We start from the raw sequence: 72,089 nt of genomic DNA on the forward strand, positions 1-72,089 counted from the left end.
TGGGTGCAAGGAATATGAAACTTTGATACATTTAGGGCACTGACATATTAGGAGCACTTGAAATGTCAGCCAAACACTGTCTTTAGCACCATGGGAATACTCAAAACCTTTCATGGCAGCACCTGGCAAAATCCAAGTCTGAGTCTCTGGCTTTGATGTCTGGGGTCAATGGATTCAACAGTAGCATGAAGCTGTGCTTTTTGTCATTAGACAGTGCCCCTGGCACAAAAATCAGCACCATGGACAGCAGGTGATGGCTGTGTGCTAGGGCACCACCATCAAAGGGTGCTGATGTGTGGGGAAATCTGGTGGGCACCAAGTGGAAGTAGAAAAAAAAAAGTTTATGAGCATAAACAAGGTTTGACTGAAACCTTAAACAGGCATTCTCAGAAAAATTGGGGGATCAGGAAGGGGAGGTTTTAGAGAATAGAAGTTCTGTAAAACAAGGTAGAGTACAGCTAAAGAAATGTTATTAATCACTATTAATGTTATATCATAATTATTATTATTTATGTGACTGGCACATTGATATTAACAAAGGAAATTCCAGGTTACAAATCTGATTGATTTCTCTAAGAATAGTTTAGGAAGCTCTTGTGTATTTTTAATATATTCTTGACTAAAGATAGGTGTCTTTTCAATTTCAATCTCAATGATATAATGACCAATAATGTATTCAGATTCAAGGACAGTAGTCTACTCTCCCTTTATTTTGCCTCAAGTATGAGAGAGCTGTAAGGTACATACAGTCAGCATTTTCTTGTGATTGAGGGAATTCTTTATAAGTTGGTTAAATAACAGGATGAATTCTGGTTGTCTATCACTGCATAAAAAAATAATTAAACCTTAGTAGTATAAAGAAGCAATCATTTTATTAAGCTAAATTTCCCATGGGTAAAGAATTCAGACAGGGCATAGCCAGATGGCTTATGTATCAGTATTCCACCAGAGAAACAGAACCTGGAGGATACATGTATATTAAGAAAGTTATTGCAAAGAATTGACTTATGTGATTGTGGGGGCTAGTTACGTTAGTCTGAAATCTGCACGGTGGGCTGTCAGGAAGAGAAAGCCCCAGGAAGGGGCTGCCAGTGCAGTCCACAGGTGGAATTTCTTCTTCCTTAGAGAATCTAGTTCTGTTCTTACAGACTTTCAGGTGCTTGGATCAGGCTAACCCAGATTACCCAGCATAATGTCTTTTATCTAAAGCCAACTGACTTAGATGTTAATCATGATGACAAAATTACCTTCATAGCAACACCTAATTTGTGTTTGATTGAATAACTGGATACCGTAGTCTAGCAAGTCTGACATATAAAACTGACCATCACAGTTTGTCTCTGCTCCATAGTGTCAGGGAATTCAGCTGGGAAAACCCCCATGCCTGGGGTGATCCAAACTGCTGGGGAAGTGTGAGGAGACTTCTTCACTTGTGGGTCTGGTACCGGACTTAAAGACTGGGCTCAGCTGACCCTGTCATCTGGAACTCCTACTCATGGCCTCTCCATCTGGCTCTGGCTTCTCACAACATGGTAGCTTGGAAGGAGCAAGCTGAAAGGAAGTGCCCTGAAGGAAAACTGCCAAGAGAACAGGCAGAAGCTGCATGGCCTTTACTGCCTAGCCCCAGCAATCATGAAGCCTCACTTCTACACATTTTATTGATTACAAACATGTCACATAGTCTGGCCCAAGAGGAGGGAACTAGACTGTGCCTCTGATGGAAGAGTGGCAAGATCACATTGCATGAGAGCACATAGCATGGAGGATACTGTTATACCCATCTTTGGGAAATATAGTCTGCCATGTAGGGTGTGAAAATCTACAATGTCTCTCCCAATTGGAATAAAAAAAATGTTTAGAAGTTCACTAACTATTCACTAGCTCACCTCAGATACTCAAAATGGCAGAATTTAATGACATTAAAATTGATCTCTGAATATATTGCTCTTTTTCACATTCAAAAACCTATCAAGTTGGGGCTTATTATTAAAAATATGATAATTTGGGGCTGCTCTGGGACTAACCCACTTTTTTAAAATATAATTTATTGTCAAGTTAACTAGCATGCAGTATATACAGTGTGCTCTTGGCTTCGGGAGTAAGATCCCCATGATTCATCATTTACATACAACATCCAGTGCTCATCCCAAGTGCCTTCCTCAATGCTCATCACCTATTTTCCCCTCTCCTCCCGCCCATCAACTCTCAGTTTGTTCTCTGTATTTAAGAGTCTCTTATGGGTTTGCCTCCCTCTCTGTTTGAAACTATTTTTCCCCTTCTTCTCCCCCATGGTCTTCTGTTAAATTTCTCAAATTCCACATATGAGTAAAAACATATGATATCTGTCTTTCTCTGCCTGACTTACTTCACTTAGCATAATACCCTCCAGTTCCATCCACGTTGTTGCAAATGGCAAGATTTCATTCTTTCTCTTTGCCAAGTAGTATTCTATTGTGTATATAAACCATATTTTCTTTATCCATTCATCAGTTCATGGACATTTGGGCTCTTTTCATACTTTGGCTATTGTTGATAGTGCTGATATAAACATTGGGGGTACATGTGCTCCTATGAATCAGCACTCCTCTGTCCTTTGGATAAATTCCTAGTAATGCTGTTGTTGGGTCATAGGATAATTCTGTTTTTAATTTTTTGAGGAAGCGTCACACTGTTTTCCAGAGCGGCTGCACCAGTTTGCATTCCCACCAACAGTGCAAGAGGGGTCCCGTTTCTCCACATCCTTGCCAACATCTGTTGTTTCCTGAGTTGTTAATTTTAGCCACTCTGACAGGTGTGAGGTGGTATCTCAGTGTGGTTTTTATTTGTATTTCCCTGATGATGAGCAATGTTGAGCCATCTGGATGTCTTCTTTGGAAAAGTGTGGGACTAACACACTTAATTTCAGTAACCTTTTGGGAGTGAAGCAGATATTAGAAATTGTATTATTGATCTATTGCTATGTAACAAATTACCACAAACTTAGTGGCTTAAAACAACACACATTTACTGTCTCACAGTTTCTGTGACTCAGGAGTCTAGGCACGGCGTAGCTGGCTCTTTTGTTTCAGGCTCCCTCAAAGCTGAAATCAAGATTGTTGGCCAGGGGTGGGGTCTCATCTGAAGCTGGACTGAAGAAGGAGTCTCTTCCAAGTTCACATGATTGTTGGTTGCCAGGATTGAGTATCTCTTGGACTAAGAGTTTCAATTTCTAGTTGACTATTTGCTGCAAGCCACCCTAGGTCCTTGCTACGTGGACCTGTCTATACGGAAGCTTGCTTGATCAAATCTAATAAAGGAGAGTCAATGGAGAGAGACTGGCTAAATACTGCTGGTTACAAGCAAGTCAACATTTCCACTCACACTGAAGAGAGGGAATTACACCAAGGTATGACCAGGAGACAGGGCTAATCTGGGGACAGCTTAGTATCTGTCCATCACAGAAACATTAGATGCAATTGCCAGAGCTCGGGATAAGGCCTCTCTTCCTGATCATAGTCTCTGTGACAGGAAGCATTTGATATAAAGGTGGGAGTGGGAGTCTAATCCAAGATGACAAGCAATTATCAACTGATGGGTGAAATGCTATAGTGGAAAATGCATAACTCATTTGAAATTCTAGGTATCCAGGAAGCAGTTGATTTCAGGGAAATGTTTCAGTAAAATCTGATGGGAGGTAAGATGTAGATGCTGGTTCTGGGAGTTCCTAGAGGGACACTGACAAGAGTAAGCCAGAGTAACCACATTTTTATAGGAACTGTGGATCTGAATTTACTGAAGTAGAAACTCATATGTAGGGGAACAAAGCAAAGGCCCATTTACCAGAATTATAGAGTAGGGGACTTTAAAAATATTTAAGTTCTCACCTAGAATTAAAATTCTGTGAGGTCAGGGAGAATGTATCTATGGACTTATCAATGAATATGCCAGATTTTGATTGTAGGAGGTGAGAGGGTGGGGACCTTCCCTCTTTCTGGGAAGTAAAGTACCTATGGGCTCTCTGTTTATTGCCCCTGGCTGAGGCCACCCTGCCTTGGCTGTCCAAGGAACCCATGTAGTACCTGGGTGTGAGGAAGCATGGTAGTCAAAAATGGGAGCAACTGACGCTACACTGTGTAACCCCAGATGGAGGTAACAGGTAGCCAGAAAGTGGATGCTTAATTCTGCATTTTCTTAACTCCTATCTCTCTGCTATGCCTGCTGGACCATAAGCTGAAAGTGGCTCATTTGCTCACCATTTTTACCATTTAAATGCACTGATCTAACATTGATAATTAATCTTGCTCCTATTTTTAAAAATAAAGATCTTTCAATACACACTCTTTTTTAACCTCCAAAACTAGAAAAAAACCACAAAACCTTGGAAGCTATTTAAATATTTTCTGGCACTTGGAAAAGCATAGAACTGTCGATGCAGTCCCCCTCTATATCAGAACATGAAGGTGAAAAACCTGGGATGTTTTCTAAGTACTCATACACAGTGAAGCATTTTGTAAAGGGACAGATGATCTATCACAAAGGCTAGGAAGAGCCTTCCAGAAACCTCAATCCAAACCATTCACCAGATGCTAAAACAAATGAAATTTAATAGCATCTCCCAGGTGATGTCAGCTGGAAAAAAATTGATAACCATTTTCAATTTTGGCTTTCTTTGAAAAGTAAAGCATATTTTGTGGAAAGAGAAGCTTTCTTATTGTGTCTAAATAAAATTTCTGCATAAATTCTTTGTGGTAGTAAATAATATGTATATCTCAGACACTTAACCTGTGGTTGGTAGTTCTCCAGTAATTTAACGGTAATAGCTTTGAAGGCGTGCATATTGAGACACACTGTTTCTCTAAAACATAGCTTTTTATTTCTATTAGCCCTTCTTCAACTGTACATAATACTATTTTGTATTTAGATACAGATGTCCTGTTTTCCTGTTTTGAAAGGTGTTTTATTTTATTGAGGTATAACATATATACCAAACTTTTCATGAATTATAGATGTACAGCTGGACAAATGGTCATACAGTGAATACCTCCAGGTAAGCACTGTTCAGATCAAGTATTAGAAGATTACCAGGATCCAATCCTTTCTGTACAAAGAAAACCACTATTTGGACTTTTGACATCATGCATTTGTTTTATCTATTTGTATTTCGTATAAATGAAGTCTTATAGTATATACTCTTGTATCTGGCTTTTTCATACAAAGTTTGCTTAGAAAATGCATTTATGTTGCTGGGTATAGCTGTAGTTCATTAATTTTCAGTGCTGTGTAGCATTCCATTGTACAAGGATAATTTAATTATTTATTCTAATATTTGATGGAAATATCAGTTGTTTCTAGTTTGGAGCTATCATGAATAATGTGGTTATGCACACTCTTCGACTTGGCTTTTGCTACACATTTCTGTGGGGCAGGTATCTAAGAATGGAATGCTTGGTTATAGGGTGTGAATAGTTCCGTTTTAGCAGACACTCCCCAAATGGTTTTCTAAAGTGGCTGTACTAACTTACATTCCTGCCAGGAAATGCTTTGAGAGGAAAATTGGGCTTGCTTTTCCACATTTTCCTTCTTTCTTGGATATTTGTCCCTTAAACCCTCACTGCTTTGGAATCTCTCATATGCCTTAAATCAAATCTTTAAAAATATTTTGCCTACCTTTCTTAGTTCTCCTCTGCCCCAGCACGAAGTTGCTCTGCAGAAGTCTAACCCACTGTTATTCAGAACAGAAGTCCAGTCTGGATGTCCTTTGAGCCTTAGAAACAGTAAAAGCTAACTTTCATTTTATTATCCTTAAAAAATAAATGAATGAGTAAGAATTAGACAGGCAAGTGAGTATAAATGGAAAAACAAGAGGGAATAGCATCGTAAATACCAGGGCACCATGTATGCAGGGAATCATAAGTAGGTTAGCATTGTTGGATCATAAATTATGAGATGGTGGTAGAAAAATTATAGAAGCCATGTTATAAAAGACCTTAATGCCATTCTAAAGAGCTTGGATTTTTATTTGAAAGCTGAGGGAGATCATTGGTCACTTAATGTAGGAAATAATAGGATCAGATTTTGATTTTCTAAAATTTATGTTGAAAGCAGTATGGAATGTATCTGAGGGGCCAAGGCTGGGCTCTAGAAAATTAGTATCATGAAAAGGTACAAAAGAAAAGATAGGGCCTAAATTAGAGAAAAGGGAACAGACTCAAAATATGTTTGGATGGTTAAGTCCATAAGGAAATTGAAGAAGAAAAAGTGAAAAATGACTGCCTGGTTTCTTGCTTGGGTGAGCAGGAGGACAATGGTGTCAATGGCTCACACACAGATGACAGCAGGAGGCGGTCTCTTGGATTGGGAGAAGTGGGGAGGCAAAGATGAATTCAATCAGGACAATGTCAATTTTAAGGTGCCTTTGGGAAATACAAGTCCATGTGTGAGTATGGAACCTGAAGACATTGGGAGGGGCTGGAGATGAATGAGATTTGGGAGTTATCAGTCTGCAATAGGTAGTTGTAAAAACCTTGAGATAGTTAGATAACTCAGATGAGACAACTCGTGTAGAGCGAGAAGGAAAATGGGCCAAAGACAAAGCACCACCATAAGAATGACAAGCAGAGGAAGATGGAATAATAAAGCAGATTAAGAAAGCATTACCAGAGAAGCAGAAAGAGAACAAGGACAAAGAAATGTAATCAAACCAGTGAGACACCTATTTTAAAGAGGGAGATATCAGCAGGGTTAAAGTTGGAGAGAGGATTTCTGAAATCACAAATGTGTTCATTATATTTTGACATTAGAATCTCATGGCTTTAGTTGAGTTGAAGGGAAAGAAACCAGATCACAGTGATCTGAGAAATGATAAAACTTACTCTTGAGATGTTCAGAAGAGAAAGGAATGAGAGTCAATTGTCGGACTAAAAGAGACTGAAGGGTCAAGGGACGTTTTTAAAATTATGAGGAATGTGTGCACATGGGCTGGAGAGGTAGGGCTGTAATGTGGAAGGAAGAACTGGGCTGATCTCGAGAGAGGGAAGTAGAGGGTTAACAGATTGAGAGAATTTGAAGCTATAGTTAGAGACTTTAGAAATGTTACAATTCTGAGTAATTGCAGGATTCTTTGCTTTCTGTGTAATGCTTTTCTGAAATATTTGGATTTTTATGATAGCAGGAATTATTGTTTTAATCAGAAAAAGCAATAAAGATTAAAATAAAGATGCAATGGGGCGCCTGCGTGGCTCAGTCGGTTGAACGTCCGACTTCGGCTCAGGTCGTGATCTCGCAGTTCATGGGTTCGAGCCTTGCATCGGGCTCTGTGCTGACAGCTCAGAGCCTGGAGCCTGCTTCGGATTCTGTGTCTCCCTCTCTCTCTGCCCCTCCCTCCCCCCTCTCTCTGTCAAAAATAAATAAACATTAAAAAATTTAAAAAAATAAAGATGTAATGAAGCATTGGATTTCTGCAAAGATTTAAGAAAATCAGAGTGAGAAAAGTCCTCAAAATATGAAATTAGGTTATTGAATATTATTCTCCCTGTACCTTTGTTATTTAAGAGAAAACACTTTTTGAAAACTGAGAATTTGTACTATTTGTGGGGGCATCAGTTGGATTTTTTTTCTCAATCAATAAAGGAGCATTCCTCTGAAGGGAAAATAGTTTCCTAAATATATACATCATATAATTCATTAGAAAACATTATCCTAGGAAGACTGCATGGAGGCACTTAATCATCTATTATTTTCTTTCTCTGAATAGTACTTCTGATATTATTTGTCACATAATTTGCTTGATTCAGTACTATGTTTCACAATTCCAAAAATAACCTATTGATTCCAGCAAAAATTTGACAAGGGAAAGGATTTGGCAGACAGAAATGTTATACTTCAAGAATTGGTGCCTTGTACCACTCAATCATTTCTCCCTCTTTGCTAGATTGTCCCTTTTGGTCTAACTCAGAAGCTAGCAAATGAAAAAAAAACAACAACTATCTATTATAACTGAGTGATGGGAAAAGTAAGATGCTTAAGTAGAAGTCACAGACTATTATAAGTCATATAAAATTCTAAGGACTCCTCTTTCCTTTTTCCTGCACTGGATGGCAGTGGGGCAGAATATCTATTGTATTGCTGAACATCGTATTAAGAAAGCTGTATTAGGTCAGTAGTGACTGGGTCCAATGCAGTCTGATCCAGTCTGCTCTTCTGGGATGGACCACATGATTCTTCCATGTTTCCTGTATCCACGATGACAAACTGGCTTCATTTTGACTGCAACTCTGAGCAGATGCTCCCGGCTGCTTGGGGCACTGTAATGAATGGGCTGGAGGCAGAGCATGTTGTGAATGCAGAGATGTTCATCATGGTAGGTGGAGTAATGGTGACCTGGAAACTAAAAAAGTAAAAGCGATAGAGCCTCTCTGCCTTTGAGGATGACACACAGTGGAGATCCCACTCATTGGTGTGGCGCAAGCACATCATGAGCGCTGCCTGGGAGGGTTGGGGGTCAAGGGTTCATGTAGGGAAGGTATAAGAGGAGTTTAGTGGGTGAGAGAACATGTGGTAGCAAATTCCCTGAATCTGGGTTCAAGCCTTGGTGTGGTGTGACCTTGGGTAATTCATTTATTCTTTCGTCAGCAGTAAAGAGTGAGAGTAATAATAAATTTTCCTGTTTTTTATAACAAGTGGTTAAAAGGATTATTCTATACATATGCAATAGATGAGATATGACTGTAACCTCTCAAGCACCATTACAATTTTTTAAAATTGATGAGTAATGACATAGTTATGACATGTTCACAAATAGCATTTATTGCATTTTTGCATTAAATCATAGTGATATGATTTAAAGTGCTGAGAGAACAGACAAGAGAGAGATCATTTCCTGGTGGAGGCACTGAGGAAGGCTTCATGAGGAAAGCAGTATTTCAGCGGGGCCTCAAAGGTTAAATAGGAATTTGGTAGTTGGAGATAAAAAGAGTCTTCCAGGGGGAGAAAACTGGGTGAGCCAAGGCCTAAAAGGAAGACAGCAAAAGATATGAAAATAATAAATAAATGCTCAAGTTCTTATGGTGCGTTATGATTTACAATGTTTTTTCACTGATTGGGAATAACCATGCAATTTGGCTGTAGCATGGGGCGTGCAGGGGCTGGAGAGAGAGAAGGTTGGGGATCCAGGTTGAGATAATATTTTGGAGGAATTTGAGTTCTTTCCTAAGGAATATGCATAGAAATGAACAATCCACATATATAGAAAATGTCGTGAGCAGGGATTCTAATTCTCTGTTGTCACAGTGGAACATACAGAGTGGTTTTTGGTACATTAATAGATTGTGTGTTTTATAGATTTTATTCATTTCTCTTTCTTGATACTTTTCTTACAACTCTACATTTTGCATGGCTATAATGTTGCCTTTGGTACTAACCCTTCTCTGACCCTTAATACCTTAACCTGGGCAATATTATACTCCTTGCCTGGGCACGTGGCTTTCAGTCTCTTCAATCCAGTCCATGCAGTGAAGGGCCTCCAAATCCATCTTACTGCTCTTATGGTACCACTCCCCTATTCAGAATCCCATGGTGGTCCTCCATTGCTTTCTGTGGATGGCTTTGCCTGGCATTCAACTTACCTGGCTGCAAATCACCTTTCTAGTTCTATCTCCCATTATACTCTGACGTGTGCCCTATATTTCAGCCATTTTCTCTCTTCTCTCTCTTTCTTCCCTAAACACAGTTTGAGCATTCATGCCACTTTGACCTCCCCCTGTACTCCCTCCCCATGCATTCAGGTTGTACTTGTCATTCAACAGTGAACTCAAATGCCAGTTCCTATACAAAGTTTTCCTGGCCCTTGCATCTGGAAGTGATCATTCATGCTTTTAACTCCTAATAGGTAACACTTTTATATAGCTTACTATGTGCTAGGCACTCTCTTCAACCTTTTACATAAATTAACTCATTTCATCCTTGTAACACCACCTGTAAGGCAGGTATAATTATTGTTCCTATTTTACAGATGAGAAAATGGAGGCATATCCTTATCTTGCCCAACATTACATAGCAAATAACTGACATAGTTGCAATTTGAGCGGAGGAATTCTGGCATCAGTATTTGTGTTAATGGTTATGTTATATGGCCTCTTGCACCATCTTATTATTGTTGGTATCTGCCCATGGCTCTTGGTATATTTAATTTGATTGCTTTTATTTGGTTTGCTCATCCATGTTGCCTGACCCTGGGCCTTTAACCCTCGCGAACCTACCTATTGTAATTGGAAATGCATGCATGAAGAGAGAATTATCGGTATCCTGTTTCTGACAATGACCAAAGCCAAAGTCCTTTTCATTTTTTTTCATTAAAAAATGTTTTTTAATGTTTGTTTATATTTGAGAGAGAGACAGAGAGAGAAGATAGGGGAGGGAGTGGGGGATACACAGAATCCAAAGCAGGCTCCAAGCTCCGAGCTGTTAGCACAGAGCCTGCCTGACTGCTGGCTTCCACACACCACCTGGTGTTCATCACAACAAGTATACTCTTTAATCTCCATCATCTATTTTGCCCAGCTCCCCCCTCCGCTCCCCTCTGGTAGCCATCAGTTTGTTCTCTATGGCTAAGAGTCTGTTTCTTGGTTTACCTCTCTTTTTTTCTTCCTTTGCTCATTTGTTTTGTTTCTTAAGTTCCACCTATGAATGAAATCATATGGTATTTGTCTTTCTCTGAGTTATTTCACTTAGTACAATATTCTCTGGCTTTATCCATGTCATCGCAAATGGCAAGATTTCATTCTGTTTTATGGCTGAGATACACACACACCCCATTTTTATCCATTCATCAGTTGATGGACACTTGGGCTATTTGCATAATTTGGTAGATAATGCTGCTATAAACATCAGGGTGCATGTATCCCTTTGAATTAGTATTTTTGTATTCTTTGGGTAAATACCTAGTAGTGCAATTGCTGGATCATAGAATAGTTCTATTTTTAACTTTTTCAGGAACCTCCATACTGTTTTCCACAGTGGCTGCACCAGTTTGCATTCCCACCAACAGTGCAAGAGGGTTCCCTGTTCTCTACATCCTTGCCAACACCTGTTGTTTCTTTTGTTGTTTACTTTGACCATTCTGACAGGTGTGAGGTGATAGCTCCTTGTAGTTTTGATTTGCCTTTCCCTGATGATCAGTGATGTTGAGCATCTTTTTATGTCTGTTGGCCACCTGTATGTCTTCTCTGGGAAAATGTCTATTCATGTCTTCTGCCCATTTTTTTTATCCAATTAGGACTATTCACTTTTGGGGTCTTATAAATTCTTTATATATTTTGGATGCTAGCCCTTTTCAGATGTGTCATTGCAAATATCTTCTCCCAATATTTATGTTGCCTTTTAGTTTTGTTGATCGTTTCTTTTGCTGTGCAGAAGCTTTTTATTTTGATAAAGTTCCAATACTTTATTTTTGCTTTTGTTTCCCTTGCCTTGGGAGACATATCAAGAAAGAAGTTGCTATAGCTGATGTCAAAGAGATTACTGCCTGTGTTCTCTTCTAGGGTTTTTATGGTTTCCTGTATCACATTTAGGTCTTTAATCCCTTTTGAATTTATTTTTGAGTTTGGGGTAAGAAAATGGCCCAGTTTCATTCTTTTTCATGTAGTGGTCCAGTTTTCCCAACACTATTTGTGGAAGAGGCTGTCTTTTTCCCTTTGGATATTAATTCCTGCTTTGTCAAAGATCAATTTTCCATACAACTGTGGGTTCATTTCTGGATTTCTAGTCTGTACTATGATATATGTGTCCATTTTTGTGCCAGTACCATACTGGTAATATAAGTTGAAGTCTGGAATTGTGGTAAAAAAATAACATAAGTTGAATTAATATTAGTTGAAGTCTGGGATTATGGTAAAAAAATAACAAAATTTACTATCTGAACCATTTTTAAGTGTATGGTCAATAATGTTAAGTATATTCACATTACTGTTTAACAGATCTCTAGGACTGTTTGTTCTACAAAACAGAAACTCCTGTAATTATTGAACAGCAACTCCCCATTTCCCGTCCTCCTAGCCCCTGATAACCATATTTTACTTTCTGATTCTGTGAATTTGACAACCTTAGATCCCTCATATGAGTGGGGTCATACAGTATTTGTCTTTTTAAGAAGAATGTAGATTTTGAGCTGTGTCTTTAAAGATGAGTGTGACTGCACAGGTAGTCATAAGGTACATAAGGTACCTGGATTAGTAAAGCATGAAAAGGGTATATTTCCTTAACAGGTACTGGGATAGAAGCTGACGCACCATGTTTTTTATTTCTTTACCTTGGGGCAGTTCCTCTTAGGTTATGGATATTTTGGCTTCTGTTCACTTTATATATTTATATCTGACTTTACCTGTGGTTTTCAACTCAAGGAGGATCTTTGGGCATCGGTTATATGGACTCATCAATGTAAATTGCAGTCCAGAAGATAAGAAATCACCTAGGTCCAAAAACATGGATGCTTGGGTTCATTGTTTTTACTTTGTGATGGAATGGAGTATTTGGATTTGGCTTTGAAACAAAGGTTTTTGGTTTGTTTGCTTTTTTAAAGAACCAATCCATGAAGATAGGAAATCTACATACAAGTTTATATAATAATGAACACAGTCACATGTATAACAAATTTCAACATGTGTTTTACTGTTGTGGCGCTCTTTTAATCAACAATTCCATGTCATTAGGAACTGGTAAAAGTTTTTACCTACAGTTTGCAAGAGACAAGGCTCTGAAATAGTTCTGAGCCTTTTAGGTGCAGTGTCTTCTTGAGTTTTGTGCTTAATCTTACTGGACAGGTCACATGACTCTCCACATTTGGACAGGAACAGACCTACAGAAAGGACCACCACAAGTCCATGTGGTACCTTAGTGTGAATTAGGAAAAGGGACCTTTTCTTCGAGACATATAACTTCTATCTAATGGAATACTGTCTTGGAGATATCTGCTGCCATCTGTCAGAACATTGTAATAATTTGGCCAACCATATGAACGATGACCTGTAGGGTTATGCAGTATACAGCCTGCACATCTCTATGTAAAAGTTTTTCCTGAGAGTCAACAGGCAATGGAGCAGTGCACATGGGCCACTTTCTGTAAAGTTTTAGGTGTTAACAGGTGTGGATTTTGCTATAGATGTGTCAGAGGGCAAAAACAAGATGAAAACCCAAAACTTTGGTCTTAACATTATGAGATAGGCAGAAAATGAAAGTTAAGTATGATAACAATAATACTTAAGCAGGAGAAGCGGGAAGTTGGGGCTGCTAAAAGTCAGGACCTAGGTGGATAAGTGGAAAGCATGTATGAGGATTTTAGATAGGGAACACAGGTGTTTGAAGTGGCTTTTTATAGAATTATACTGCCAACTTGCACAAGGATGTAGTTAACTTAAAGAAACAAGAATGGGGCATATACCTATTATGTTCTGAGTAGTATTGATAATAGCTGAAATTTATGCAGTGCTTCAGAATTTCTAAGAACATTTTCAATACATGGTATCTTATTTTGATATTTTTAGGTATACTTTAAGGCAAGAGCACTACTATTTATCACAATTTTGTAAATAAGGATTAATGTTTACATGGCTTGTTCAAGTTCCTATCTATGATAAAGCTATACATTTAAATCAAATACTTTTGAGTCTATGATATTTTTTAGTATACTGATAAATTCCATGAAAGTATACTGGTTAAAGTGTCCCCTAGACTTCTACTGCAAGTTACCAAATTTACTTCCTTTTATTTCTGGGTACAAAATACAGACTCCATTCCTAGCCACATTACTAAATGAGAGAAGATGATGTTGGCCACTTCCTGGTCTGGCCCATAATGCAATGCTCATCTCCCCCTCTCTTACTGTTCTTGGTGTCAACACCCATGGCAGCCTTAGAAACCACATGTGAGTATGGGAGGGTCTCCATCAACTTGAGTGTTTGAATAACTACATAGAAAGGAGCGCTTCCTGTTCTAAGAGATCATTTCTATTGAGTTTATTGAGCAAGAAATAAACTTCTATTAAGTTAAGCCGCTGAGCATTTGGGTTTTATCTATTTCTTACGGCAGCTAATGTTCCCTTGGTGATCTACTCTCTTTATATTATTTACATGTAGCCTCTACTGTGTAGGCATTTCTCTCTTGGGTGCTTATCTGTTACTGAAGTTATTTAGGGTTGGTGCCCACCTTTTTCTTTAAGGTTGCTTTTATACCATTACTTCTGTTTCCTCTTCAATCCCTCTGGTATTTGAAGCACGTGGAATTAGGCTATACACTTTGCCCTTCTCCCCTTTTTTACAGTAAACTACTTTCCTCTCCCTCATTCTCCCCATGCATTATGGATTTTAGCCATTAGTTTACTAAATTGCTCACCATCGCTATTTCTGTTTATTCTTTGACCACCTCTTCTTCTCTCTCCAATTCACCTCCTCTAGTGTAAACAAGTAGAGAATTACTCTATTCCAGTAATTCTTGGGCACCATTAGGAAGCCCAGTCCATTGACTTTACTGTTATCTCACTGGCCAACATTTGTCTTTAACGTTTCTCAGTCTATTGTTAAATAATTTCCATGTATGCATATTCAACTTCTTTGCCCCACCCCCTAATGTGTTTGCTTGGGAAAATTTCAACCTTCAGTATATTCAACTTCGTTCCTATTCCATCACTGCATCAATACAGCTGAATGTAGCTGGGAAAAAAATGCAACAGTGCTTACTAGGCTAACTTTAAAATTACGATCACAAACCTCAACTGGACTTGTTGTCTGGCCCACCTCTACTTTCCACATACACTTTTTCCAATGAATCCATCCAGGTCCGTGGTTTTAAATATATCATATGCAATTTACTCCCAAATGTGTATACCCAGCCTCAACTCTTTCTCCATGAATTGCTCCTGGATATCCTACTCTCTCTGTGCCACCTACAAGGCATTTCAAACAGCTCAGCAGCCATGGAGACTGGATACAGTGTTCACTGTAGTCCTTGTTCCAGTCTCTAAGCCATTCCTGCAATATTGGTGAAGGAATAAATAACAACAATAGCAGCAGCAACAAATATTCATTCAGTGATTACTTTGTGCTGGGTACTTCACACATAAAAATTATTTAATCCTCACAGAAAATCTATTAGGTAACACCATTATTATCATCTCTCTGCTTTACAGACGAGGAAACTGAGTTTCAGAGCCCAAATGGCAGAGTTGGTACTGAAATCAACTAGGTAGAGGTGAGCAGACTTTTGCTGTAAAGGACCATATAGTAAATATTTTTAGTTTGTTGTCTCTGTTACAATATACCACCTCTGCTCTTGTAGTGTGAAAGAGGTCATAAACATGAACACATACATGAACACACATAACTGTGTTCCAATAAAACTTTATTTATAAAAACAGGTGGTGGGTCGCATTTGACTTAACAGGTGGTAGACTGCCAACCCCTGCTTTAAATGATTATTGCTGTATTGCCTGGGTTAAATGAATGACTGAACAAACAATGAATGAATGACACCCTCTTTGACACCAGCCCTCCCCTGCTTTGGTCCCTCCAGTTCTCTCATGAGTATTCATAAGACTGCTAGAGAATCACGTCCCTGCAAAGGGGAAAGACACACAATCACTCTTCAGGGCTGAGTGAGGAGCACAAAGGGAAACAAATCTTACACGTATAGTGTTTTGCTCCTAAGGTGGGTTTTGTGAGCAATGTTCTGGCTCCCTGAGACTCTATTTGGATGTCTAAGAGATCTAAGCCATAGCTTGTTGTTTAGGGAATACTTTCCCTCTATGATGGAGTCCTAACATTTCTTACCAGGACCTTTATGATCTGTTCTGTTTTTAGCTGTCCAGGGTCATTATTTTCTACTCTTATCCCCTCTGGTGACACAGGAGACCTTGCAGGATTTGAAACCTGAAGGTTCCCTCTCACTTTTAGATCTGTGTATATCCTGTCCTTTCTGCCTGGAAAACTCCTAACTGCCTCACTTCAATTGCCAGGCTCACCAAGTATTTATTCTTTAGAACTCTGGGGGATGCTATTTTTCTCCTGGAAGTTGTTCTAAACACTCCAAGACAAGTGGTTTCCCTTGTCATGCTTGTTTCGGTAGTAGTTTTTAATCACTGTACCTAGAAATTGCTCTTTTGCTAGCCTGTCTCCCTAATACTGCCAGTGTTTTGAGAGTGGACACTATCTCTTACTCATTATTTTAAGTCCAGCACATAATACAGTGCCTGGCACAGAGTCATTCAGTAAATATTTGTTGAATGAATGAGTGATGCACATCAGATTTTTCATAGGAGTGGCTAAGAGAAGCTTTATTTGTATTGTGTCCCATAAACCTTGTTCCTACTCTCTTGATATCTCAGATGGGTAGAGGGGTACTTTCTGGGCCTTAGCTCAGCAGAGTGGGTAAATGACTGTGTCTACCTCTAGCTAGAAAGCCATATTATAGAATTTATCTCTCAAAAATGTTAAACACTCAGAAAAGCAGGGCTTCTTAGAAAATAAGGTTGGGGGCTGGCTATACTCCTAGAGGTATATAAAATCGGTGGCTATGCATGCAGTAGAAAAAGCTTGACCTTAGTGCCAGGCTAATTTAGGTTCATATATCATTTTTTCCACTTTTAAACTTCTCTGAAGTTCTGTTTCCTGATCTATAAAATAGGGATAAAAATATATGTCCTTCAAGGTTTCAGCAATATGGGAAAGAGATTAAAGGGAATATGCCCAGTACAGTGTCATCTGGTAGGTTCTAATCACACATGGTAGTTGCAGCCATTAAGTGCTATCACAAGCCTTTGATAACCGTGTTAGGGAACCGCAGTGTCCAGGACTGCTTACAAAACCAAGAAGGCCGTCTTGAGTTTAATGACAATATCCACTTGCATCGTAATAGCAACTTCAGATGGGGATTGTCTGCACTGTTGGATTTTCCATCCCTAGTGGGATGGAGGTAAATATAGAGGCTGTAAATTTCCTATAAATACACTTTCATGTATAGGTCTTGGCCACTTGAAAACAAAGCATGTCAACCTGCACATGTATGTGCACACATGTGAACACACACACACACACACACACACACACACACCCTAGAGAATTTCTCTTTTAATTCTTAATTAATTTGCCACTGATTAGGGGCACATGAGACATGAGAAGCTGATTACAAAGAGAATATTGTTCTTCAACAAAACAGCACCAGGGTAAGAGTCAGTCGCTGGTCAGTCGCTACTTCCAGCTTCTACTTCACATTGAAACTTAGCCAGAAGGTAATTGGTCAACAGAAGAGCTAACCACTGGAAAGGAGAGTGGTTGAGCAAGGGTATTCCTTTCTGCTGTGGTTAGCTGTGACATTGGGGAGGAAAGCCTTACAGGTATTTTCCACAGCCGCCCATTTTCCTAATGTCTTGAGTGCTGCACACTGATTCTCCTCCGCCAGCACATTTGGTTTACAAGATGATCCTCACATAAAACACAGCAGTTACATTCATGAGAACGTATGCAAAATTATACCACTGACCCAGTAGTCAAATAAAATGTCTCATAAATTATTGAGCTTGTCCTTTGCTTTTCTTAAAAGAGTCTCTTAATTTTTCCAAATAAATGCTCTTGCAACAAATAGGAGCTTGACGTGTCCAAAAGAGGGTACATGCAACAGAACTGTGGCCTCCCAGTGAGATCAAAGGATTCCTTCTGCTTACGGGACACAGGTTAGAGCCCTTGTGTTTGTTTCTACTAACACAGGCGTGGCATCTATGGCAGCACCTTGGGACATTACTTGGTAAATCAGAACCCTGGATAAATTGGACACAATGACTTGGACCTCACCCAGGCAGGCCTCAGGTAGAACCTGCTCCATATGGTGACTTATGTTAAACAGATAAAATGCCTTATTGGCATCAACAGGAGCCTCCGTATTTCTTCATGGGCAGCACAAATAAAGAACACACATGATAGCGTACCCTCTGTTATTAATGATACTGTGGGGGAAGAGGGAATGGGAATATAAAGCACATAGAATATATTTAATTTTTTTAATGTCTATTTTTAAAAGAGAGAAAGAGACAGAGCGTCAGCAGGGGAGGGGCCAGAGAGAGAGGGGGACACAGAATTTGAAACAGTCTCCAGGCTCCAAGCTGTCAGCACAGGGCCCGACTGGGGGCTCAGACCCGTGAACCATGAGATCAGGACCTGAGCTGAAGTTGAATGAGCCATCCAGGCACCCCAAATGCATAGAATATATTTAATAGGTTGTTCTGTCGATCGACCATACATAACTTCTAACACATGGCATAATCTTGGGATTTTACCATTCTGATCATCTTTGGAGAGCTTCTGTGTTTGTTGTTTATCGTCATCATTATTATCGATCATCTAATGATCTGTGAGGCACTGTGTTGGGAACTGTGCGGGATACCAAGGAAGAAGTATGAGACATAGTCCCTGTGTAGATGACATGCCCACTGAGTAATGGTCATAGCTGACTGGGGATGGCCTTCAGGGAGGCACTGCTGAGAAAGGGGGCTCATTGGCTCCTTGAACTCAGATAATTTAGGAATTATAAACAAATCTCCAAGAATCCTCTTTATACAGGCCATAGAAATCTCTTTGGAGAACTGTCTGGGGAAAACGGAGGGCTTTGGCCCTGGTGAGTCAGGTTCCCAAGCCCTTGTTTATTCCTAAGGCTGGTGAATGAAAGCCAAGGTGAAAAAGTTATCTACAGTGTAAGGCGGTATATAAGTGTGTATAGGTGTGTCTGTGTGTGGCAGTCAGCAGGAAGGTACATTCTAGTGTTTGCTTTCAGGCATCTGAAGGTTCATACTTGTTGGTTAAGGATTGACCTATTGCAAACACTGCTTTGATTGTGAGTCTTTCTCGCCTTGTCCCTGGGCCTTCTTTTCCTGCATTCAGTTTTCCTTGACATTTCCTACAGCTGTCACAGGAAGACATAGTCATTCAAATGCCTTTTGCAGCAGGGAACTGATGTGTTCAGGTCAAATGGGAGAAGGGTTTCCAGCTTTTCTCCCCTAGACATGACTCTAAACTGACAACTTCTTCATTTGTGTTCTCATTCTTCTATCTCAACACTTATAATACTTTTGCCCTTCCAAGTCTGAACTTACAGGTACTAGATTATAAGTTTCTTGAGGACAGGAAACACATCTCTTTTCACTTCTGCGTATCAGGTGCCTAATACAGCACCTGATGCAGGGCAAACCCCCATTCAATATCTGCGAATTGAGGGAATTGAGGAAGCCTTTCCAGATTATGGAAAAGGATACACCTGCACTGCACCCACCCTGACTTTTCTTGATCAGTGATTATTTCTACATGATCACATGCAATTACATATCAGCGTAAACTGAAGGAACAAGGAATGCAGTGCCTCTAAAATAATTATTATATGGACTCAGAGTACATTGCCTATAGCCCTGTCTTACTTTCATTGTAGGCTTGATTAATATTAATTAATGTCTCTCTCCTGAATGCATTTCAATTAACGGAAGGGAAAGCAACTCTCAGGTGTGTTGGATGAGGGACTGACGGACTGTTAACATTTCAGTTGGAGAGTTTACACACGGTTAAAAATCTATACTACTATGTATGTCTTGATGGAATAAATGTTTACCATTTTCAATATTTATTGACTGCCTACTGTGTGCCAAATACTCTCTTGGCAGGATGTTTCCTGAATGAGCTCATGATTTACTTCAGAGATTTGGCTATGGATGTAATTTAACGTGACTGAAGGAAAAAAAAAACAAAACACATGACCCCAGTAATCAAACTGACGGATTTGTACATTAAAATATATGAATCAGGATTTATGCTCCTATGATTCATTTATTATAATAAATACTGAAGTCCAGTGCTTGCTTTGGCAGCACATATACTAAAATTGGAACAATATTTTAAAGACGGGGGCGCCTGGGTGGCTCACTTGGTTGAGCGTCTGACTTTGGCTCAGGGCATGATCTCGCGGTTCGTGAGATCCGCATTGGGCTGTCAGCGCAGAGCCTGCTTTGGATCCTCTGCTCCCTTCTCTCTTTGCTCCTCCACTGCTCATGCTCTCTCTCTCTCTCTCTCTCTCTCTCTTAAAAATAAATAAACATTTTTTAAAACAGATGAGCATGGCCCTCTTGCAAGGAAGATATGCAAAATTGTGAAACAGTCTACATCTAGACTACATTAAATTAATAATAAAGCAAAGGTCATTTAAAACTTCACTGGCAAATTATTTAGCTAATAAGATTTGTCCTTAGTCTACCCATGATTTGAGAACACATCTAATATGTAGGCTTTGTTTTCTTTAGAATTTGACTACCGTGTAAAAAGATTATTTATTAGTTGAAACATGTGGAACTTCCTTTACTCTGAAGCGCATTTATATTTGGGCACATTTCTCCTGAGTTAGTTGAGGGTGATTATCTTCTTTGTTCTTTTTGTATTAATACTGCAGAGTATTTTTCAATAAGAGAAACTGGTTGCAATGTCAGCTGTACAATAGGCAAAGAAGGACTTTCAGTAAAAACCAAAATTCTCTTCTATGTAATTGACCAGAAGGAGGCTCCCTTCCACCTCACTGAGTGAAGTTAGACTAAAAGCTTCCAAACTTAATTCTTCCCAGGTGGTTCTGATAGTCCCCAGGCTGTCTCTATCACTGATGGCGGTAGGAGTAGCACTCCGAAATTTTCCTTTTGGGAGCAGAATTTAAACTTGCATCATGAATAAGAAGGTTTCAGTGAGTATAAAGTGCCCTTTCCTTAGACCAGCTCATTCATGTTAGAAATATTTTTCTCCTACTGGAATGACAATAAACAAAGATGTTGGGATAAAATTTTCCTCACTTGGGACATGTCAAGCTTCCTTAGCTTAATTCTTAAGCTTTGTTTTCTTTATGGCTTTGTTTTGTCAAGGTTGTCCAATACAATATTTTTAAATAGTGTTTTATTTTGTTCTGTTTAGTTTATTTTTTAATGTTTATTTATTTTTGAGAGAGAGAGAGAGAGAGAGAGAGAGAGAGAGAGAGAGACAGCAAGCGAGCACGAGTTGGGGAGGGGCAGAGAGAGAGAGGGAGACACAGAGTCTGAAGCAGGTTCCAGGATCTGAGCTGTCAGCCTGAACTCACAAGCCCTGAGGTCATCATCTAAACTGAAGTTGGACGCTTCACTGACTGAGCCACCCAGGTACCCCCCTATTTTTTTTTTTTAAATAGGCTCCATGCTTAATGTGGGACTTGAAATTAGAACCTCAAGATCAAGAGTTACATGCTCTATGGACTGAGCCAGTCAAGTACCCCAAGTCCAATATAATGTTTTAAAAATTAATATTTTGGGGCGCCTGGGTGGCGCAGTCGGTTAAGCGTCCGACTTCAGCCAGGTCACGATCTCGTGGTGCGTGAGTTCGAGCCCCGCATCAGGCTCTGGGCTGATGGCTCAGAGCCTGGAGCCTGTTTCCGATTCTGTGTCTCCCTCTCTCTCTGCCCCTCCCCCGTTCATGCTCAGTCTCTCTCTCTCTCTCTCTCTCTCTCTCTCTCTCTCTGTCCCCCCAAAAATAAAATAAACGTTAAAAATTAATATTTTAACATAAACAGTAAGGCACTTGGATTTTTTTAAAAAGTATAGTTGTCTCTACCTATTTATCTTAGTCTCTATCGCTAAGTAAGAGACACATGTTTAATACATAGGATAATCACAATTTGCCACAAAAGCCCTAATTACATTGCTTTTGGCAGTGAAAAAGCCACTAGTAGATTCAGAACAGACACAAAAAGTGCAAAATCTTTGGGGAGTAAAGAGGGATGTGAAGACGGGTCCAACACTGTGGGTATACAGTCCATTATATGATGTCATGAAATCATTTTGAATCAGTTGGTTTTCAGTTTGTTCTTCATTGTCTAGGAAGGCAGTTTATGTGGTTATTATAAAAACAGCGTTGTTGCTCTTTTTAGAAGCCTTTCCCTTTAATGATAGAGCAGAGCTGGTTATGAAATACCCAACTGTGACTAATTTTGGAGGAGTAACATCTCAAATAAATTGTCTCCTGGAAATGCTGTTGGAGCCAGTGAACAGCAGAATGATGATGAATTTATCTGTGCTAATTGCTCCTTTGAGGGTTTTTTCGTAGACAGGGCACAGAATAGACTGAGGCTGTACTTCTAACTCTCCTTGTCACAAAGATTTTGGTTTTAGAGAACTATGGTAGGCAGAATAATGCCCCCTCCGCCCCTAGTTGTCTGTGCCCTAATCCCTGGAACCTGTGAATATGTTATGTTGTATGGCAAAAGGAGATTTGCAGAGATAATTAAGGTTATAGATATTAAAATAGAGAGATTATCATGAGTGGGCCCGATCTAATCACATAATCCTTTAAAAGCAGAAAACTTTCTATATCTGGAGGAAGATGTAGCAGAAGGAAAAGTCAAAGAATTCCAAGTGTGCTGTTGATGGTTCTGAGATCTAAGGGGTCACAAGCAAGGACTGGACAGAAGCCTTCAGAGTGAAGGACAGCCTTTGATTGCCAACCTGCAGGGAAATGGAGACCTCAGTCTTACAACCCCAAGGAACTTAATTCAGCCAACAACATGAATGATCTTGGAAATAGAGTCTTCTGCAGAGCCGCTGGTGAGGAGTGTAGCCCTGCCAACATTTTGATTTTAGCTTGCCTACCCATGTCAGGCGATGCCCTGCAAAAAACAGTGAGATAAATTTGCGTTCTTTTAAGTCACTGAGTTTGTGTTAATTTGTTACAGCAGCAACAGAAAACTAAATCACAGGAAATATTTCGAAGGAAATAGTACTCATGTTGAATTGTCACTGTGGTGGTATACTGTTACAATGAATCACGTCTCTGTGAATTTAGTCCAATGATTCTGGGCTTTACCCATTGGGTATTAACAAGTAGGTTAAAAGCAGAAGCTTTACAAATGTGTTCATTTCCTATTGCTGTTTTATTTATTTTTTATTTTTTTTTAACATCTTTTAATGTTTATTTATTTTTGAGAGAGACAGAGCATGAGTGGGGGAGGGGCAGAGAGAGAGGGAGGCACAGAATCCCAAGCAGGCTCCAGGCTCCGAGCTGTCAGCACAGAGCCCAGTGCAGGGCTTGAACTCACAAACTGCAAGATCATAACATGAGCTTAAGTCGGACACTCAACCGACCGAGCCACCCTCTTATTGCTGTTTTAAATCACCCCAGCTTCCTGGCTTAAAATAAAACAAACTTATTGCTTCATAGTTCGGTAGGTCAGAAGTTGCACTGGGCTAAAATCAAGGTGTCGGCAGGACCACATTCCTTCTGGAGGCCCTAGAGGAGAATTTATTTTTTTTGTTGTCCAGCTTCTAGAAGTTGCCTGCATTCCTTGGCTTATGGCCCCTTCCTTCATTTTCAAAGCCATCAGCATAACATTTTTAAGTCTGTCTTACTTCTGCCTCCATCTTACAAGGACTCTTAGGATTATATTGGTCCCTCCTGGGTAATCCAGACTAATTTTTCCATCTCACCTTAACTTAATCACATTTGTATAGTCTCTTTTGCCATAAAAATAACCTATTCACAGGTTTCAGGGATTACAGCATGGATATCTTTGTGGGGGGCATTATTTTACCTACCACAATAAGTGTTTGCATGCTGGGTTTTTACTCTTAGAGTGCTCACTTTTAGAATGTTCCTTCTTGGAACCCAACTCCTATGCTGTGAGGGAGTCCAAACAACCATGGAGAGAGGGCTTCATAGGGAGGAACCAAGGCCTCTGGCCAACACTCCCAGTGGAGCTCCAAGCTAGCAGCCAACACCAACTCCTTGCCATGGGAGGAAGGCCACTGTAAACCTCCCAGCTAACCCAGTGGCCAAGCCATCGCCACAGAGCAGAACTTCTTGGTCACCCACAGAATCATGAAGGATTATAAATGGTGGTTGTTATTTTAAACTCCTAAAGTTTTGGGCTGGTGTGTTATGCAGCATTGGGTAATTGAAATGGTACTAGTCTCTTTAGAACTACCTGACTACTTGAAATTGAAGGATTCTGACGAGAGGGAAATGGATGGTTCTATCAAATATTCGGCATGAAACACATGATATAGGTCAAAATAGGTAAAGTTCTTAGCTCAGCGCCTGGCACATAGTGGGTACTGTGAAAGTACCTTTCCTTTTCCCAGTGGTCTTTTTGTCGCAGACATTTCCACCTTCCTCCCTATTAAAAGAGAGGATTTCTCTCTGTTCAAGAAATGTATTTAATATGGCATGTGACAAAATATGATGTATTATCTCATAACTTTGCTTGGTGGTACATAATTTAAAGTTACAAATCCCTAACCTGAACAATGTCTATATTCCAATGAGATCTTTTCTCGGAAAATACATCATAACTAAATTTTAGAATATGAAGTGGAGTCTTACAGTTCATATTGTTTAATTGCGCTGTCACACAAGAATCTTAGAATTTTTCTTAGTTTGTTCAATTGCTGTAAATGACTTCTGAAAGTAATATAATTACAACTTGTTATGGTTTATGCATTCATAGAATTCATGGAGCAAGCTGAATATGTAGCTGTTCATTTGGAGCCGAGTTGATTACCGCTTGAAGACAGTTAATGGAGTAGCTGATTAGAATACATTGCAAAGAGTCATGATTTAGTTTCACATCACCTAGAAAATTTTGATGTCATGCGTGTCAATGGCAGTTTTGAGGGGGCATAAGGATTGACATGTTTTCCTGAGCTAAGCTATATGGCCATGCTGACTCAGTGAAAACACTCGCATTTCCAAATACATGAAGTAAGTAATACAATGCACCCTTGTGATTAAATTCACCACCTGAGTATTAAAAATGTGAGTGAAGTTTGTAAGTAAGGTCTAAGCTCATTTAAAGCAGTGCAACTGTGAGATTTGGATGGGAAATCCGTCTCATTGGGGGTTTTCCAGTTTTCACAGCAAGCTTCTTGGATGGATTATGTTCTCTTTGTGTTCAATCTGCTTTTTTCCCTCCCCACCTTGGAATCTCCACTAGAGATTTAAACTAGAGAGATTAAAAAAAAAAAAAACTCACAAATCTGTCATGTCATTCCCCTGCTTAAAGCTCTTTAGTGCTTCCCTGTTGCCGCCACATAAAGTCTAAATTTCTTAGCTCAGCAGACAGGGTTCTATGAGATGTGCCTCTGCTGATTCTGCAGTGGTATCTCTTGACAGTTTCCTCACCTTCAATGGCTCCAGGCGTGGAGAAGAACTTGTTCTTTTTCTTCTCTAGGCTACTTTCAGCCTTGTTGCCTGGCTATTTCCTATACATCTGTAAAATCTCATTTAAATGTCACTTCATCTTGGGAAGATTTTCTCGACGCCTTTCCTCAAGTAGCCTAAAAGCAACTTCATTTGCACCTGTAGTGCCTCAGTTTTATTCTTTTGATGGCACTGATTAAGCCAAATGGCCATTGCTTGTTTAATTGTCAACTTCCCTCAACTGAGCGTAAGCACCCTGCAGGGAGTACTGTGTCCAGGTTCCTATTTGAATCTAATGCTAAGTACAGTGCCTGGCACATAGAGGAACTTGATACAAATTCACTAAATGAACAACAGATGTATTTGTTTGAAGTGAGCAGAATATAAAAGAACTGTTGTCAATGCCTGGCGTTTAGTAGGCACTGGGTATACATTCATTCCTCCCTTGTCATGGATCGGCACCACAGGATTCATCATTAGTTGTATGGCATTTCCCACTGGCTTAACATGTGTTATTCATAAAGAGGTAAGCTGTTGAACTATATGTAATGACATCGTAAAATTTTCTTGGAACGAAATAGGCTAGATTCTATAAAAGCAGAAACTGTAGCCTCTCATTTTTAGGACGTTGCATCTTATTACCTTTAACATGTTCCCTTTTAGGTCTGTGTGGCTCCTTCTAATTTAGGTCTCAGACCAAATGGTTTGCCCTCAGAGAACATTTCTTTACTACTTAGTCCACCGTCCTCCACATCTCCTGTCTCTGGTTGGGGCTCTCCAGTAACTATCACATCAAGTAGCATTAGTGTCTTCCATTATACCTATCACTCCATAAAACCATCTTGCTTGATGATTATAACAACCTTCCAGAATGGAAGTCTATGAGAACAGAGCCTTGCCTGTTGCTCCAGTGCTTTGAACACTGCCTGTCATGTGGTGGGTGAATGCATGCCCGAAATAACTTTGTAAGAGAGCTTCCTCCAACATGATGACAGGGGCTAATATCCCTCAGGATTATCTCTGCTGCCATTAACAAAGGTTGTCCTTAGACAAATACTCAAAAGCACATGAGGTGATATAACTGATAAAATTTGCACATCCTATTCCTACTTTCTATCAAGTCAATAGAACAGATGGCTGGTTTTTTCAGTGTAACTGTTAGTGACTTTCACTGGGGCAGAGAGAAACTGGCCAGATGATCTTGTGTGATCTATTAATTTTGGAAAGTCTTATTGCAAAACAACAGAGTTTCTTTCTTTCTTTCTTTCTTTCTTTCTTTCTTTCTTTCTTTCTTTCTTTCTTTCTTTTTAAAGAACATGAGTAATATGAAAGCATTATAATACATTTCCACAAAATTAGTTTCTGGGGGAATACTTAGTCATCTCTTCTTTGAATTTCTTGAGAGGGATTGTGCCCTGAACCCTGAAAGAAAGACAGTATTGAAAGGAAAATGTGCTGATTTTCTCTGTACCCCTCACTGGCTTCTTTCCGTGTGAAGGAGAATGACATGTTGATGAGGGCAGGAAGTCATTCTTTGGCTCATGGTATTTAGTGGGTGAAGTAACCGTGCACATCTCTTCTCTGGCATTCTGCAAGGGGTGTTATAACCCATGATGGTCCATGCAAGTATTTGTGTAAGAGGGTTTTGTCGATTTAGTCTTCCCCCAGATAGGCCCCAAGGTCTAAATTTTGGGAAAGGGTGGAACACCATTAGGGATCTTTACTACTGCCTAATGCAGCCAATACCAGAGAGTTCCAAATATATTCCATAGTTTATTTTGATCCCCATTTAGTCTGCTCTACCTATTTCTCAAACTCATTGAAACCTACAGGGAAAAGGGTAAGAGAGTAGGCTTTCTAAAAATGCTAACACCGGTAATTCTATTTCTTTCATGAAGGAGAATGTTTCTTTGTTTTTTTTTTGTTGTTGTTGTTTTTAATTTTTTTTTAACGTTTATTTATTTTTGAGAGAGAGAGAGAGACAGAGTGTGAACTGAGAAGGGGCAGAGAGAGAGGGAGACACAGAATCTGAAGCAGGCTCCAGGCTCTCAGCACAGAGCCTGATGTGGAGCTTGAACCCATGAACTCTGAGATCATGACCTGAGCCAAAGTCTGGCACTTACCAGACTGAGCCACCCAGGTGCCCCTGTTTCTTTGGTTTTTTTAAACAAAGAAAAATGTGGAGAATATGAGATTGGCATGTTACTACCATCAAAGAACAACAGCATAATAACAATTTTTCTAAGTAAATGAAATGTGTGGAATTTAGAAATGCCTCTAATTCAGAACCTGAAGTTGTGATATATAAATAATATCTGTAGTTTGATGGTATTCCTGCCACATGAAATCTAGAGCCAGGCTCAGGAAAAGACTGTCTTTGTCTAGAGTCAGCAAAAGGTTAACAAGGAAACATTCCTGGCTGTCAACTATTAAGCAATATACAGTTTCTTTTTATTTTTACTAATTCTATACACTTCTGCAATGTAATGTTGGAAAGTGCTTGTGTACATTGGTAGGTTTCTATATTTGTTTTAGAAATTGACACTTCAGAAACATCAAAGTGCTGTTGCACAGGTGCTATGTTTCCATATGTCTAGAAACTTAATCATCACTATCATCACTTGATGTTCTTTATAGGGAGATGAGAAATAAAACAGGATTAGCTCTTTATTTTCACTTTAATTTGATCCTACTCTAAACTCCTAAGACTCTTATAATCTCATGTGACTATAACCCAAATTTACTCAATGAACCAATACACTTTGAGACCTAAGAATATAACATAAGATCCTATTTTAAGTTGGCATTAAACTCTTCTTGTGTATGAAGATGTTCAAGAAAAAGTACCACTTAACCAATGAAAGGACACTCCCAGCAAGAGATGACAAAAGAACCCAAAGTGGCAAATGCTACCTTGTTTTAGCAGAAAGCTACTGATCTTTTTACGTTTCAAGAATGGCATATGCAGAAAGTTGTCTCAGATTTTGAAAAGTGAGAGATTTTAACACAAATTGTAGTCTTGATTATTTTAGTTCAGCCTGTGACATTTCTTCTATAACCTTTAATTCTTATCATCTTCTAAGTGTGATATGCAAGAGGACTGATAAATAAGGGTGCAGATCTTTGTTTTTCATTTTCCTAGTAGGATCATAAGTTAAACCTGCCCATTTTGTGATCTAATCAGTTTTCTTTGGTTTAACACCAAGACTAATGCATCCCTTTCTTGGGCTCTTCCAGCTTATCTGAACTTAGAGTTTTAGTCATTCATGTAAAGCCTTTCATGTCAGTTTTATATTTGAAAATGGGTCCCAGCTGCTCTGGCTTTCTTAATCCCTCCCAGAAAGGCATATGTGACAGCATCTCCCCCAGGGAGATAGCAGCCCCAAAGCTTTTTCTCCTAGGTAGAAGTACTGGGCCGGACATTATGCATGCTTACTTCCCCAGCTGACTAATTATATCAATATATGTTTTATGTTTTTAATGAATAGACATAGGAATATAAGGAGTATCAGAATAGTGTTTTATAGATATATAGTTTATATATAATTATATATACATAATAGTTATGGAAAATGTCATTCACTTAGTACTTTTGAACCCTCTGTAAGGTGCTAGTATGTAGTAAGGGGTTCAATAAATATTGAATGAATGAATGAATGTGTGAAGAAATAAAAGTATTAAGTATCCAACACAAGGAATTCTCTAAGTTTCGATGTTTTACCCCATTTATCTTTTAAATAAGTTTGAAAGCTGTTAAGTATTTGACTTATATCATATTATCTAAAGAATTAAACACTTATGGTCTTGTTCGCCGTCTTATAATTATATAACCTTCCTTTTGAATCTACTTCCTAAGTTTTAAATGATCTCTTATCTACATTTGATATTATTAAATCACGCAATTTCACATTTAGAAATTTCTTACCCAAAGAATTCACAGGACAAGTTTTTAATTTCAACACATGTATCTATACATGCCATATGGTAATTTGTTCCAGAATAAAGTTATAATAATAGACTCCATTCCTAGATTCTAGATTACATCATTGATATATAATAATATATGCTTTATTTATACTCAGGGTAGATACTTATATTCTTCTAGTAAGTGGAAAAGATTAAAATAATCAATTTGGGATAATGGAATTCAAATTCTGTTTTTGAAGCTTAAAGACAACACTGGAACTTTGGCCAAAAGTAGTAAAAAATATGACCGTGAATAGAATTTATCAAAATGTAGATAAAGTAAGCATCCTGAGGCTATCTACTTCTGAAACAATGGCAGGCAGACTTTAGGCCAGTGCTAATTTGTCTTATTATATTGATTCAAGCTTTACGAGAATCCTGTTGTCTCTTCAAGAGAGAGAATAAGTGGTATATAGATAGTGAAGCCTTATTCAGGATGCTGTTATACTCATGAATCACATCACATACTAGCTGTGTGGCATAGAAAATGCAGAACCTAAAGCATCTTTTCCAAATATCTTAGCAAAAGGTATCTCTCCCTATATATGGAAGTTGAGACTTGCTTTGTATAATTGGTCCTTTGTGTAATCACATTTGAGAACTTTTAAATGTACTCTACTATTTTAACTATGTTCCTTTATAGCTGAAAAAGACTTCCCAAGTCAACATAATCCTAAAACTTAAGTCATCTTTTCTTTGACACTTTGAATGAATAAAAGGTCATTACTACATATGGCTGCCTGTCTGTCTCTAATTGCACACTCTCTTTAAACACATTGTTGAGTGATGATAAGAAGGAGTGCATTATATTTGTGCAGCAAAAGCATCAGAATATTATATGTTCAAGAGAGGAAAGGAAACTTTTGAAGACAAATGGGATGGTGATCTCGTTTTTCATCCTTATTATAGGCTAACCATAACAGTCATGGTGTTTCTATGACTGTCTGATTTACATTTCTTCTTGACTACATTTCTTGCCTTGGTTGAATGACATAAAGGGTATTTGCCAAATTCACTGCTCTCAGGAGAGTCAGCTTCCTATTTTCTCTGCAGTTGGAGACGCAAAATCTGGCTATTTTACATTAGGTATCAATACAAAGCCTTTAAATATAGTACTTTGCAGAAGCCTACTTCAGATACATGGTTTCTAGAGTTTAGAAGAGTGTAGTTCTATGTAACCCTGTACAAAATTTACATTTGTTGCTTAATAAGCTATTGACCATGGGTCCGTGGTCCATTTATTTTAGGAAACCTTAAATGAGAAGGGAAAATAAGCTGAAATTCTGATGCCTAACCTCTTTGTTTGGCTTTCAAATTGATTAAATGAGGGAGGTCTGTTGGTTAGTGCAACAGAGTCAATAGAACAACAGGATGCCACAAGAGCTGAGAAATGCATTTTTGATGGGGTCAAAAACAGGTAATATTCGTTCACTGAGAAAGAAAATAAGAAATCGTCAATGAAGTTCATGATATCCAGTTAGAAGTTATTATTATCTACTTTATTAAAATGTAAATAATTGTCTGTTTTGAATGGATCAGAGTCAGGTGAAATTTTTTTAAAGCTGTAGCTCTTCTGTATTAAGATGAATGGTGAGTCAGTGTTCTTGCTGGTTGAGTCATTTTAGTAGAGAACAGCATCATTTGACTACCCAGTTTGTTAGATTTTTACCTTACTAATGGAAACTGCTCTCTTTTGATAAACAGGGAAAACTGTAGGTTTATCTTTAACCAAAACCACACGGAGGCTGAACAGAACAACTTTGACTATTCTATTTTCACCAGAGAGTACATGTAGACTAAAATTAGGATTGGCCAGTATGATGGATAAATACTAAGGCGGGGCTAACAGGAAAGAAAGAACAATCTGAAATTCTACTAATTAGCTATATCATTGTAAATGTCAGACTTCAGGATCACATAATGTTGGAACCAGGCCAGTTGGTTCAACTGACTGATTATACTGAGGTAAACCCTAATCCCAGAGGGATTAAAGGGCACTCACTCAAAATGCAAGTGGTGCTGGCTACTGGAGGATGGAGGGCAGTGCCTTCTTCTCAGCTCCAGCTTGCTGTTTATAGGTAGGAAAAGGGGACCAGTGCTATAATACCTTCAAGTGAACCCAGAAATCCAGGTCTTAATGTAAAATTTCCCAATTTTAAAATATTGGCAACTACGTAATTCAAAAATTTTGAAACATTATGTCAATACATATCTGTGGGATTTCCAATTTGTAAACTTTGGATTAAGACATGTAGTCCACGAAATTATTCTTTAACCAACAATTGTAAAAATGAAATGTGTTTTCAATAATTATAATTCAGTGAACACTTGTTAGTACCTGCTTGAATGCTTTGCATTTTATTTGATGCTATGGTAGATACGGAATAAATAATCCTAGGGGATTACAATTTACTTATGGAGAAGTGACTAAATATCCATGAAGCAACCAGAAAACATAAAATAGTATATACTACATGACTTTGAGATAAGGAGTCATATTGCCTGCACTTTAGGAAAAGGCCAGAATAATTCATCAAAGTGCTCAGTGATTTTGGGTATGCAATCTTTCGTGGTGCAAATTGTGAAGGTCTTGTTCAGTGCTCTTTCCACAAAACATATACTGTTTACTTCCAGTCCACCAGTATAGATACCCAGAGTAGGTCCAGTATTGTTTATATACTCCAAATCCACACATTGAGAGGTCTAGACTAAAATACACAAAATGGGACTTGTATTTTTTTGGTCTCCTAAACCTGTGCATTCTTACTCAAGTAATAAAAAAAATCTGTCAAAAGCAGACTTAAACTATGAGGATATATTATCTAATATCCAGTTTGGGGATGAGGAGGCACCAGAGTTGTTTGATTCAGCAGCTCAGTAATGTGGGAAGGTTCCATTTTACTTTTTTCACTCTTTTGTTCTTTCATCCTCCATGGTTTTATCCTCAGATTGGCTTCTATCTTGTTCACAAGATGTCTGCTGCAGACATTCCAGGCATCACATCCAAACAGTGTTCAGGGGGAAAAAGGGACTATTTCTTTCCATTTCTGTGTCTTATGACTAGGGAAATCTTTCATAGAAGCTCTCTAGGATATTTATCCTTATGTCTTACCTATCAGGACAGAGTCACATGTCTATTCTTGACCCAATCATTGGTGATTATCATAATAGGCCTAGGCCAGGATTTCTCAATAGGGGTATATTGGTGCTTCAGGTAGGACATTTCAAACCTTTGTTTTGTGAGACCGTTCCATGCATTTCAAGATGTTCACCATTTTGAGATCCTGAATGAAAAATACCTCTCTGTCACTGGGAAAAAATAAAACGTCCCTATCTGACATTTCCCAAGAGGCCACAGTGGGGAGAGCATGCCCTGTTTAGAACAACTGGCTTATATTAATCATTTTGAAAGAATGAATTGGGGGGATTAATCACAAAGGCTGTGTGACACTCTTTCCTTCATGTTTCCCCATTTCAGCATCATGTCCCTTATTATTCAAGCCACAAACTAAAGTGACATTTGTCAAACATGTCTCTTTCCTACTTACAATGTCTAATAATGACCAAGTCTGCTAAAATATACCTTAATTCTATCCACTGCCCTTTGGTCATCTCTGTCATCATCGTAGCCTAGGCCACCATATCTCTTAGTCAGACAATTGTTACAAATTTCTAAATGGTCTGAAGCCATTTTTTCCCCTTCTTCCTCCAATAGCAACAAATATGACCTTAAAATATATTCAGTATATGTAACTCCATTTAGTTAATTCCCACTAAGTTATTGGTTTACTTTTTTTTTCCTCCAAGTTGAACTCATGAGCATGAGTCTTTATGGTAGATTGGAGTATTTTTCCTAATTCTCTCTTCCTCCTTGCATAGGAATTATCTATCTGTGTCTTTTGCTGTGTGAGCTTTCAGCCCCTCCACTAGAGTAGGCAGATTTTATTTCTTATTGCACTGACATTGTACTCAGCTTTTTCCCTTTCTTTGGCCAACAGAAAGTGGCCTTGAAAGACATGATGTTTCTGCTTGCCCCTTTTGCAGTGGTCTATGTGAAGACTGTACTATGAGTAGCATCTGGTCTCAGAAGGAAAACTCTTGGTGCAAACCACAACTTGACACAACCTGGATTCAAGCCCAGCTGAACCCTTAGTAATATCCAGAACTGTAAGCATGCAAAATACATATTTTTTTGTAACTAACTGAGATTTTGAGTTTATTTTTCTAATGTGGAATTATTGTACTAATAGTTTACTAATTATAATTAGCAATAATTAGTCAATAGTTGAATAATCTTATTCAGGGTTTCAGGCTAGTATTTTGGCACACAGCAGGTATTAAACATCTATTGAATAAATAAAGATACTAATGGTTAAATTTGTTTTATGGTAGGTAACTACATTTGAACTTGTACTGTTTCCTTCTATTTGCTCTTGTATTAGGACATGTCAGATTTCCTTAAAAATGTTACCACATTGATCAGATTTATCTTTTTGGAAAACAGGGATTGAAGATACTCTTCAATTAAATTTTATTCACATTTTCAGATCTATAATCCCAGTGTCAATCAAATAAGGGGTGTAGTTTCATTAGGGCTGTGTGACAGTTGAATTGGGTTGTTATGCAGAAAAATGAATTTATTCTGGGGCACCTGGGTGGCTCAGTCAGTTGAGTGTCCGACTCCAGCTCAGGTCATGATCTCACGGTTGGTGAGTTCGAGCCCCGCGTCGGGCTCTGGGCTGACAACTCAGAGCCTGGAGCCTGCTTCCGATTCTGTGTCTCCCTCTCTCGCTGTCCATCTCCCCCTCACACTCTGTCTCTTTCTCTCAAAGATAAATAAACGACAAAAAAATGAATTTTTTTTAACATTTATTTATTTTTGAGACAGAGAGAGACAGAGCATGAATGGGGGAGGGGCAGAGAGAGAGAGGGAGACACAGAATCGGAAGCAGGCTCCAGGCTCCAAGCCATCAGCCCAGAGCCTGACGCAGGGCTCTAACTCACAGACCGCGAGATCATGACCTGAGCTGAAGTCGGATGCTTAACTGACTGAGCCACCCAGGCGCCTCCCCCCCACCAAATGAATTTATTCTATGTTGGAATTCCAGTATTCAGCTTGTCCATTTCTTAGCACAAACTGTATACCCCAGCACAGGCTTTGGTAGACACTTCTGTCCTTTGGCTATTAAAGATGATGGAATAAAGATAAATTATGTATTCAATCCATAAGCATCTTGTTAGGGATGTACTAAGTGCAAACTGTGTGTCCATGTCTGAGAAAGGTAGGAAAGTGGTAGGAAATTGGGAAGTCTGAAGGAAAGGAAAGTGATAGGAAAGTGATTGGGAAGTAAAAAGAAATCCTGGCTCTGGCCTCTAAGAGCTTACGATTTCATGGATAGTGAGACCAGTGCCTAGCAAACCATTGTGAGCAAGTCCAGACAGTTTACTTATAAAACAAAAAAAAAAATCCCCCTTTTTTTTTTCACTTGGGTGCAGCTTTTTAATTTGTGTAATCCTCATCACTCCTACATTGATGACTTTGGTTAAGAGGGCCCACTGTGTTCATGGCTGTCTTATAGACAGTATCAAAGGGATCTCCTTATTTAATGTTTATGCTGATGGTTACAGATGGGGTCCCCTGCTTCAATGAGGCTACTGGGAATTTTGTTCAAATGGCTCCATTCAGGCATACTTATTATCTAATTGAAGGATCAAGGGAAACTTAGCCTAGAGGAAAGAAGACAGAGGGAGCATGATAGCTGCCATCAAGTATTTTAAAGCCTGTCATCTGCAAAAAGGATTGAATATGAGGTAGGGAGACCAGGTTGAGTGTAGCTTGTATTCATCATAGTATTCAAGGTTGTCCTGAATGGCTTAGAGGACTTTACTGGGTATAAGGAAGGGAGAGATTACTTTCCGGTGTCCATTTGTAAGAGTATAGTCATGGGTTTCACCCCTTTGTCCCTTTGATTTGGAGTACACCAGTGTCCTGAGTCTGGTCCTAAGGTCCTGGACTTTCTCATTAACTGACAAGTGGAGCAGCAACTCTGATACGTGCCTTCCATTAAGTGTCCAGCTTGGCCTCCGGGGCTAAAAGATGATGATGGGGCATGCTCGAGGCAGTGACCAGAGAATCTGTGTGAGAGGCAGACACCTGACTGAGTTTGTTGCTTTTTCTAAACTAGTGCACTGGATGGTTCCTTGAGGTTGGCCTCAGCTGGGGTCACTGCAGCAGCATCTTGTTCATGGCAGTCCTTCCCATTGTTCATGGCCTGGACATCTCCCATACCTTGAGGGATCCCACAACTGGGGTTAGGTTGTCTACTGCCTCTCAGACCCAGGGCACCACCCTCTTTGCTTTTTCCTGTCTTCCCCCTTGGCTACCACCATGCCAACTCCTGATCAAGCCTTACTCATTAACAATGCTCATCCTTTTTCTTTTCTCTAACAATTAATCTATTTATCAGAAAAAGTAAATACATTAGAAACCACACAAAGACATTTACTCTCTCCTTGTTGGGAGGTTATCTTATATGTTTCTCTATAGAGACAAGGAATATCTGACACTTCATTACCAAGCAGGGAGAAAAAGTACAAGTTAAGTCTTTATATGGAACCCCAGCTTCTACTACATGAGTTTAGGTGCTTTTGGAGAAAGAACTCATTCCCAGAGAAGATATTTGAGTTATCAACAATATCTTAAGGGCAGAAGGCTATGACTAGGGGGAGTTATATGGAAGGCTTACCAAAAAGTCTTCTAAGGTCTGTAATTTAATGAATTACTCAGATTCTATCCCATGAATTGTTGTGTATCTCAACTTCTACAGACTCATACTTAACCTCTTGGTGATGGAACTCACAATTAAAAAAAAAAAAGCCTTAGCAAAAACTACTAGAATTCTCCTGTCATCAGCTCTGTAGATGCCATGTTGAGCTCAAGTGTCAGAGTCGAACTGGTGCTCTGCAGATCTGGGTTCAGCTACTCTCAGCTGGCCTGGCTCATGGGGTCTGTGACTGTCATGTTCCCCATACCCCTGCCCCTCACTTGTTCAGGATGGCTCTGGTTCGGATGGCTCTGCCCTGGTCCACATGCTCTCGTGTGGTTTCCAAGAGAAGGATTACGTACCTGCAGGGTTTATCGAAGTGTAGGTCAGAATTGTTATGTTATTTCTGACACATTCTGTTGGTCAGAGCAAACCACCAAGTCAGCCCAGATTCTAGAGATGGGGAAATGTACTTCTTGATGGTGGAGGCTACAAATTTATATAGTAAACAGTAATGGATACAGGGAAGGAAAAAATTGTGGACATTTTTGCAGTTTGCAACAGTGTGTTACTATCAAGTGCTCACATTTACATTATCCTTTGTGATCCCCCCAAATAACCCAGAGAAGTGAGAAGTACAAGTATTAAAATTCCCTTTTTACAAAGAAACAAATTAAGGACAGTGACATTGAGAGATTTTTCACTGGATCACAAATGCTAGAAGTGGCATGAGCTCAAATGTATTTTGAAAAGCGTATAAGCAGGGGTGCCTGGGTGGCTCAGTTAGTTGAGCATGCCACTTCAGCTCAGGTCATGTTCTCCTGGTTCATGAGTTTGAGCCCTGCGTTGGGCTCTGTGCTGACAGCTTGGATCCTGGAGCCTGCTTTGGATTCTGTGTCTCCCTTTCTCTCTGACCCTCCTCCGTTCATGCTCTGTCTCTCTTAGTCTCAAAAATAAATCAACATTAAAAAAAAAAGAAAAAGAAAAACATATAAGTGAAGAGATGTTACTATGATCAAAGGGAGGTTTTCAACACTTTGCCCAATGCAGCCTCTTTGGGCCTTACTTGAATAACTTTCAGGGACTGGGACAATGGAATATTGAAACTTTTTCTAAATGCTAACTTTAAATATTAACATAGTGGTATAAATTCAAGTAAAAGAGCTTCTTGAAGTCCAGTTAGTGTGGGAATATTGTGACTTTTTCCAAGATCCTTTGACCAATCCACTTTATTTCTAATTGCAATATTTTTCTTTACAATCTCCTTTATTGAGATGTGTAAACAAAACACTTGATTGTTCTTAAACTGTATCATTATGCTAAAGATTGGTAGGAAAGTAATAGTGGAGACAAAAGTGAAGAAAATCTACACATTTTTTATTTCCCTTAGGAGCAGCTGAATTCTGTCCACACTAACTTGGTTCTTTCTAGTTTTCTTTCATATTTAGTTGTACTTTTTGGACAACTCTCAAGGCCCAAATTCCATGCCATGTGATTTTACAAAAATCAAGAGAACATGGAATATCATAGAGAGACTTAAGTTTTAGGACTCACTCATAAACTGATGTTCTGCCTTTAGAAATTTATTACTTTTTGAGTAACTATATTAAATAATGTAATATATATGAAATGCCTTAACACACTTTCTGATACACACCAAAACTCTTCAGTTGAAAAGCAAATGTCCCACAGAAAATTAACTTTTAAAACATTTTCTTTATTTTTAAGTTTATTTATTTTTGAGAGAAAGAGGGTGAGAGAGACAGAGAATGAGCTGAGAAGGGGCAGAGAGAGAGATAGAGACAGAATCTGAAGCAGGCTCTAGGCTCTGAGTTGTCAGCACACAGCCTGATGCAGGACTTGAACCCACAAACCGTGAGATTATGACCTGAGCTAAAGTCGGACATTCAGCTGACTAAGCCACCTAGGTGCCACCAAAACATTTTCAGTTAATACATTTATTTTATTTTATTTTATTTTATTTTATTTTATTTTATTTTATTTTACGTTATTATTTTATTATTGTTTTTCTTTTCATCATGATAAATGCACTCTTTAATCCCCATCTATTTCACCCATCCCCCAACAATCTCCCCTCTGGTAGCCATCAGTTTGTTCTCTACAGCTAATAGTCTGTTTCTTGGGGCGCCTGGGTGGCGCAGTCGGTTAAGCGTCCAACTTCAGCCAGGTCACGATCTCGCGGTCCGTGAGTTTGAGCCCCGCGTCGGGCTCTGGGCTGATGGCTCAGAGCCTGGAGCCTGTTTCCTGTTCTGATTCTTGTCTCCCTCTCTCTCTGCCCCTCCCCTGTTCATGCTCTGTCTCTCTCTGTCCCAAAAATAAATAAACGTTGAAAAAAAAATTTAAAAAAAAATAGTCTGTTTCTTGGTTTGCCTCTCTCACTTTTTTTTCCCCTTTGCTCATTTGTCTCTTAAATTCCACATGTAAGTGAAATCATATGGTATTTGTATTTTTCTGACTTATTTCACTTAACCTTATACTCTCTATCTCTAACCATATTGCCACAAATAGCAAGCTTTCTTTCTTTTTTATGGTATATATGTAGTATATATATAGTCATGATCTCAGTTAGTGATCATGGTTCAGTTAGTGAGATCGAGCCCCCCATCCTGGGCTCTGCACTGACAGCACAGAGCCTGCTTGGGATTCTCTCTTTCCTGCTCTCTCTGCCCCTCCCCACTATCAAAAATTTTTAAAAAACTGAAAAAAAAATATTTGGTAAAATTAACCTGTGAAGCCATCTGGTCCTGGATTCTGTTTTGGGGGAAATTTTTTTTTTTTTTTTTTTGATTACTGATTCAATTTCTTTGCAGGTAATTGGTCTGTTTACATTTTCTATTTCTTCCTGCTTTAGTTTTGGTATGTTATATGTTTCTAGGAATTTATCCATTTCTTCTAAGTTGTCCAACTTGTTGCAGTATAGGTTTTGAAATATTCTGTTACAATTGTTTTTTATTCTGTGGTGTTGGTATTTCTCCTCTTTTATTAATGAATTTGTTTATTTGGGTCCTCTCTCTCCCTCTCCCTCTTTATGTGTCTGACTAGAGGTTTATCAATTTTGTTTATCCTTTCAAATAACCAGCTTCTGGTTTCATTGATCTGTTCTATTGTATTTTTATTTTCTATATCATTTATTTATGCTCTAATTTTTATTATTTCCTTCTTTTTTCTGGGCTTGGGTTTTGTTTGTTCTTTTTCTAGCTCCTTTAGGTGTAAGGTTAGGTTGTTTATTTTAGATTTTTCTTGCTTCTTGATGTAAGCCTGTATTGCTATAAACTTCCTCTGAGAACCACTTTTGCTGCATTCCAAGGATTTTGGACTTTTGTGTTTTCACTTCCATTTTTTTCCATGTAATTTTTAATTTCTTCTTTGATTTATTGGTTTTCCCATTCATTGTTTAGTAGCATATTATTTAATTTCTAGATATTTTTCTTATGGTTGATTTCTAGTTTCATAGTGTTGTCAGAAAAGATACATGGTATGACTTTGATCTTCTTGAATTTGTTGAAGCTTTTTTTTGTGGCCTCATATGTAATCTATTTGGGAGAATGTTTCATGTCCACTTGAAAATAATGTGTATTCTGCTGATTTAGGATGGAATGTTCTAAATATGTCTGTTAGATCCAGTGCGCCATTCAAAGATTCAAAGCTATTATTTACTTGTTGATTTTCTATTTGAATAATCTATCCATGGATGTAAGTAGGATGTTAAAGTCCCCTACTATTATTGTATTACTATCAATTATTTCCTTCATGTTTGTTATTAAGTGCTCTGTGTATTTGGGTGCTACTATGTTGGGTACATAAATATTTATAATTTTTATATAATCTTGTTAGATTGTCCCCTTTATTATTATATAGTGTCCTTTGTCTCTTGTTACAGTCTGTTTAAAGTCTATTTTGCCCAATATAAGTATTGGCTTTCTTTTGACATCCATTTGCACCATAAATGTTTCTCTATCCCTTCACTTTCAGCCTGCAGGCTTCTTTTGGTCTAAAATGCGTCACTTATAGGAAGCATATAGATGGGTCTTGTTTGTTATCCACTCTGTCACCCTATGTATTTTGATTTGGAGTATTTAGTCCATTTATATCCAAAGTAATCATTGATAGAGGCTCCTGGGTGTCTCAGTTGGTTAAGTGTCCAACTCTTGATTTCAGCTCAGGTTGTGAGATTGAGCCTCATCTTGGGCCCCATGCTTAAGATTCTCTCCCTCTCTCTCTGCCTCCCCCCACTTACACACATGCTCTCTCTCAAAAAAATTTTTTTTTAAAAACCAAAGTAATTATTGATGGATATTTATTAATTGCCATTTGTTTCTTGTTCTGTGGTTGTTTCCATTGTTTTTTTGTGATTCTTTCTTTCCTTGCTCTTTTTCATGGTTTAGTGGCTTTCTTTAGTGATATACTTGGATTCCTTTTTCTTTATTTTTTGCATATTTATTACTGGTTTTTGACTTGTGGTTATCATTGGGTTGTATATAACATCTACATGTAGCAGTCTATATTAAGTTGGTGGTTGGTTAAGTTTGAGCCCATTCTTTACTCCTCTTCCCATGTTTTAGATAAATGATGTCATAGTTTATATCCTTTTATTTTATAAATCCTTTGACTGATTTTTATAGAAATACTTATTTTTACTCTCACTCTAGTCCCCTTTACTATTTAATATTTCCAGCCCCTTATAATATTTCTTGTAGGTCTTATTTAGTGGTCTTGAACTCTTTTTGTTTGTGTGAGAGACTCTTTATTTTCCCTTCTATTCTGAATGATAGCTTTGCTGAATAGAGTATTCTTGGTTGCAGGTATTTCCTTTCAGCACTTTGAATATATCATCCACTCCCTTCTGGCCTTCAAAGTTTCTGTTCAAAAATCTACTGATGGCTTCATGGAGTTTCCCTAACATGCAATGGTCTTCTTTTCTCTTGCTGTTTTCAAAATTTTTTTTTATCACTGGTTTTTGCCATTGTAATTGCTATATGTCTTGATGTGGATCCCCTTGCATTGAATTTTGTGGGGGATCTCTGTGGCTCCTGGATCTGGATATCTGTTTCCTTCCCCATATTAGGGAAGTTTTCAGTTATTATATATTTCACATAAATTTTCTGTCCCCTTTTCTCTCTCTTCTACTGAGATCCCTATACTGTAAATGTTATTACATTTAATGGGGTCAATTGGTTCCCTAAGCCAATTCTCAATTTGCATAATTTTCTTTCCTCTCCTTTTGTCAGCTTGGTTAATTTTCATTACTCTGTCTTCTAGGTTGTTAATTCGTTCCTCTGCTTCATCTAGCCTGCTATCAAGAGTGTTTTTAACTTCATTTATTGTGTTCTTGATCTCTGATTGTTTATTGTTTGCTTGTTTGTTTGTTTTTTGCCTCTGTGTTAAGGGTCTGACTGATGTCCTCTACTGTTTTCTCAAGTCTAGTGAGTATCTTTATGATCATTACTTCCAATTTTCTGTTAGGCCTATAACTTATATCCATTTCACTTAGGTCTCTTGCTGTGGTTTGGTCCTGTTTTTTCATTTGACATATTTCTCTATCTTCTCACTTTGTCTAACCATCTGTGTTTCTCTGTGTTAGGAAAATCAGTTACTTTTCTTAATCTCAACGGTAATAGCTTTATGAAGAAGAGGTCCTGTAGTTCCTTGCAGAGCAGTGGTCCCTATTCCCCAGAGCCTAGCACTTCAAGGAGTATCTCCTATGTGTGTTGCATGTACTCCGCTCTTGAGTCCTGGCCTCTTTTTCCTTCAGTCCAGTTATCTGCAGAGACTCTTTTTGCCTACTGTGGGTAGTGTTTGGTCCCCAACAGGGGTGAGGTGTGTTTTAACAAAGTGTTTAGTGGTCTGTTTGTGAATGAGGTCTGCCCCTGCTGCCACTGGAACTGATATCCCACAAAATGTGTAGGTCAGGAGATGTGGCGTTGGCAGGGTTTGTGCCAGTCTTCTGGGGGAGGAGGCCACAGTGGGGGGACTAAGGCAAGTGTGACTGGGAAGGGCAGATCTGCTGAATATGTAGGGCAGAGCAGGGGGTAGGTATAAGCAAGTTAAGTAGCAAGTGTTGGCACCACGTTGGTTCCTGCAGGTGGCCATTGTTTATGCTGTGGGGCTGGTGCGAAGGAAATGGTGCCTGCCAGCTCCTCTGTTCCTGGAGGGATCTCCCAGTGGTCCCTATCTCTTCTAACCATGCTCTGAGATGAGCAAACCACTCTCCTTCCCTCCTGCTCCTGGTGTTTTTCAAACTGTTGGTTCTACACTATACCTTCGAGGGCTGTTTGTCATGGTATCTCTTTAAGGACAGGGATTCAACTTCCTAATACCCTCAAGACTCTACCAGAGCTGAGCCCACCGATGTTTAAAATTCTAGGCTTTAAGTCCTGCTGGTTGTAAGAACTCACAAAATTTGGATCCTCCCACTTTCAAAGACAAATATTATAGGGATTTATCCTTTCCATACACGGGCTCCTCAGTGTGAAAGTTTGTTTTTTGCCCTTCTCTGCACCCCTGGTTCCCTCCCCACCAGGGATAGACACAGTCCATTTCTCTCCCAAACTGCATCTTTACCTTCCTACCTTTTTCTATGTGGCCTCTTCTCTACTTTTAGTTGTGGAGTTTGTTTTGTCAGTTTTCGGATTGTTTTTCTGTGTTATTTACACTGATGTGAGTGTTATCTAGTTGTATCAGTGGGATAAGACAGGCTCGGGGTTCTCCTACTCTGCCTTCTTCACAACAGACCAATGTCTAGTTAATACATTTTCTCATTAACCACAATATGTGAGAAATGATACCTGTATATCACTCATTCAGTTTTCATAACACCTGTTTGAGGGGTATATTACCTTACTTTTATAAAGGAAGAAATTAGACTTAGATAGAATTGCATACATCTTAGTATAAGCTAGAAAATGATGGAGAGTGGACTGACATTCAGATTTCCTTGAATCCCAGAACCCATTCTCTTTCCTCTATATCACAATCTACAACCAAGAGAAGGTAAGGTTCTCTGGAAATGAGATATAAGTTGAGTGTTTGGGGGAAGTAAAGGCAGAAAAAAGATATTGAAACTGAGATTGAAGGGTCAAATTCACAACATTCAAGGGTCAGCCTTATGAAGGACAGGAACAGCAACAGTCTACAGTGGAAGAATCTTGTTTACATTACGTGGAAATGGGAAATAAGAAATTAGTATGCATTTCTGTTTTTCCTATGCAATAAGAGCTACCTTTCACATTTCCCGTATGTGCCAGCTGCTCAGTCCTTCATAGAATCTCTTTTAGTAAGGGATTGTGAGTTGTTTACCTTTTTTGTCATATCTCCTTTACATGTGTATGTGTTTCTTGACTTTTTTAGAAAAAAAAATTTTTGTTGTTTGCACAAGTTGTTTTAGGTTATTTTCTACAATGATTTGGAATCCAGTCTGTGATTTGGAAGACCTGTAGACTTTTTAGTTCAACTGCTGGTTACCTTAAAATTGTAACTAATTTACCTGGAAAAATGGAGGTTGGTGCTTTTATTTCTTTCTTCCCAATCATTTGTTAACTCAGATTGGTATTATAAACCTAGATTCTTGCTTTCTTTCTTTCCTGTTCAATTATTTCAATGTAAATTATCCCTATTACTTTAATACATTGTGTTTGGTGATCAGTTTTGTGTGTATATCTAAAATAACTACTGGTGTTTGGATGTATCACTCTATTTCCAACTAATTTCAGCTAATTGGTTCTTATAACAATTTTCTCATAATTAATCCTTAACCACTCATTCCCATCCTGTTGTTTTGCACTGGCTTAAAGTAAATCTTTCGCTGGAAGAATATTTGGGTGCCTGGTATATTTTCTGAATCCTTCCATATCTGAGATTGTCTTTTTTGTTGTCTTTATACATTAATTATAACTTTGCCAGATACTAAATTCTGGTACCATTACCTTTTAATTTATAATGGCAAAGATGCTGTTACATAGTGTTCTATGATTGTTATTAAAATAAAACTGTATGCAACTTGATTTTATTCCATTTTGGGCTAGCTGACTTATCCATTTTTGTGATTGGAAAATTATACTAAGTATGATTTTATTAATTGAGTTTCCTTAGAACATGAAGTACATCATGAATTTTCAGACTCAGGACTTTCTTCCTTTTATGACTTTTAATTTTATTTATGTATAATTTATATACAGTGAAATGCCAAAGTCTGCTAATGAACATTTGGGTTGTTTCCAGTTTGGGGCAGTTATAAACCAAACTTCTATGAACATTCTTATACAAGTCTTTTTATGGACACACATTTTTATTTCTTTCGGAAAAATACTTGGAGAATGGGCAGGTATATATTTAACAGTGTGACAAACTGCCAAACTATTTTCTAAAGCAGTTATACCATTTTATACCCCCATCACAAATATATGAGAATTCTAGTTGCTCTGTATCCTCAATGACATTTGGTGTCAGTATTTTTTATTTTAGCTATTCCAATATGTAGTATATACCTACTGTTTGGTTTTATTTTGCATCTCCCTCATGTCTAATGGTATAGAACAAAATTCTTCTTACTGCCATTTGTGTATCTTATTTGTGAGGTATCTAAATCTTTTGCCCATTTTTATCGTACTGTTTGTGTTTCTATTATGAATTATAGGATTTTTTAATGTATTCTGGTTATACATACCTTGTTATAAATTATTGTGAATATTTTCTCCCAGCCTGTGCTTTGCCTATTCATTTACTGAATAGGGTGTTTTGAGCAGTGGTTTTACATTTTGATAAAGACTAATTTTTCAGTCTTTTTAACGGTTTATATTTGTAAAGAATATTGGCTAATCTCAAATATACTTTTGAAAAGATTTTTCTATGTTTTCTTGTAGAAGTTTTATAATATTAGCTTATAAACTTGGGCATGTAATCTCTTCTGAATTAACTTTGGGGATGGTATGGCACATATGAATCAACATTCATTTTCTCCATATGAATATCTCATTATTTCTGCTCCAGTTTTTTAAATTTCTGCTCTGTTTTTTTTTAAATTTCCTTTCCTCCACTGAATTGACTTTTTCCCCCCGCTCTGTCAGAATCTTTTGAACATATAAGGGTGAGTCCATCCTGGACTCTCCATTCTGTCACAATGCATTCTATGTCCATCTTTACACCAATGCTACACTGTTTTGAATAGTAAAGCTTTAAAGGAAGTCTTGTGATCAGATAGTGTTAATCCTACAACTTTGTTCTTTTTCAACATTTTTTGGGTGTTTTAGGTCCTTAGAATTTTCATATAAATATTATAAATAGGTTTTCAATTTTACAAAGAAGTAAGGTCTTTCTTCAGCATTTTCCCTCTATTATTTGCTTTAATTCTTCCTTCCCTTCTTCCTTCCTTCCTTCCCTCCTTCCTTCCTTCCTTCCTTCCTTCAACCTATGCTTCAACCTGTGATTAATAGGAAAGGAAGGTTGAAGAAACAGGTTGAACCACTTCTTTCTTTCTCTCTTTCTCTTACAGAAATTTTTTAGGGCTTTCATGTGAGTTCTGGGTAAATTTCTCAAAGTTATCTTAGAGTTTACTGATCTGATTTTCTATTTTTAACTGCCTCCGTGGTGGATTTAATTTAGTGGTTATGTTTTCATTTCCAACTAATTCTTAATCTTTGATTTGTCCTTCTTAACTGTCAACTCAGTTGTCTCCTAAATCTTGCTGATACATGGATTAGTGATGTTCTAAAGGTTTATTTAATTCTGGCAGTAAATCAGTAGTAGAGCAACCAGTTTCTTTCACAAAAGAAGGAGGTGTCAGGGTTGTTTTGTTTTCTCTTTTTAACCTATTATAATGCCTAGCATGTGATAAGTGTCCCAAAAAAGTACCTGTTGAGTCAATGGATAAGTGTAACTTTTCTAATTGTTTCCCTTAAATTATACTTCAAATTTTTTTAGGCTTCATGATTTTTCAGCTTTCTTTTACTTCCAGAAGGTTGCATATGCTTGCCAGCCTTTGTAGGAGTTGAGTGGGTTTTGTTAGAAATTGGTATGCTTCTTGTTCTTACCAAATGTTACACAGAGGTCCTTTGAGTCTAGATAGAAGAAAGTAGGGAGGAAGCAAACAACCAACTTAACAAAAATGTCGCAGTAATTTACCAGTATTAGAGGATTAGGGAGGGAGATGATGCTGCGAGGTATCATGGCATGGAGCTATGTTTCTGTGCCATATTATAGATTGTCTCCCATATTCCACGTGCTTAGTTCTGAGAGGCCTGAGAAAATTGAAACTTAAAAGCTTAAGTTATGGGAAACTGAAACCTAACCAAGCTTAACCAGCTTGTTCCGCTTCTGTACAATTGCTTGGCATGCCCATGTATTCCTGATCAATCATTATTGCCTGGCACATCCGTATATTCTTGATCAACCATTGTTACTTGGCACATCCGTGTACTCCTGATCAATCATTGTTGCTTGGCACATCCGTGTATTCCTGATCAATCATTGTCATACCCATACCCCCGGTTGTGGTCTGACCTAAAGGCAGGAACCAATCGAATACTGTTAAGTGTCCAACTTTAAACACCAACCAATCGCAGCTCTGTAACTGTGGAAAATTCCTGATTTCCCCATGACTTGTTTGTACCTGTCTATAAAAGGGGTGTAAAAACCTCTCTCAGGGCCTCTTGGCGTCACCGGCAACGGGGGCGCAGAGGTCCAGGTTCGAACCTGCAATAAATGACCCTTGCTGCTTAGCTTTGACTCTGGACTCTGGTGGTTCGTTTTGGGGGTCTCTTAGACTCTGGGCGTTTCAGTTCCATCCCTGCTTTGGTTCTACCTTTGCTAGAAGCAAACCATGGAGCCTTCCAGTGTTGGTTGTGTGGTCCTTAGACTGCAAGGGCAGGAAAGAAGAAATTTACCATGGTCATATTTTCTATCCTTGTCTATGGATGTGTCTTCTAGTTAATAAGGATTGGTTGAAGCATCTTATTATTTAGTATCTAATATTTTGATTCCCATGGGAGACTTCCACCCTTTTTTATTTCTGGCATGGAGCAATGGAGATCTCTTCCAGTGTCTAGTGCTAAGGCAACATTTTCAATTTGCATATTCTATTGGTTACTTTAGTGAGATTTTGGAAGGAACGCTAGACTTGTGTGCTCATGTAGCCATCTTCCTCAGAAGTCACATAGATTTTAAATGCCCTAGTTTAGTACAGTATCTTATTTCATAGCTCGAAATAAGGGTGCAATTCTCCATTCTCAATTCAGTTGGGTCCCCAGTCATGCCAGAATGACTAAGAGAAGGATTTTCTTTTGCCTTAAACCTAGAAGTATCATTCTTCTAAGTATGTGGCTCATGTTTTTAACCAAGAATTGTCCTGGATTCATAGCTTGAAATGTGCCCTATTCATTTTTTTTTCTTTCACAAACTGTTATTTTGCTTCTGAAAATACAGGGATAGATGAATCACTGACCTCTGTCACAGAAATGTACACTTAGTGACATTTATATGACGTACTGAGAAAGGAAATGACATACTTTGTTAGATTTCTCTAGTCAAGGAAGATTGAATATTAGAACATTGGGGTTCTAGCTGTTTTTCTGACTTTTTAGTTCTTTTAGTTTATCTGTGCCTAGGCAATAGGGGCAGCAACAAAATAAAATAACTGTACTTTGCAAAGGAGGATAATGTCCTGTATAGATTCATCATAGAGAACAATAGATTGATCACCTTGTAAATTTTTCTTACTAGGAAAGATCGTGATTTTATGTTGCTATTCAGCTTCTGTGCCCATCAGAAGTGTTCCTGAGAGCAGATTAACTTTATTATTTGTTTCTAACACCAACAAATTTAAACAATTAGAACTTAAGCTGGTAATTTAATCACCTGACAGCTAAAGAAGATTACATATTGTAGGGAGACCAATATATCTATTTTATGTGGCAAATGGATGGTCTTGTTCACCATGTTTCATTTACCTGCTGTTTTGTGTACACATTCTTTTGTCAAATTGATGGGTGACACAAGCTGTTCCACTAACACCGAAGAGAAATTACTGTTTTCCACAATATTCACTGGCAGTATTTTTGCTTTGTATATATAAAATTTCATGTAGGTAAATGAAATATCAATCAATAATTATTTATTGAACCCCCTAGCTTATGTTCAGTGCACCTTGCTGGATTCAGTGGAGGATACAAAAATGCATAAAGTGTGGTACTTATAGGAAAGTTAGAGGAGAAATTTAGTCTATGTAGCTTTATCTGTTCTAACACATTTTAATAAATTAAGTTCAAATATAGGTTAGAAATATTTTTTATCTAGACCTTTTAAAAAGCCCAGATATTATTTCTCTCTAGCCAGACTTTTTTTTTTTTTTTAAACAGGGGAGAATTTGAAATTTTTATTTAACAAATAAATGAAACTGATTTTATTCATGGGCTGGACCTTCTTGTTGGACTAGTGAATTGAATATGTCAGGCATGGTAGTAGATAAGTAATCCCTGCACTTAAGTACATTGTATTTTAGTGAGTAAAACAAAAAATAAACCAATAATTATAGCACAATAAGTGTTTCAGTAGAGGTTTGCAGACTGTTGTCTATGCTCACATCACCTAACTTAGAGTATTGGGAAAAGTTCCTGGCAAGTAGGGATAGTTGATCTATGCCTCAAAAGTTGAGAATGCTGTGCTCAAAATTCCAGCATTTTCTAAACATAGGCATTTGAACATACTGTAGTCCCCTTTGTCTTAAAAGGGCAGCCACCCAAGTCTTCCTGGGCTCCTCTAAGACCTTTCAGCTATTGCCTCATCAGGTTCCTCTACTTCACAGCCAGATTTCCTCATCAACCATGGAATCTTCATTTCAGCACTATTTACCTCCACTCATACCATTTCATTGGTTGGCTCTTGTCAAGACCACCAAGGACCTAAAGACTTCAAAGAAAAATATTCAGTTCCCACCTTACCTGAACTCTTCTAGTTTTTGGTGTATTTTATCAACCCATTGTTGACAAACATCGTTTTTCTTTGGCTTCTATGAAACTCAAACTCCCTGATTTGCTTATCACTTTCAGCTGCTTCTCATTTTTCTTTGGCGGTTTCTCCTTATCTTCCTAATCTTTAAATGCTAAAGCTCTTTATGGCTGTATCCTAGAATGCTCTTGTCTTGTCTCCCTGGGCAATTTCATTTCACTCTGAGGACATCCTATATCATGTGTATGTTTAAGACTCTATTCCAGTCTTCTCTCCTGAAAACCTCATATAACTGTCCAAATGCTCACTTAATGTCTCCATTTTGATGTCCTATAAGCATCTCAAATTATACTCTTTAAACTGAATGCATGATCTTTCCCTTGAAATCTCTTCTTCCTCCAAACGATGGGAATAGGACATACCCTCAGGTTCTCAAAGATAAACCCTGGGATTCATTTTCAATACTTCTTTCTCCCTTACTCCACACAGCTAATCAAACATTGAGTCTTCACAATAGTCTGCTGAGTGGTACCTCTACTTCTACTCGTACTCCACTCTGATCCATTGTCCTCACAGAGGAAGTGTGATTGTATTGTATTGTATTGTATTGTATTGTATTGTATTTATTTATTTATTTATTTTAAGTTTGTTTTAATTTATTTTGAGAGAGAGATAAAGAGCAAGCAGGGGAGGGAAAGAGAAAGAGGGAGACAGAATCCCAAGCAGGCCCCCTGCTGTCAGTGCAGAGCCCAGACGCAGGGGTTAAACTCATGAACCAAACTATGAGATCATGATCTGAGACGAAGTCAAGAGTTGGACGCCTAACCCACTGAGCCACCCAGACGTCCTGTAAGTGTGATCTTTTAAAAAGACAAATCAGATCATACAACTTACTTCATAAAATGCTTCACTGGATTCCCATTGCTTATGGGTCTGCATGGTCTGGATTTGCCCCTCCTCCTCTCTCTCTTGGTGCCAGAATACCCAGGTAAATGCTAAATCTTTCATCCAGTGTTCATACATAGAACAGCAGGTGGTCAGATCGAGCTTTTGAGGACCTTCCTCTGAATTTACATTTTGGAAATACCAAGAGGTACTAGTCCTGTGGTTTCACATTCCATGTCATTTGTCATTATTATTTCCTCTACCAGAAACCTCCCTCTTCTTTGCTTGGCATCCTCTTCCCCATAAGTGTTCCTGTATGTTCACGTGTAGTCAAGTTTTTCACTTTTGAGTTTCCAAAGAACTCTGCAATTTTAAAAAATCACCATAGCTCACAGTTATTGAGTATTTACTCTAACCAAGTTCCTTTCAAGTGATTTAACTATGTTTTCTCATTTACTCCACAAAACAACCCTTTAAGGTGGGTACAATTATAATTCCCATTTTACAGATATGGAAAGTGAGGCACTGGGAATTTAATTAAATGACGTGTAAGTACACGGAGGAGTTAGAATTTGTATTCAGGCACTTTTACTACTTGTCTGTGTGCTACTGCTGTGCTATTTACACATTAAAATGATTTGTTTCAAGGTCCATAATCACAGGACTGTAAGTATGTAGACTTTAGGAACTGTAACTTAGTCACTGTTGTATTCTTATTCCCTACCCTACTGGCTGGCATATGGACTACTCTTAAATACTTATTGAAACAAACTGCATCAATTGGCTGTCTTGACATTGTATAGACAGGATTTCATTTCTCCTCTTGGCTTAGAGCTCAGTGGGTATTTAGTGGTAATGGAATTTATAGCCATTATGGAATGTATGTGGTAGAAGAAGCCCCAGCATCCAAAGATTACACGTTCTTTGTGAAACATTATCCATTTGGCTGTGGTTTGCTTACCCGTGTTCAAAGGTCTGTGATTAATCCCTTTGCTCATCTCTTAGGCTGCCTTAGGCTGACATTACAAGAACTTTAAAGCAATCATCTTTGGCAGCTGAGCTCTTAGCAGGCCATCTTCATGCTATTAAGAGATACGTACTTGTCCAGATAAGTATCAGAACAGAGGGAAGAAGTTATCAAATCTCTTGGATTTCTAATACGTATGGAAGGAAATTGATATGGTTCAAGAAGATGGCTCTATGATACATCATATGTATCATGTGATTTTTTTCTGGCAATTTCAACTGCACTTAAAATTTTTCTAGTATTTTGGGTGGATAAAGAAAATTAACAGTAATAGTTATTTTAGTGCTTGTAATTACTAATGACTTGATTTTACTTCCTGGTAGTAGTAACCTTATATTCTTGTAGCAATGCAAAAATAGAAATAGGAAATAGTTTTCTTTCTTTCTTTCTTTCTCACTCTATCTCCTTCTTTCCTTCCTTTCTTTTTTCCTTCCTTCCTTCCTTCCTTCCTTCCTTCCTTCCTTCCTTCCTTCCCTCCTTCCTTCCTTCCTTCCTTTTTTCTCCCTGTAGCTATGGAACATGAACCATAGTTAGAAAAGATTCCAGGTTTTTCTTTTTGCCCCGCCTCCCACCCCACCTCCCAAAGTAGAGATATATGCACAGTAAAACACCCATTATGGAGCACTTTGGGTCAAATCAAGGTTCTAACATGCACAGCATTTTATTATAGTCAGCAGGGTTCATGGGCATGTGACTGTGATTGCAGTCCCATAGCATCAGTGCTGTAATGGTTTCTTCACATACCAAAATGTTTAGCAAAGCCACTTGTTTCTCTACCCTTTCATCTTATGCACATGGGAATGGTCAACTGTGAGCTGAGAAAAGAAAGGAAGATCTTCATAACTGCATTGCATTTGACTTGCTTAATTTTAATTTATGGAATAGGGATTATGTTTAATTGGAAAAAGAGAGACTTACTTTTGGAACATTTGTTCAGTGTGATTAATAAAAAAAATAACCTCAACTGCAGTTTTGTCAATAACAAATGTGAGTATCAGAAACCACAACCCAGCTGTTTTATTTTATTTGTGCGTCTACTTAGGTAGTGTGGTATGAGCCTCAGAATGAAAACCAGCATGACAGTATTATTTAAGTACTACTAAAAGGCTTCATACTACTTTCCAAGCAGCATGTAAAACTACGACGTGACCTTTCCCTGCTCATTAGAATTTGCTGTTTCTTCATGCAACCCTAGGGCTCCCATTTCTGCCATTGTGGCAAAAGTGGCCAAGCAATCCCTCTGCCATTTCTTCTCACTTTATTACTGCTGAGTAGCTATTATATTTGTCTGACAAAGGGATTGAATGTCAAAAATCTCGACTGGGGGTGGGGGCGCCTGGGTGGCTCAGTCGTTTAAGCGACCCACTTCGGCTCAGGTCATGATCTCACGGTTGGTGAGTTTGAGTCCCATGGCGGGCTCTGCCGCTGACAGCTCAGAGCCTGGAGCCTGCTTCCAATTCTGTGTCTCCCTCTCTCTCTGCCCCTCCCCCGCGCATGTGCGCTTACGCACGCGCTCGCTCCTTCAAAAATAAACAAACATTAAAAAAGAATTTTTAAAAAATCTCGGTTGGGAGGAGCGTGAAGCAGTGTTTCTTTTTGCATGAGAAATCTTCAACATAACCCAAGGTTGAGGATGACTAGCAAGAAGTTGTGTTAATGCAGTTGAAAGTGCTGATGGCCACGTTAGTTAGAATGTAGGTTTGGTTCTGCAACAAAGTCCAGATAATGGTCCAAGGGTAAGCAGACCAGGGCTAAAGCCTGCGCATCATCCAGGACCCATGCTCCTATACTGTCTCTCTGCTATTCTCAGCTTGCGGTTTCCATCTTACGATCTAAAGTATCTGCTTCAACTCTCACCATCATGTCTCCTTTGGGAAATGTAGTCTTTGATTGGGTGACCATCTGCCTAGTTAAATACCAGAGATATTACAATCAAAGGAAAAAGGGAAGAATGGATTTATAACTGATAATGCTATACTCACTGCTGGTGAAAACTGAGAGGCAAAGTAACATGGTACAGGGATAAGTAGGTGAACATGCTTTAGCTCTGGCAACCTATAAGTATCTAAGACACAGAAACCAATTGTGGTTAACTGAAATTAACTGAAAAGTTTGGAGAACCAGGCACAGAAGGAAGCTGAAGACAATGAAGCTACAAACATATGCACATCATATCATGGAATGATCTGCTTATTATAGTGCCACTCGTGACATCACACCTGACTCTTAGATTCTCAATTCCGTTGCCAATCTCATTACTGGAAATCAGGTACTAGATGCTGCCAAAGTTAGAAATGTTTTTTTTTTTTTAATTGAGGTAAAATTGGTATATAGCATATTAGTTTCTGGTGTATAATAATTTGATATTTGTATGAGCTACAAAGTAATCATCAGAGTAAGTCTGGTTACCATCCATTACTGTACCATTGACCCCCTTCTTTCATCAAACCCCCATCCCCTTTTTCTTCTGATCACCACCAATCTATTCTCTGTGAGTTTTGTATTGTCTTGTTTGCTCATTTGTTTTGTATTTTAGATTCTATATATAAGTGAAATCATAAGAAATTTGCCATTCTCTGTCAGGCATTTCATTTAGCCTAATACCCTCAAGGTGCATCCATGTTGTCACAAGATTTCATTCCTTTTTACTTCTGAGTAGTATTCCACTGTGTGTGTGTGTGTGTGTGTGTGTGTGTGTGTGTACCACAACATCTTTATCTATCTATTCATTGATCAATAGGGCACTTAGCTTATTTCCATATTTTGGCTATTGTAAACAATGCTGCATAAACACAGGGGTGCATGTGTCATTTTAAATTAGTGTTTTTATTTTCTTTGGATAAATACCAAGAAATGGAATAGATGGAACATATCCCTAGGTATTTTTTTAATGCAATTGTGAATGGGGTTGTTTTCTCAATTTCTCTTTCAGAGTGTTCATTATTAGTGTACAGAAATATAACCAATTTCTACATATTGATTTTGTGTTCTGTAACCTTACTGACTTTGTTTACTAGTTTCAGCAGCTTTTTGTGGAGTCTTTAGTGTTTTCTATATATAATATGTCACTTGCAAATAGTGACAGTTTTACGTCTTCCTTTCCAATTTGGATGTCTTTTGTTTCTTTTTCTTGCCTAATTTCTGTAGTTAGGATTTTTAATACTATGTTGAATAAAAGTGGTGATAATGAGCATCATTGTCTTGTTCCTGATCTTGGTTGAGTGTGATATTAGCAGTGGAGTTTGTTATATATGGCTTTTATTATCTTGTGATACATTTCTTCTATATCCACTTTGTTGAGAGTTTTTATCATAAATAGATGTTGAATTTCGTGAAATACTTTTTCTGTATCTACTGAGATGATCGCATGATTTTTATCCTTCATTTTGTTAATGTGGTATATCACACTGATTGACTTGTGAATGTTGACCTATCCTTGTATCCCTAATATAAATCCCACTTGACCATGGTGTATTATCCTTTTAATGGATTGGTTTGCTAATGTTTTGTTGAGGGTTTTTGCATCTTTATTCATTATGGATATTGACTGTAATATCTTTTCTAGTAGTGTTCTTGTCTGTTTCTGATGTCAAGGTAGAGAGGAGAGTAATAATGCTACTTTGAATTTTTGGTAGAATTCACCAATGAGAGTCTCTTTTCCTGGACTCATTTGGAGGAGATTTTTGATTATTGATTTAATCTCTTTACTAGTAATTAGACTGTTTAGATTTCTGATTTCTTCCTGATTTAGTCTCAGAAGATTGTATATTTCTAGGAGTTTATCCATTTCTTCTATGTTGTCCAATTTGTTGGTATATGATTGTTCATAATAGTTCCCTGCAGTCCTTTGTATTTCTGGGGTATCAGTTGTAACTTCTCTCTTTTTTTCTGATTTCATTAATTTGTGCCTTCTTTCTTCTTTTGTTTGTGATTAAAGCTAAAGGCTTTTCAATTTTGTTTATTAAGAACCAACTCTTGGTTTTATTGAAATTTTTTGTTCTTTTTTTGTTTTTTGGTCTCCATTTCTTTCTAATCTGATCTTTATTATTTCCTTCCTTCTAGTAAATTTGGGCTTTATTCTTTTTTAAGTTCCTTTAGGTGAAACTTAGATTGTTTATTTGAAACTTCTGTTTTTTGTTTGTTTCTTGAGATAGGCCTGCTGTGAAGTTCCTTCTTAGAACTGCTTTTGCTGCATCCCATAGATTTTACATTATTTATATTCTCATTTGTCTCAAGGTATTTTTTGATTTCCCTTTTGGTTTCTTCATTGACCCATTGGTTGTTTAGTAGCATATTGATTAATCTCTACATATTTGTGATTTTTCCAGTTTTCTTCCTGTAACTGATTTCTAGTTTCATATGATTGTGGTTGGAGAATATTCTTGATATTCATTCTTAACTTATTGAGATTTGTTTTGTGGTCTAAGAAGTGACCTATCCTGGAGAACATTCTATGTACACTTGAGAAGAATGTTTATTGTGCTGCCTTTGGATGGAATATTCTATATATATCTGTTAAGTTCATCTGGTCTAATGTGTCATTTAAGGCCAGTGTTTCCCTATTGATTTTCTGTCTGGATGATCTATCCTTGATGTAAATGGGGTGGTAAAGTCTTCTACCATAATTGCTGTAAATTTCTCCCTTTAGGTCTGTTAATATTTGCTTTACATATTTAGGTGCTTTATGTTTGGTACATAAATATTTATAAATGTTATATCTTCTTGTTGAATTGATGTCTTTATCGTTGTGTAATACCCTTATTTGTCTTTTATTACAGTCTTTGTTTTAAAGTCTGTTTCAACTGATGTAAGTGTAACTACCCCAGCTTTCTTTTTAATTTGCATTTGCATGAATATCATTTTCCATCCTTTCCCTCTCAGTCTGTGTCCTGAGATCTGAAGTGAGTCTTATAGGCAGCATCTAGGTAGGTCTTTTTATTTATTTTTTAATCCTTTTAGCTATCCCTGTCTTTTGATTGGAGCATTTAGTCCATTTATATTTAAAATAATTATTGAAAGGTATGTACTTATTACCATTGTGTTAATTGTTTTCTGGCTGATTTTATAGCTCCTTTCTGTTCCTTTCTTCTTCTCTTGCTCCATTCCCTTGTGGTTTGATGCTGTTCTTTAGTGTTATGTTTAGATTCCTTTCTCATTATTTTTTGTGTATCTGCTGTAAGTTTTTGCTTTGTGGATACCATGTAGTTCACATATAACAGCCTATATATATAAGAATCTACTTTAAGTTGATAGCAACTCAAATTTGAACACATGCTAAACACTACACATTTGCTCCTCTTCCCACCACATTTTGTATTTTTGATGTCATGTTTCACATTTACAAATTTTGTGTATCCTTTACTTAGTTAATGTGGTTATAGTTAACTACTTTTAATCTTCATACTAGCTTTATAAGTGGTTAATCCACTACCTTTACTATATATTTATCTTCTTCTCCAGTGATATTTTTACTTCCATATTATGTTTTCTTGTGTAATTAGTACCTTTTCTTTTCAGCTTAAAGAAGTCCCTTTAACATTTCTTTTAAGGCCAGTTTAATGGTGATGCACTCCTTTAGCTTCTGCTTATCTGGAAGACTATTTATCCTTTAATTCTGAATGGTAATTTTACTGGGTAGAGTATTCTTGGTTGAGAATTTTTTCTTTCAGCGCTTTGAATATATTGTGTCACTCCTTTCTGCCTACAAAGCTTCTGCTGGAAAAATCAGCTGATAGTCTCATGGGAGTTCCCCTGTACTTAAAAAAGTTGTTTTCCTCATTTCTTTTGATATTCTCTCTTTAACTTTTGACACTTTAATTATATGTTTCTTGGTATGGATCTCTTTGGTTCATTTTGTTTGGAACTTTCTGTGCTTTCTAGCCTGGGTATCTGTTTCCTTCCCTAGGTTAGGGATGCTTTCAGCTATTATTTCTTCAGATAAGCTTTCTGCTCCTTTCTCACTCTCTTATCTCTCTAGGACCCTTATATGAGAATTCTACTCCACTTGATGTTGTCTCATAAGCCCCTTAAACTATCTTCACTTAATTTTTTTCTTTTTGCTGCTCTGACTGGGGGAGTTCCATTGCCATATCTTCCAGGTTGCTGATTGTTCTTCTGTTTGATCTAATCCTCTGTTAAACCCTCTAGTGTATTTTTCAGTGCAGTTATTGTATTCTTCAGATTTGTGATGTGTGTTTGATACTTTATATATTTTCTGTTTTTGTTGAGTTTTCACTGTGCCCATCCACTCTTCTCCTGAGTTTGGTAAGGGTATTTATGATCATTATTTTGAACCCCTTATCAGATAGATTACTTATCCCTGCTTCACTAAGGTCTTTTTCTGAGGTTTTGTCTTATTTGTTTGTTTGTTTGTAACCTAGTCCTCTGTTTTCTTGGTTTGCGGGACTCTTTGTGTTTGTTTCCATGTATTGGGTAAAATAGTTACCTCTCAGTCATAAAGGAGTGGTGTCATGTAGGAGATGAAACTTATTGTTCAAACTTACCCTAGTTTTGGGTTATTTTTTTAAATGTCTGTGATTGTCTAAATAGCTTGATTTATTTTTCATAGGTCTCCATTGATGAAGATGTGCTAAGACCAGTCAATGTTCCCACGGCAGTGATTCCAATCAGCACCCAGTTTCGGGATGATTGGAAGCCAGATCCTCAGACAGCAGCTTTTTTTATTAAAAATTTTTTTGAAACATTTATTTATTTTTGAGACAGAGAGAGACAGAGCATGAATGGGGGAGGGGCAGAGAGAGAGGGGGAGACACAGAATCGGAAGCAGGCTCCAGGCTCTGAGCCATCAGCCCAGAGCCCGACACGGGGCTCGAACTCACGGACCGTGAGATCGTGACCTGAGCTGAAGTCGGATGCTTAACCGACTGAGCCACCCAGGCACCCCAAGCAGCTTTTTAAAGTATGTAAATATATATAGTCCTGTGGGACCACAGTTGTAAACCCTGCTGGCCTCAAGATTGAGAGACCTGGAGGTGTCCTCTGGGCAACAGTTACTAAATTTAGGGATTTAGGTAAGTGTAGAAGTTCCTTTCTGGGAGGTATCATTGGGTTGTGGGGAGCCCTAAGGAGGACTTAAAGGTGGTGTGTCTCTGCCTGTGTTCCCTGAGAGCTCTGTGTAGCGCTAGAAGTGTGGCAGACCTGAATCCTATCTCTAGGGTTGAAGCTATGAAACAAGTAGATGGGCCTATTTTACAGGTGGGCTGGGGGAGGTTTCTGTCTGCTGTCTCTGCAGTGTCCTGGGTGTGGTAGCCTGCCAAGACCTATCTTTCTGATTGTTGTAGTCCCATGGGGACAAGAAATGCAAGCCCCTCTGGCCACCAGAGTCAGGCAATCAAGGGGTGGCCCCTAGGCAGGGCATGCCTGTAGCTTTAGCAAGGCTGTGTCTGTGTGTTCTCACCTGCACTAGCAAAGTGTAGGAAAAGTGCCAAAATTGCCCTCAACAGTGCCTGTGTCCCCAAAGAGCATCCCAACTAGTCCCTGCCCCTCTGAAAGATGCTTTAAGATTAGCAAAAAAATTTTCTTCACAAATAATCCACTCAATTCTCAAACTGCTGCCTTTGTGCTGGGTCCCAAGAACATGAGTTCATGTGTAATCCCCTTAAAAGGAGTATCTCAGACCCCCCAGCCTCCTGGGTCCCCTGGCTGAAAGCCCCATTGGGTTCCAGAGCCAGATGTCTTGGGGCCCTCATCTCTCTGGTGCAGGTCCAAAGGGTTGAGGTGCCCAATGTGGGGCACAAATCCCTCACTTCTCAGGGAGACGCTACTGACCAGTGATATTCCCCCACCATCGTGGGTCACTTCACTGGGGATGGGGTTTGTCAGACCGCATCTCTGCCTCTCCCATCTCTCTCACTGTAGCCCTTTTATTCCTTGTTGTGAAATAGCTGTCCAGCTAGTTTTCAGCTCTTTTTCAGTAGGAAATATTCCATATGTAGCTGTAGATCTGATATGTCTGTGGGAGGAGCTGAGTTCAGGATCTTCCTGCACTCCATTTTAGATTAGTGGCCACATGGAAATGAATTTTAAACTGTCTTTTCTTCTTTGAATTTTTGTGCCAGACTCAAAATCCCAGGTTGGAGCAGGCACCAATTTGTTGAGCTTACCACACAAGGCTGCATCCTAGCTGCCAGGAGTTTGGGAGCACAAGTATTTGGCCTTGTCGACATCAGCAATGGGAGATGAAATTCTGTCTCCCACAAGTTTGACTTACACAACTGTAGACCCAAAGCATGAAAAGGGGTCGTTGTTTGTTTGTTTGTTTGTTTGTTTAATGCCCAAATTGTGCACCATAATTACTAACATAGTTTTCAAATTGGCAAGCATAGCGTAAGTGCTTAAGTGTGTGGTTTTAGAGTTAGAGAAAATTGGGTACTAGTCATTATTCTGTAAAATCAAGGTATTCATAATGCCTACCTCCTAGGGTTTTGTGGAAGATATATGTAAAGTAGATGCTTAATAAGTTGAGGAAGAACAGGAAAGATAGGCACACTAACTTTTAAATATAATTTGAAGATTTTTAAAAATATCTTTTTCTTGTCTAGTCAGTCTTAATATTATCCACCCATCCATATCTGTAACTAATTAGCCATTATTCAATTCAGCTGACGTTCTAAAACCAATTTGAAATCCCTTAATAAGCCTGGTTGACAATTGGGTTGATTTGGTGCTCACCCTAAACTTACACAGATTTATAAACTAGGTAAGGAAAATACTGTGCACTACTTTTTGTAGTGGATTAAAGACAGCAAGCTATTCCCTACAATCTAGAAGTACAAATAATAACAACTCAAGTACATATAGCAATTATAGTTCTCTGTAGATATTAAGTAAACAGCTTTTGTTTTCCTCTCTCAAAAGTGAATTCTCCTTGACAGTACTTTTGCACTGATAATATAAGCATTTAAAACTTGATTGTTTCCACCAACCACTTCAAACTTTCTCCTCTGAAAAACGTCTTAAGCAGCATTAGGAAGAATGACAAAGGCAGGCTTAAGTACCTCTGCAAGCTGCCAAAAATATAGGTTGGATGGTGTTCAGCACCTGGAAAATTCGTTAAGACTATATGGACTGTCAAAAGTTCAATGTACTAGAGAAGAAAACTCCCTGCGGTGCCAGCATTTGAATAAAAAAATCATTGTAAACAATGGCTCTAGGGGATTACTGTGATCATTCAAAAAGTTGCAGGTTCTGCTGTTAATAGAAAAATTATAAACTAAATTATAAACTCAGTTGTGGAACAGGGAACCAGACAAAGACAGAACTGGAAAGAATTCTTTGGGTAAATATGATCAATATCTCTTTACTTGACCTTAGTTCTTAGGGGTCTTAGACTTACATATTATATCCATGCATATAAAGGGGTGAGTCAATGTAGTCAAATGAAGTTAAGCTTTTCTGTTTGTTCGATTTTTGTTTTTGTTTAAAGGACAGATCAGTATTTGTCAAAACTTCTATTTGAGTAAAATTAACACAAAACACAGATGACCTGAATTATGAAAATATATTGGAGTGCCCAGCTGGCTCAGTCCAAAGAGCATGCAACTCTTGGTCTCAGGGTTGTAAGTTTGAGCCCCATGTTGGGTATAGAGGTTACATAAGAATGAAATCTTTTTAAAAAATAAATACAAGAGGGGCGCCTGGGTGGCACAGTCGGTTAAGCGTCCGACTTCAGCCAGGTCACGATCTCGCGGTCCGCGAGTTCAAGCCCCGCGTTGGGCTCTGGGCTGATGGCTCAGAGCCTGGAGCCTGTTTCCGATTCTGTGTCTCCCTCTCTCTCTGCCCCTCCACCGTTCATGCTCTGTCTCTCTCTGTCCCAAAAATAAATAAACGTTGAAAAAAAAATTAAAAAAAAAATAAATACAAGACTATCTTAAGGTGCTACAGATAGTGTTTTATAAATTAGAACTGTCCACTACTATTTAAATTATCACTTCTGAGCATTATGGAACAAAAGAGTAAGTGGTATGAATATTTCTTTTATATATTTTCAAGTTAAAATTAATTTTATTATTTTTCTTTAGATTCATTAGGTGAAACTTGCCAACTGACCTAAGTAAACCTAGCATATATTTCCCTGTCATCAAACAGCAAGCAGAAGAAAAGTGATGTGACATTTATAAAATGAAAGAAAAGAGAAAAAGATTATAAAATAGAAAGAGGCAACATATATAATTTGTCAAAGGAGGGTTTGCCAAAAAATACTTGATTTGTAATTGTTCCATATAGAAACCCCAATTTTAGAATTAAAGTAGAAGTGTGTGTGTGTGTGTGTGTGTGTGTGTGTGGTTAAAGTGCAAGGTAGATACTCTTTCTTTTAGTGAAGTGACCAGCATCTCATCTTGCTCTTTATTCTCACCACGAGAAGTAATAGAAGTTTTGCAGAATCCTTATAAGGATTCATTGTAGGACACTGTTAACTATAAGGAGCTGAGCCCTCAGATAGTGAGGAATTGACAATATTTTTCAAATTAACTTTCCTTTATCAAATATAAAAATTGTTCATTCTCGCTGTTAAAAACTTGTAAAATGCAAAAAAATAAAGATGCAAATAAATCTCATCATTAACATTTTGGTTCACTCCATTCCAATCCTTTTTTTGATTTTCTGACATACATATATAATGATACAGAATATCCATTAAAATGATGTTTGTGAAGAAATTTGGAAGACATGAGAAATTGCTTGGAAAAGAAAAAATACATGATTTAGAACTCTATGAGCAAGTTGTTGCAGAGTGTTTCTAATGTTTAGTGAACACTAAACAGCAGTAGTTCTTTATTTACACACACTCAGCAGGGTCCTTTTTATTAGGCATTCCCATTTTAACAAAACAAACCCCCTATGGTAGCTGTTGAGCTCTTCTTTTGCTCTTAGCTCTGTGAGGGAAGACAATACAATAATCATAAGATGGGATACTCGTTAATTTGGGGCGTCCAAGTCATAGCTTATGCACCCAAGGAGGACAGGCTAAGTATTAAAATGTAGTATTGATTATGTGTGGAATAAAAGCTCACAGAAGTGAGTATTCATTACGGACCCAAATGTTTGAAGGAAGGCTCTACGGTTGAAGTAGAGACAGAGCTGGGCATGGAAGAAAGGGCAGATTTGGAGGAGGCAGAGAAAGGACCAAAGATAACTTTACTGGACAGGTAGGCAGGTCAGGATATGTTAATTTCTGGAGGCTTAATTCCCAAAGGAATTTGGACTTAGTGTTGTTTCAACTTGTATGTCTCTTCTCTGACTGGTTGTGGCTGTCAGGTGGTGGCTAGTCAAAGGCTGAAGGACCAAGATGCTGCCTTTAGTGATTTATATTTTTTTTGGTCTGAATGTTGGGCATTTAAGATAGTACAGTAGAGACTGAAATTATTATTATTTGTGCTTAGAAATGTTCACTCTTTTTCTTGCTTGGTTTTAGGGAGGGGGGTTATTGAGTCAGTCTAATTGGGAGTTGCCCTGGGTGTGGTTTTATTGCTGCTGTGACCCTCAGCACACTACAGGTTTTAAATTCCTTGTCGGCAGGGTCACAGCTGGTTTGTTGGGGGAACTTTTCTCAGTATATACTCCACCTTCAGCTTTAGGTCTTCCTTTTGTGCCTGTTCACTTTTCAATCTCTGTCACCCTTTCAGCAATAGACTGCTGTTACTTGTTATTCAGCGCTTGCTAGCTTAGTTGTTCTGGGTGAATGTACGGGGTGTTCTCTGTTGACCTAGTTCAGCCACAATCATAGGCAAGTACTCTGTCCCTGAGCTTGGCTGGGACATTTTCAATGATTCTTTCCCTCCTCCACTCCGGTGGGGTCACTAAACATATGAGCCCAGGGTGACTTCCTGCCCTTCCTGAAGGGACAGCATTAATTCTTTTCTATTTCCTTTCTACAGCTGCAATAAGTCTTGACATTTTGTCCCTGTGACAGAGTTTGTTGTATCCTCCCTTAGTGATTTAAGGAAGGGAAGATGAGGAGAAGAATCCATTGTTCCAGTAGATATTTCCCTCCCTCAGGACTTCTCTACAAGAAAGGCTTTATCTTAATTCTTTCTTGTCCCAAATCTTTCTTGTGAGTACCTGATGATGTACCTGGAGAAGAAAATTCCCTTTGTGTTTGTGGCTCCTAAGGTTTCTATACTCTCATTCTAAATAGATTACAGGTGGCTTTTAGCAATTTGCTAAAAATTTTGGTTGCTTTCTTCTTGTCATCTTACATGTTGCCCAGTATCTTCTCCAGGAAAACTAGGGCTTGCACTTCTTATCTCCTGTGTTTCTGTATATTTTGAGTTCATTTGTTGCCTGAGACCTCAAATCTCTGATGAAAGTTATAAATTTGCAGATTACTTGACATTTTTTGTTGTTGAACGGATGGGAGCACTACTCTTTCCAGATTTCTAAATTATAAATAGAAGCCTAAATTCAATTTATTTTGAGTTATTATTATGCAAGAAGAGTTTCTTGTTATATTAATATGACTTTGCAAAGTTTAATTTTATTAAGTCATGTTAGCATTGATTTCAGCATTGTTTATTTCATATACAATATGATACATAATCATATATAATAAATTACATAATACTATATATAACAAATTTACAATAAGTATAATTAGGGATGCTTGGAACATGTATTATTATCAAGATTATTGCTTTGGAATCAGATAAACATGGGTTTCAATCTTAGGCCTGCCATATTCTTGCTATATGATTTTGGAAATATTTTTTCTCTCTGAATCTCAAGTTTTCTCATCTTTATGGAAATGGAAAGAGAAGTACCTATACAATGGAGTGCTTTTTAGGATACTACAGACCCACCTTGCTATGTAACATGATATTTTCTTGGTCAGAGATTATTTGGTTACAATAATAGAAGCCTCTTGTGACCAATGAATAAAGAGTTTATTGTGAGAACTAAATAATCAGGCCTCCCTTGGAAGGGTGGGGAGCAGAGTCACTCTAGCTGGAATACAGTCTTTATTCTTGTGTTCTACGATTAATGTGACTCAACTACCAATTGATTCTGTCACCGTATTTCTTCATATTTTAAGAGTAGATATCTGATTGATTCGTTTTTAAAATGAAATTCATAACTTTCATCAGAGATTTGAGGTCTCAGGGCAACAAATGAACTTACAATATACAGAAATACAGGAGATAAGAAGTGCAAGCCCTAGTTTTCCTGGAGACAATACTGGGCAACAAAGAAGATGATAAGAAGAATGCAACCAACAGACCTGTTCCTTTTGGATCAGTTGTTCATTTCTGGGTGAGCAGTTGTGACCAGGGGTAGGAGGCAGGTCACGTGGTTCAGATTCCTGGAGGCTTTGGTCAAGTGGATAATTACTACCGTCTCTAGTTCTGGCTAATTATTTTCACATAATTTTTACGGAGGAGAAAAGAGTATGTTATTTAACATGTATGGAAATTATGGGATTAATTTTATAATTCAACCTGAATTTCCCAAATGAACATGGATCCTTTTCTATATACATAATGCCTATTACATTCAGCCTTAATACGGCCATCTTCTCCTAAAGGATCTTTCTTCCGCTCTCAAAATCTATTTTAATTGTAAAGGAAACCATTTTTCATTAATTTAAATAGGCTAGCCCCACTCCTTTACTCTGTGGATGTCTCAGATTGGATGAGTAGACAGATTATGGCATTTGAATATCATCTCTGCTGCTGACTAGCTATATGATTTTAAGTTATTTTCTTAGTTTCTTTTTCTTAAATAGGATAATAATGACGCTTACCTCAGAGAGTTGTGGTGGGATTAAGTGAGACGACACCCATGAACTACTTAACATGTTGCTAATAAATGATAAGTACTTAATTAATAAATGTTTTTCTTTCAGTAGTGATATGCCTCACCAGAGACTAAACTTGAGTTTTGTTTTGTTTTTGTTTTGTTTTGTTTTCATGAGAGGTAGCACAATGGTACAATCACCAAAGACAGTTCACCTGTTTGCTCCTCACTCCATAAATGAAAGTATGAGGTGCTTGAAGAAGCATCTTTAGGGGAAACTTCTTTAGGGAGTAGTAATCTTTGTATCACAGAAGACAGCCCCATTCTGAAGTCTCCATAGCCTGAATGACATAGTGATTTTCTGTAAGGATTTGTGAGTAACCCCATCTTCCAAGGAAAGAGGGCTATCATCACACCCTTCATGTGTCATGAATTTGTGATTTAAGAGAAAAAAAAGCTGTCTTCATTCTCTGCATGGGTCAGTTGTAGGAAGGGAGAGGGGTAGTAGTTAAAGTCTTTGAAGGGTAACTATCTGATCCATTTCTAATCAAACATTGTGAATGCTGGCTTTTTTTCTGTGAGGTGACTGGGAGTGATCTTTGAAGAGCTGTTAAGTCAAAGCTGCAACGCTGGTGCCCCAAGTTTCAACAATAACACCATGTGGCAGCTAGAAGCAACCTATCGATAGTTGACATCGGTCACACACTTATTATGATTCACTGTTCTAAGCTCTTACATGAGTTAACTTATTTAATTCTCGCTACATACTTGATAGGCAAGGCACTGAAGCCAAGCAAGGTAGAAAATTACTCAATCTATAAAGTGACAGAACTAGAATTCAAACCCAGGTAGTCTTTCTCTGGAGTACACATCATTAGCCACGATACATGTTGCAGATATAAATGATCTCTTCAGCAGGGAGGAGAAGGCAGACAGATCCCTTTTGGCACTATGTGAACCTCACGAGTTTTGGATAATTCAGACTGGGAGCTCAATGAGGGAGATTTCTTGCTTTTGTATCACATGGAATGTGAACACATTGATAATAATATTATTATAGTTTCTTTTTTTTAATTGTATTTTCGATTTTTTAAAATTTACATCCAAATTAGTTAGCATATAGTGCAACAATGATTTCAGGAGTAGATTCCTTAGTGCCCCTTACCCATTTAGCCCAACCCCACTCCCACAACCCCTCCAGCAACCCTCAGTTTGTTCTCCATGAGTCTCTTCTGTTTTGTCCCTCTTCCTGTTTTATATTATTTTTGTTTCCTTTCCCTTATGTTCATCTGTTTTGTCTCTTAAAGTCCTCATATCAGTGAAATCATATGATTTTTGTCTTTCTCCATGTAGTTGCAAATGGCAAGATTTCATTCGTTTTGATTGCCGAGTAATACTCCATTGTGTATATATATATACCACATCTACTTTATCCATCCATCCATTGATGGCTATTTGTGCTCTTTCCATACTTTGGCTATTGTTGATAGTGCTGCTATAAACATGGGGTGTATGTATCCCTTCAAAACAGCACACCTGTATCCCATGGATAAATGCTAGTAGTGCAGTTGCTGCATCATAGGGTAGTTCTATTTTTAGTTTTTTGAGGAACCTCCATACTGTCTTCCAGAGTGGCTGCACCAGCTGGCATTCCCACTAACAATGCAAAAGAGATCCTCTTTCTCCACATCCTCACCAACATCTGTTGTTGCCTGAGTTGTTAATGTTAGCCATTCTGACAGGTGTAAGGTGGTATCTCATTGTGGTTTTGATTTGTATTTCCCTGATGATGAGTGATGCGGAGCATTTTTTCATGTGTCAGTTGGCCATCTGGATGTCTTCCTTGGAGAAGTGTCTATTCATATCTTTTGCCCACTTCTTCACTGGATTATTTGTTTTTTGGGTGTTGAGTTTGATAAGTTCTTTGTAGATTTTGGATACTAACCCTTTATCTGATACGTCGTTTGCAAATATCTTCTCCCATTCTGTCGGTTGCCTTTTAGTTTTGCCGATTGTTTCCTTCGCTGTGCAGAAGTTTTTATTTTGATGAGGTCCCAGTAGTTCATTTTTGCTTTTGTTCCCTTTGCCTCCAGAGACGTGTTGAGTAAGAAGTTGCTGTGGCCAAGATCAAAGAGGTTTTCGCCTGGTTTCTCCTTGAGGATTTTGATGGCTTCCTGTCTTACATTGAGGTCTTTCCTCCATTTTGAGTTTATTTTTGTGTATGGTGTAAGAAAGTGATCCAGGTTCATTCGTCTGCATGTCACTGTCCAGTTTTCCCAGCACCACTTGCTGAAGAGACTGTCTTTATTCCATGGGATATTCTTTCCTGCTTTGTCAAAGATTAGGCGGCCATATGTTTGTGGGTCCATTTCTGGGTTCTCTATTCTGTTCCATTGATCTGAGTGTCTGTTCTTGTGCCAGTACCATACTGTCTTGATGATTACAGCTTTGTAGTATAGCTTGAAGTCTGGGATTGTGATGCCTCCTGCTTTGGTTTTCTTTTTCAAGATTGCTTTGGCTATTGGGCATCTTTCCTGGTTCCATATAAACTTTAGGATGATTTGTTCTAGCTCTGTGAAGAATGCTGGTGTTACTTTGATAGGGATTGCATTGAATATGTAGATTGCTTTGGGTAGTATTGACATTTTAACAATATTTGTTCTTTCTATCCAGGAGCATGGGATCTTTTTCCATTTTTTTTTGTCTTCTTCCATTTCTTTTATAAGCTTTCTATAGTTTTCAGTGTATAGATTTTTCACCTGTTTGGTTAGATTCATTCCTCGGTATTTTATGGTTTTTTGTCCAACTGTAAATGGGATCGATTCCTTGATTTCTCTTTCTGTCGCTTCATTGTTGGTGTATAGGAATGATTCCTGTTTGTTGATTTTATATGCTGCAACTTTGCTGAATTCATGGATCAGTTCTAGCAGTTTTTTGGTGGAATCTTTAGGGTTTTCCATATAGAGTAGTATGTCATCTGGGAAGAGTGGAAATTTGACCTCCTCCTGGCCGATTTAGATGCCTTTTATTTCTTTGTATTATTATAGTTTCTAGTAATTTTCTACAAATGCTTCATTTTCCCAATTAGATGTTAACCTCCTACTGCTAATGGACTGCTGCTAATTTGTTTTAAACCCCCACCTGTCCCAACCCTCACACTTTATAATACTATGTAAATAATTATTCTTATAGGAGATCATTGGCAAGTGTTCTGGGACAGAAAAATAAGACTGGGCCTAAAAAATTAGATTTGGGCAAGTAAAATATAGAATAAAACAAAAAAAAACACCCTTAATTATTTATTTGAGGCTTTTTATGATTGAAACCTTCAGTTTCACTACTGCAGATAAATCATTTATAAAAAAAATACGTGAAGTATAGTTTACAAATTACCCTCATGAGAAACAACTTAAGCGAATAGTTGGGTGGAACACATGCAGTCTTTTCTGTGAGTAAGGATGACTAAATGTAACTTGGCAGTGACTGTTTGTCAATGTGAATCTACTCAGAGTGGAGACCTACCAGTGAAAGATTAGAATATTAATTTCCACATGCCTTGAACTCTTCTGTCTCTTGGGAGCATATCTGCTGACATAGGACTTGACACCAAGGCCACCTGAATTAGTTCCTTCTAAAATGACAGGGAAAAAAACCTAGTATCCCTGCTCTTTTTGTGTACCAAAAGGTAATGCCCTCAACTATCAATATATCCAGAGTAATGTAGGGTTCTGTGAGAATTTTGCAAAAATCGAACCATGATCAACTTTCCCAAAGAGATGACAGAAATTAAAAATGGGTACTTTTTTTTTTCAGAAGGAAATTTTTTAAAGGAAAAAGGGAAAAAATAATGGCAATGTTGTTCTATAGATCTTCAGAGAAAGCAGCAAATATCACCATATTCTAAAAAAGAAATTTGTTTGATCTTTTTATAGAACTTTATTATATTCTCATCGTAAAAATTACACTTAATTTCAAAAAGAATAAATCTTTCATATCTGTATAATATGAAAAAATAAAACTACCTGCAACCTTACTATGAACTGATAACCACTGTTTTAGAATTGCAGATTTTTTCTCAATTTATTTAGATCTAGAACTGCATCTACATCTGTCTCCTTCCACCAATGAGTTCTCTGTATAAATCATGGAAGTGACCTCAGACCTTATATATTTTATTATATGTTTTCTTCTACATAAGGCTGTGTAATGAAACATTTCTTCATTGTGGCAGAAAAGGTTCACTAAGTTCCAAAGATTTGAGCTCCTTTTCCCAGAGTAGAGTTGTTGGGACCCAGCTTCCTAGCCAGAGCTTACTCGACTCTTTTTCAGCTATGTGGACCCACATCACTGGTTTTGGTGAAGCAGAACAGGAGCTGAAGCAATTTGCCAAATCTGGGATAAAGAGGTTAAGTATCTGCGTGCCTTTTCCAGCCTTTCATTCCCTTCTAAGTTGCACTTGGAGGGCATGCTTGCATTGCCTTCCATTGTCATGAGTGAAATATGACCTCTTAGTAGCCTGCTGGTTCCAGGAGGGGAATAAGAGATACATGGAGCAAAGCCACCCCAGCTTCCCCATAATGGGATTCTGCACAATGAAGCAGAGCTGCCTCACCGACCTGAGATCTTATGATTGAGAAATAAATGATTATTATTATATTGCATTAAGTATGTTTCACAGAAGCCAATGTGCCTAAAGTATATATAATTGAGTCTAAGAAGAAAGATGCATCTCAGAAAGAACTGTGGATGTGGTTTTGACAAATGGCCTTGGTTGGAGTCAAATACACCGATCTTTGAGAAAACTGTATTGGTAAAACAACCCCAGCCTGGACTAAAAGAGACTGAGACTATATGAGATACAAAGTGACCTCTCAACTTTCTTTAGGCAGGAAGCAGGCTGAGAAAGTGAGTCAGGATTCAAGAATGGTATCTTCTCCAATGTCCTTTTGAGAAATGGCCGAGGAAGAGAATGTAAAAGAAAGGATCTCAGTCTCACCCACAGAGGGCTTTGTCAGCAGTTCTTGAGAAAAGTGGACTAGGTAGAAACTTCTAAGAATCAGGATTTAGGCCGAATCAAGCAACATCTTCCCTCAGAGGGACATGGCAATACATGTACATGGGCTTTCAAGAACTGCTAATGGACTGCTGATTGCTTTATGTGTCTCATCCTCCCCTTTTTCAAATGGGACTGTTTATTGTAGTTATCCAATCCTTGGTCCATTATTGTATTTTGGATGAGGTAAAGGAGGTAATTTGTCTATTTAGATTGTGGGTCTTTGAATCAAGAGAAGGCATGTGTAGACCTGATGTAGGTCATAAGATCCTTCACTTTGAGTCTAATGTTATCAATGGATGAGATTGGTGGGGGGGACTTGACATGACATATGAGTACTACTTGCGTATGAGAGTAATATGAATAATTGTAAACAAAATAGAGAGTATTGTCATAGATTATATTATTGCTTAAAATGATTCACTTTCCTTCCCCTCCCCCATGGGTTTCTGTTAAGTTTCTCAGGATCCACATGAGAGTGAAAACATATGGTATCTGTCTTTCTCTGTATGGCTTATTTCACTTAGCATCACACTCTCCAGTTCCATCCACGTTGCTACAAAGGGCCATATTTCATTCTTTCTCATTGCCACGTAGTACTCCATTGTGTATATAAACCACAATTTCTTTATCCATTCATCAGTTGATGGACATTTAGGGAAGGAAAAAAAAAAGAAGAAAAAAGAAAAGGAGGTTAGAGTGAGAGAGAGCAAAAGCATAAGAGACTCTTAAAAACTGAGAACAAACTGAGGGTTGATGGGGGGTGAGAGGGAGGGGAGGTGGGTGATGGGTATTGAGGAGGGCACCTTTTGGGATGAGCACTGGGTGTTGTATGGAAACCAATTTGACAATAAACTTCATATATTGAAAAAAAAAAGATTCACTTTCTTCCCTTATCTTTACCTTTCCATGTGAGTACTTCTCTGCACTTTAACCATGGGCTTGGCCATATGACTTGTTTTGACTGGTGATCTGTTAGCAGGCACGATGCAAGCCAGTGCTTAAAATATGCTTGAGTTGTGGCTCTTGCTCTTTAGGCTTCTGCCATTGTCATGAAAAAGGCGGGCCCTCAATAATCCCACTGGTCTCAGGAGAAGAATAGGAGGTATATGGCGGATAACTACTCCAGTGGCAGCTATCTGAAACAAAGCTACTACAGGTCACCACCAAAACTGAGCAAGAAAAAAAGGCTTATTGTATTCCATGTTACTTTGAGGTTGTTCTGTGAAATATCTGTATGGCTTTGTCTCTTATCCTTTGTTAAAATGTCATCTTCATAGTGACTGACTCATCCTAATTAAAATGACAACTCTCATTCCAGCCCAATACACTTTCTCCCTCTTCCCTGGTATTTTTCTCCAGAGTATTTGCCATCTTCTAATATTCCATATAATTTACTCATTTGTGGGGTTATCATCTGTCTTCCCCAACTACAATATAAGCTCCATTAAGTAGGAATTTTTTACTATTTTCTTTACTGCTGTATCTTCAACACCCAGAACGTTGCCTGGCACAGTAGGTACTCAATATTTTTTGTTAAATGAATGCATGAACTAATATGTACATAAAAATATCAAAAATAAGTACAGAAAAATTTAATAGTTACCTCTAGTTTCTGCGACTATGGATGTTTTTTCTTTATATTTTCTGTATTTTCCAAATTATTCAAAATAAGTATATATGATTTATTTCATAAAAATAAAACTTTATTTAACAAAAAATTGTTTTCACTAGACATAGATATTTCAGTCTATCTATAGTCTAAAATACTGCTCATTTTAGTATTATTGAGATTGTCCATTTATCAGTAATCATGATTTTTGTCCTAGCATAGGATCTATAGGGAAAAGATGGTTCAAAAAAGAAGGCAAGTGGGTCAAGAGGAGAATGTTGATAAGCTGAGAGTTGAGAATTGAGTCTGGGTATAACAGCCAGAATCTAGGGACACACTGGACACAAAAACTGAGACTCACAACCCAGAAATCCATTTCATAAGTCTCTGTACGAATCTGAGCAAACTTCATTTTTTCAAATCATCCTTTATTTCACTTTTAAGACATTTTAATGAATTATTTTATTGTACCTATACATTGAAAAAATATTCATTAATTTTGAGAGAGAGAGAGAGAGTGCACAAGCACTGGGAGGGGCAGTGAGAGAGAAGAGAGAGAACTCCAAGCAGGCTCCATGCTATCAGCGGGGAGCCGACTCAAGGCTTGACCCCACAAACCATGAGATCATGACCTGAGCTGAAATCAAGAGTCAGATGCTTAATCAACTGAACCAACCCAGGTGCCCCTTATTGTACCTATACATTTATGATAAAGGTATGTTAAAGAATCGGATAAATAAACCTTGGTTAAGAAGTGTCTTTGTTCTCTACGGTACCAGTCAGTATGCTGATACAATCATAGCATTCATGATACTAGTAGTATGGTTGGGTGTTTGGCAGATTGTTAAACACCTTTCTGAGGAGCTGGAGTAATTGC

This window comes from Prionailurus bengalensis, chromosome B4 (assembly GCF_016509475.1).
Source record: "Prionailurus bengalensis isolate Pbe53 chromosome B4, Fcat_Pben_1.1_paternal_pri, whole genome shotgun sequence".
Lineage (NCBI taxonomy): Eukaryota > Metazoa > Chordata > Mammalia > Carnivora > Felidae > Prionailurus > Prionailurus bengalensis.